Genomic DNA, 71,884 nt, shown 5'->3' on the forward strand with positions numbered 1-71,884 from the left:
CTCATGGCCGACCTCTACTCCTCTACTCTCTCTCTCTCTCTCTCTCTCTCTTTCTCTCTCTCTCTCTCTCTCTCTCTCTCTCTCTCTCTCTGTGTGTGTGTGTGTGTGTGTGTGTGTGTGTGTGTCTGCCTCTACTACCCTCTTAACTCTCCCATGACGTGAATAAACTCTATTCCGTACTATACCGTTGTGTGGCTGGTCCCTCAGGGGGAAGGGATTCCCATCATAGGCCCCTCAGAGGCATCTCCCTTGCCCTCAGGCCTCGCTGCACCTCCATGGGCCATATGCCCCCCACTCTCTTCATCCTTCCCCTAACACTGGTGCTGTGACTCAGATTCAAACCCGGAAGGTCATCTTTTCACAACATTGGTGCCCCGTTACTTTTCCTTTCAGTGGTGCCCCGTCATCTTTTCCTTACAAACCTAGACTGGCTAAGGCGTACGACCTTGAACTCCCAATCCTCCTGCCTCTGTCTCCAGGCTGCTAGGGTTACATGCACCACATGTCCAGTTTATGTAGTGCTAGGGACTGCGCTTGGGACTTCATGGGTGCTAGGCAAGCACTCTACCAACTGAGATACATTCCCAGTTCCCCGAGATGGTTCAGCTTCTGCACTGAATACAGGGTTAAAGTGTGAATCATATCTACCCATGCTCAATGTTAGGAATGGAACCTAGAGCCTCGTGTATGAGAGGCAAGCCCTCTGCCACTGAGCCCACAGTCAACCTCTCTCAACAGAATCTGTATGTGGTTTGAAATACGAATCAGCCTTTTCCTTTCTGCCTGTTTCACATTCATGGGAGGTTTTAAAAATGAAGATCCAAACTCAGGAAGAACTTTATTTTTACAACTGAATTCAATGAAAAGTGGACACTTCTGAGCTCCACAACTAACGTCTGACAGCTTAGTCTGACAACTAAAGTCCTTTCAGGCCTGGTGGTAAGTACATACCTGAAAGCCCAGTACGTGAGAGGCTGAGGCAGGAAGATCATGAATTCCAGGCCAGCCCAAACTGCATATTAAGGGCATCTCTTAAAAATATCAACCAATCAACCACCTAACCAACAAATCAAACAATACAAACTAATCAATATAAAAGTTTAATTTTTCTGCCTTTTGATTCTTGTTTTTCAGCGGCCCATCTGAAAAGATTAGTCATTCATTGGTGAATTCTGTTTACATCTTTGTCAGCTTAAGGAGTATATTCGTAGAGGGAAGCATATGCCAAGGACAGGTGAAGTTCAGTCTCACACCACAAGAAAGAAAAATATCACTGATATGACTCAAGAGTGTGACCCATTAAGAAAAAAAATATCTAGCTCTGGAGATTTGGCTCAGTGATTAAGAGAACTGGTTGCTTCTCAGTGCCCACATGGTGGTTCACCACCATCTAAGTCCTGTTCCAGGAGCTCTGAGGTCAGCGGGCACACGTGTAATACACAATGATACATTCAGGTGAAGCATTCACATGAGGAATACCATGTAACACATGCATATTCAATACAATAAATACATCCTCTAAAAAATTAAATCTGAGGCTGGAAATGGTGGCTCACAGCTTTAACCCCAGCACTGGGGAGGCAGAGGCAGGCAGATCTCTGTAAGTTTGAGGCCAGCCTGGTGTAACAATATATCGAGTTCTGGGACAACCAGAACTAAAAAGGAGAGACCCTGTTTCAAAAATAAAGATAAATTTATACGCTTATTTTCAACGAAACTGTACACAGCATGGCCGGTGAGCGTCTGATGGATCTCATTCCCCACAGCCTCTGAGCATTCTCCGGGGAAAGGAGAGACCTCCAACTCCTCCCTTCACACTGGGAACCTGGGAACCGGAAACCCTTCTGCTCGGAGTGCTCCTTCCTGGCTGGAGCTGGAGCCCCAACCCCACCCTCTCTGTCATTCAGTGCTGGGAAAGACATGCCCACCCATCTCGGCTGTCCCTCCCAGGAGACTGAAACAGTTTGTTCCTCACTTCGCCCTTCTGTTTGCCTGGAGACATTTGCCACAAGTGCTAATGAACAGTCTGTGACAGAGCGGACCCACCCGGGGATGAGAGAGGAAAAGTACACACAAAAGAACTCTCCCTGGTGCTGGGCTGATAAAGGCTGAGTAATCAGAGTGGAGTTCCGTCTCCTGGGCTCCACTAAGTGTCCTCTCCCCAGGCATCTCCTGTGATGGGGGTGGGTTTCACACCCCAGGCATCCCTTGGGATGGTGGTAGTGCTGGGGTGTTGTTATCACTCTCCAAGCTACTTCCAGACTCAAGGGTTTGCTTCCTACACACACACACACACACACACACACACACACACACACACACCTGCTAGTGAGATTTCCCTGGGCAGAAGCAAACCAGGCAGGAAAAGCATGTGGTAGGACTATTTGTTGTCCTCACAGGTCCAACTTCAAACAGCTCCAACAAGACCAGGGACTAACAGAGCAAGCAGGTCTTAAAGTGTTCAAGCAATCAAGACTGCTGTCTCCTTGGTAACCGCTTCCCCCTTTTACAAAAGTAGCCATGTGTTTTACAGCACTCTGGTTTGAAAAGTAAAAACAAAAACAAATAGAAACAACAAAACCTGCGCTCAGTCCCATCATCCGGGACATCTTTCCCATCATGCCTCCTGTCTCTCTATCCCTTCCTCATAGACATTCTCAAAAGCCAGTATGAGAACAGCAGAATGCAAAATTGCCTAAGGGCTTACACTGCGCTGAGTCATGCTGAGTACCTCTCCAGATTTATCTCCTCTAATGCTCACAGTAACCCTGGGGGGGGGGGTGTCATGTGATGATTAGCCCCACTTGATAGATACAGAGATTAAGGCTCCAAGACATTCATTTCCTTGTCTAAGCACTCACCAATCACGTGTTGGAGGCTGGTGGTCCAGAATGACTTTGTGTTTGAAACTAAATAGCTTATAAGTACTTTTCTTTTATTAACACTGTGTGTGTGTGTGTGTGTGTGTGTGTGTGTGTGTGTGTGTCATGAGAGGGTGGCCCACATGCCACAGCACACAGGTGGAGGTCAGAGGGTAACTGTGTGGAGTTCTCGGGATTTTATGGGAAGAACCTTTACCCATCAAGCCATTTTGCCAGCCCCCTTCCTCAGTTCTTAGCCCTCATTTATTTTAATGATCGCAGAGCTCTTGACTGTTCAGATGTATCTAGGTTTCCTCGGTCTACATCAGACAACAGTAGGCTGTTTACCATGTTTTCTACAATATTCTGTCTAATAAGAAGCTTTCTGAGAGTATCTTAAAATATGGTGTGAAGGTCTTGTTTAGGGGCTCAACCTAACCTATACCACCCCCTCCCTGTGAGGCTTAGGAAAAATAGTAGAAGAAGGAGTGAGAGGTTAAGAGTCAGAAAACAACCCAGGTGATAGTGGTACACACCTTTAATCCCAGCACTCAGGAGGAGCTCTGTGAGTTCAAAACCAGCCTGGTTCACAGAATGAGTTCTGGGACAGCCAGGGCTACACATACAGAGAGAGAAAAAATAGTAGTAGTAATAATAGCAGTAAAAGTATGGTGAAAGCTGGGACAAGTTATCCACAGCCATTGCCATCAGTAACTCACAAGTGCCTTACATCCACTGGACTGGCACAAGACGGGCCCTATCCACCATCAGTCATGGGATAGGGACTCAAAAACCCTATTTCTTCCCACCTAACTATTTGATAGATCTGAGCAAGGAGGAGCCATTGTTTTTAGTTGGGCACCCACTGCTCAGTCTGCCAGGCTCTAACAAATAACCCTACACTCAGGATCACACAGCTGGCTCCGGTTAAACGTCATAGATCACATAACAATAGACATGAATGAATAGGAAAGGTCTGTGGGAGGCGGGGCGGGTGGACTGGATGTCAGGGAGATGGAGCAGTGAAAGTGGTCAGTACGTGTGTAAAATTGTCACTCAAAGATGTTTCACAAAATAATTTTAAGGTTATGTTCAGAAGGAAAAGGGAAAAGAAACCTCTAAGCTTGGAAGTCTTGGGCCAAAGCATATGTACCAATAAGAGCAAAATCCTGGTGAGCAAGACACCACAGGTCTGTTAAGAGGCAGGAGGATCAATATTTTGAGGCATATCTTGCTCCAGGATACAACAGTGAGTTGGAATTCTTGTTCCCAGCATATCCATAAGTTTTTTGACACACGATGCCAGAAGCAGGCCAAATTATACATTCTGCATCCGCATCTACACCAGAACACAAAGGGGTTTGTATGGTTTTATTTTTAGATTTTGAAACAGGGTCTCATTCAGCTAGGACTGGCCTCAAATTCACTATGTAACTGAAAATGACCTTGGATTCCTGAACCTGTTGTCTCTGCCTCTAAGTGCTGGGATTAAAGGCAAGCCAAAGAATTTTTTTTTTATCCAAGCGATTACAGGCAGCTTGAATTCTGCCACATGAATAATAAAATTGACACTAATTAGGGGTTTCAGGCGGCCCAACCTTTCCCAGTGGAAGTGGCCCGCCCAACAGCAGGTACCCGGGAGCCAGACTCTGAGCAGACGCTAGATCCGCGTTCCACTTCCCAATGTTCTCAGAAATGGCTCCAGGGTGGGCATACGCCTGTAGTCCCAGCATTCCGTTGCTTCTTGCAACTCTGAGATCAGCCAGGGCTCTGCAGTTTATTCCTTTTGTCTCACAGTGTCCCTCGGTCCCTAGGCTGCTGATTTCATTGTTGGATTTAGAAATAAGAGAACTGGGTATCCAGACTCCGAATTGGGAGTGGGGGGTGGAGGCTTAATTCAGCTCTGGCATTGCGCGTGTGCAGAAACACGACTCGCCCAGCCTCTCCAGTTGCGGCTTAGTGTAGAATAGTGGTATGTTGTGACCACTCCCTCCGACCTCCTGCACCCCAGACCATGACACTAACTTCTCCCAACTGACACATGCTTATCCCTTCCCCCATCCCCTTTTTCTTCTCCCTCTCCTCCCCTCGTCTCGCTCTCTAACATACATCAATTTTATACCCAAGAAGTATGAGTTTGGTCATTCTTTGAGAAATCTCAAAACCCACACAGCTCCCAGCCCTGACTCCGGATTACCAGTATCAGGGAACGGACAAAACCCATGCCAGACACTCTGGGCAGAACTCGCCCCCCATGTTACTGCAGCTTTCCAGTAGCAGAGGAAGCACCCCACCGCCACCCCACCAGGGGGCAAATGGGAGCCGCCTTTGACGCCAGCTTGGCCAAGGGTAACCAGCCCCCAACCCTTCCTCCCAGGGTCTCCTGCTGTGATGAGAGGTAAGTGGCAGACGGGACCCTGGAGAGTGCTGGGGGCTGGCCTTGGCTCCTGACAACCAGCTCCTATCACACCAATTAACACAGGAGATCCCCCACCCTCTTCTTTTTTATCTACCTGACCTACTGCCTCCTTCCTTCCGCACTTGAAGCACCCATTCATGGGGGAGGAAGCACAGATTAGAAAGCAGTTCTGAGTTCAGGGCTTTAGTTAAGATAAAATCTCACGTGTGAGGGTTGGGGTCCATTATGTCCCATACATATGTGTGTGTGTGTGTGTGTGTGTGTGTGTGTGTGTTATACCGTGTGTGATGTGTGCATTATTATGTTGTGTTTGTAGTATATGTGTGTGGGTAAGCATGTGTTGTGTATGTGTGTTGTGAGTGGTATATGCGTATTGTGAGTGCATGTGGTGTGTGTGTCTGTGGTTAATGTATGCGAGCATATATGTGTGATGTGTGTGGTACATGTGTATGAGCTGGTGTTTGTGTTTGTGAGTGTGTGTGTAGTATGTGTGATGTGTGTGTATGTGAGAGAGAATGGTATGAAGTATATGCATATGTTTGCTATGGTGTGTGTATGTGTGTGATATGTGTGTGGTTTGTGTGTCAGTATATGTGCATGTTTCCCAGCTTCCTTTAATTGTTCTGTCTCTCGGGCACACATTAAGCTCTTCCCCATGCCCCTTTTCTTCTCCCTCTCCTCTCTCTAACATACATCAATTTTATACCCGAGAGTACTTCCTGCAGAACCCTAAAACACAAAAACAAAAGTTCCTCTCTGCACCCCCCCTTCCTCTGAGATACCAACTTCTACCCAACCCCTTCCATTCTGGCCTGTTCCCCCTGGGGCCTCTACATGCCTCCCTCTCACACTCTTTGCCCAATGAGGTCTGAAGATCAGATATTCTATTTCTCTGCCTCCAGAAGCTAGACCTACCTGCACCCTCCCACTTCCTGGCCTGAGTCCCCACTCCACTGCATAGACCTCAACATCTGGTCTCTGCTCTGCACCCCCTCCAGTTCCTCCAGTACTTTGCCCAGCACCTGATCATCCCAGCTCCACTGAGCGTCCCCCCCCCGCCCCCCGGCCATTGCCTCTGCATCCGATGGATTTTCTAAGTTCTAGAAGATATAATATAATGGGGTCCCGAATATCCACCTCAATGCCTGCTCCTTAACACGCCCGCGTACACCCTCACTTTTCCAGGTGTGTTCTGGCTCAGACCATGGTCTGTGCCACTTTCCTTCCCTGAGCATCAGCTACTCCCAACTGGAAACCAGGTATAATGATGCTGGCTGCGCTGAGGGTTATGAGTTCAGACCTTACGGCTCCCAAGCACACAGCCTCAGACCACACCACACAGATACAGCCGTTCTGCTCCCTCCCCCCTCATCCCCCCTCCCCCAATCTCTTCCCCACCGTGTGTTTTATCCTCCAGGACAACTCTTCGGAGTCACAGCTTGCCAAACACACCCTGCAATTTTCTGCTTCCAATAACCCACAGCAGCAATGGTAATGAGCTTTTTGTTTTCTTTCATCTTAAACCAAGTTGATATTGTATAAAATTATGCGGTTGTTTTAATTCACCTAAACATTCGTATTGGTAAGATAGTAGAATTTTAAAAAATAATTAGGACTTTGTTGTTGTTGTTAAAGCTTGTCTGGGGAAATTTTTATAAAACAAAGTAGAAAGAACGCATTCCTGCCCTGCTCTATCTTACCAATCTGCTTTCCAAAGGATTTGCAATTCAAATTGAGGCTAAACCCTATTTTTCACTTAGAAAAACACATTTCTCCAGCTGTGAAACTCAGGTTTTTGAATACTCACCTTGCTAAAGAGCCACAGTTTCATGCTGTGGATGTAAACAAGAAAATGGTATTGATCTCTTTCCCTCAATTCTTCCAGAATCTCTAATAGGACAAACTTAGAGCCATGAATCTCCCCATGTACATGCATATACATACACACTCACACACACACTTATACTCACACACACACACATTCTCACACACTCACATAAATACTCACATTCTCTCACAGTCTCACACTCACACTTTCACACATATACTACTCACACACACACACTCTTACACACTCACTGTCTCACACACTATCACACACACAAACACTCTTAAATACTCACACACACTCTTACACACATATTCTCACACACTCTCAAATGTACACTCTTACATATTCACACATACTCTTACACACTCACACATGCACACACTCTCTCATACACATACCGTAACTGTGGGCTTTTCCACTGGTGCCCCAGTTCCCAAATAATGACTTGGAAGCTATTTGTTTAAGAATAAATGCCTATGCCATAAGCTTCCGCTCATTCCCCGACTAGCTTGTAATTTATACAACCCATTCAAACTGTTCCATGTCTACCACAAGGCTGGTTACCTCTCCTCAGTTTTATGTGTCTGACTTCCTCAGAGTCTGGGTTGGATCTCCTGCCTCTGACTATCTCCCAGAGTTCCAGTCTCTCCACCAGAAATCCCACCTTCTATTTCCTGCCTTTTGCTAATAGGCCATCAGCTTTTTACTGACAGGTGATGCTTCCACACAGTACACAATAATATTATCATTAACACTCACACTCTCTCAGACAGACACACACATACACACTCTCTCTCTCTCTCTCTCTCTCTCTCTCACACACACACACACACACACACACACACATACACACTACACACACTCACACATACACACAACTCACACACACTACCTCTGTCTCTCTAAATTCTTCCCAACCAATGACAGAGGTCAGAGTAAATTTAAATTATTTTATCTGGCCCCAGCTCTGGTCCAGAACACCAGCATCAGTAAACCAGAAAGCTGAAATCATACTTCAACTACAGCCTCGTCATCAGAATGACCGTCCGGATCTCCAGACATCCCAAGGAAACAACTTGGGATCAAGAGAGAATTCCTGTGTGTTGGTAAGTGGGCAGATGTTTCTGGAAAGTTTGTGTTCAGTGTGTAGGCTCTGTTTAGGTGTGAACCCTGGCTGTTTGTGCCTTACAGGGGACCCACCTCTGGCTGGACATCTCTGTCTGGTTATGAACCCTGGCTGTTCCCTTACCAGGGGACACATCTGGGTAAACAGCTGTTGTCTTGAGGTTCCATTTGCTCATTTGATGTTGTTGTATGGACTTGGTGAATCAGTTCATGGAAGCACTGAGGACATTCATAGGTGCCAACTGAGACCTGGAAGTAGGAGCTATTCTTTTGGGTAGAAACAGCACCTGATCCAAATATAACCTGAAGTTAATGCTGGGCAACTCTGCACTCTGCGTATAATGTGGCAACTGCCATTTTGAACTGGAGCAGCTATGATTAGCCACACAAGACATAGGACTGGGCTTGCTAGCATTCCCATTTGAAGAGGGCAGAGGGGCTCACAAGGTTCATGAGGCCAATTGGGCGTGTTAGAAATAAGTTCCCACTCTCAAAGAAAGAGACCACCACTCCAGCAAAGCAAAGTGGCACATGTCCCTAATCCCTGCTCTTGGTGGGCAGGGGCAGATGAATCATTGTCATTTTTGAGGCCATTCCGGCCAACATAGTGAGTTCCAGGACAGCCAGGGCTATGTAGAGAGAGAGAGACCTTGCTTCAGAGAGTGAGAAAGGCAGACAGACAGGCAGACACAGGGGAGGGGGGAGAGGGAGAGGGAGAGGGAGAGGGAGAGAGAGAGAATCACTTCAGTTGAAATTTACTCTTGACCAAGAGAGTACACTCAGCAAAACAAACACACAGAGGCAGAAGTATGCTAATACAAGTATGTGTTCTCCCCACCCCCAACTGCTAACTGTGGACCAATCTCATAGTCTTATTTGATTGGCTAGTTTAAAAGGCTTGTTTGAAAGAAAATGAAAGGAGGAAGAAGTCAACCACTTTAATTCATTAATGCATCAGAGCTTTTGTACAGACAAAGTCTTTGTGGATCAAGCGGGCATTAAAACATTTAAATGAAAGCCTTCCAAGATGGGAGCTATAAAAAGACTTGAATTCCTTATCATAAAGTTCTATAGTATTTGATAGAAAAGACTCATACTGAATGCTTATTACAAGAGGCTGAACTCCTAAAGATACACAATCAGTTAAGAGCTGCTGGGGCAGGAAACACACTTTGTTGGTGTGAAGATGTCCTTTAGCCCAAAAGACATGTAGGAGACCACACCCCTCTCTGAGGTCACATAAGCACTTAACAGTTGCTGGAGTGACATTTACTCCACAGGATAGCAGCCTGTTAAAGTATTCTCTCACTGTGTAAGAAACTAAAGTCTTTGTTTTATCTAGCTGGGTGTCTTAGTTTCTACTGCTGTGATAAAACACCAAGACAAAAAGCAAGATAGGGAGGAAACGGTTTAAAAAAGAGCTTACACTTGCACATCATAGTCTATCAGTGAAGCAAGCCAGGACAGGAACTGAAACAGGACTACAACCTGGAGGCAGGAACCGATGCAGAGGCCGTGGAGGAGTGTGCTGAATAGCTTGCTCCTCATGGCTTGCTCAGTCTGCTTTCTTACAGAACCCAGGACCACCACCGACCAATCACTAATTAAGAAAATGCCTTACGACTGTATCTTACGGAGGCATTTTTCTCAATGGAGGTTCCCTCCTCTCTGACGATTCTAGCTTGTATCAAGTTGACATAAAACTATCAAGCACACTGGTGAAGTGGACTTGTCCCTTCGGTCTGTTATGGATGCCCTATCTGACATTAGTAGATGCTTATGCCTAACTCCTTAGGAAATACACATAATAAAGGGTTCATATCTTATATTTGAATAGCCTTGGTTCAAATCTTGGCTCCAGCTTTAATTTCCTATGTGGCTCTAGCAAGATGACTCTACTGCTGTGTGCTTCAGAAGCTTAATTTGTAAAACAAGCGTTAAAAATTATGCCTGGGGTGGGGGTGGGAGAGCTAGCGGTTAAGAGCACTGGCTGCTATTTCAGAGCACCCAGGTTTGACTCCTAGCACCCGCATGGTAGCTCACGGCTGTCTATGATTCCAGGTCAAGGGAATCTGACACCCTCCTCTGACCTTTGAGGGCACCAGGTATGCACGATGCATAGATATACCTGCAGGCAAAACATCCATAAACATGACCGATGACATTTTTTTTCAAAATAATAAAATCCAAAATAAAAATAATTCCTGGTGGATCTAGAGAGATGGCTGGGTGGTTAAGTAACAGTCTTAATCTTGCAGAGGACCTGAGTGTAATTCCCAAAATATACATATGGCAGCTCACAAGCACCTGTAACTCCATCTGCAGGGGACTGAACACCTCTGGCCTCTCTGAGGACACCTATGCTCACGTGTACCTTCACACAGACACATAAAAATACATACTTTTAACAATAAATCTTTTTAAAAAAAAAATCCAGAGTCAAGCACTAGGATCACAGTTAAGCAGAGGATCATTTGAATCCACTCTTTTAAGACCAGCCTGGGCAAGACAGGAAGACCCTGTCTCAACAGTTAGGTCATTGTGTCTGCACCACAGATATTACGATGCATCAGAAGGGAAGCAATGGGAAATATCATATTCTATACATTTTAGCTATTTTTTTCCAAGAATGCCACAAAGTCAAAGTTGAATAACTTATAACTGTGTCCACAAATAGATGTTTTCAAAGAGTAGAGCCTAGTAAGATTTTTCTATTTTAGTTCTTGACTAGGGGGTCAAAGAAACATCACACATAGACTGGCTAGATGGCACCTTTCTGCTCCACCCTGAGCCACAGGCTCCTTGGACAGAAAATAAAACATCTTCTTTCCCACAATTGGCTACCAGAGAATTAGCACAGGACCTGGGGAATTAGCACATGACCTGGGACCTGCCAGTCAAGTGTTTATCTGTGGCAACAAGAATATATTGATTACCTGCCTTTGAAAATAGGGAGCAAAGCTGGACGTAGACGGCAGAGACAAGAAGGGTGAGCTCAAAGGGCAGCTCATCCAGAGTCTCAACTGACCACAGCACCTGGACTTCTATCTGACTCTCTCCATGGTGGTTTGAATGAGAATGGTCCCTAGAGGCTTAGAGATTTAAATGGATTAGGGGATGCAGCCTCTTTGGAGGAAGTGTGTCACAGAGGGTGGGCTTTGACTTTTCAGAAGCCCTAGCCAGGCCCAGTGGTTCTCTTTTCTCTTCCTGCTGCCTGTGAATACAGATGTAGAACTCTATGCTACCTCTCCAGCATCATGTCTGCCTGCATGCTGCCTTGGTAAACAATGGACTAAACTTCCACTAAACTGTAAGCAATTCCCCAATTAAATGTTTTCCTTTGTAAGAATTGCCATGGTCATGGTGTCTCTTCACAGCAATAGAACATTAAGACCCACCCACCCCTAGGTTCTAAGTATCAAACCCAGGGCTTTATTGCATATTAAGGACACATAAACTTGTTAAGTTCAACTGCTCTGCAGTCCTAGACCCTCAAACTCTTAATTACAAAGTCAGTACATGGACTTTAGGACCAGAAGAAATGTCCAAAATGTATTCTGGAAGCGTGAATAAACTCTTTGCTAGCCATTCTCCCATGACTTAACTAGGTCCTTTTTGCATCTTGTTCTCCTAATAAAACTGACAGCCAAGGTCATCCTTCAACGTGAGAAGCTGTCTCTGCACCCACCCTACTAAAGGTCTATAATTTCCCACGAAATACATGCGATGCTGTTCTTCTCAAACTTTCTTGGCACAGGCATGTTGTCAGATGTCCACTGTAGTTTCAAGCACGCATCTTCTTTGGTGTGGTAAACTCATTTTTTTCTGAACCAAGCATTTAGAAACGAAGCGTTCCTTTTTTCTTAAGGCTACTACACAAAGCTGCTCCAGAAGACAGTGTTCAGTGTGTCTGAAACTGGAAATAACCCAAATGTTCACCAACCCCCCTTATCTCCATTGCTTATGGCACTTTGTGTGAGGAAGGGTTGGGGATTTCAGTGGCCAAAGTGTTTTATGAGAACCGCTACTCAAGCTCAGGTGAGAGTTAGGACTTTTAGGTTCCCTCCAACAATGAAATTTTAGCTGTCTTTCCTTTGGTGATGAAAGAGAAATAGGAACTAAAACTAAGAGGTGAAGCAGGGTCAAGTTAAACGAAGCATAGGTGGATCATTGTTTTATCTCTGAAACCAGGGAACTTGAGTCCTGAGAAAACTCAAGTCAAGTTTTGCTTATACCTAGAAACTCCTAAGCCTTAAGGTGCATCAAATTGCCTTGGTCTCTTACTAAACATGGGTAGACTCAGCAAATCTGGGGTGCTGTCTGAGAAGCTGCAGCATCAGGTAGTCAAAGTGAAATAGAAGTTGCTGGACCGTAAAATAGACTGGAAAAGGAAGGGATGGAGATCATTAACTTCGAGATGGTTCCACAGGGAAAAGCACTTGCTGCATAAGGCTGAAGACCTGAGTTCAAATCCCTAGAGCCCACATAAAAGTGAAAGGTGACTGTTGCCCTTCGTCTTTCATACACACACAGTGTAGCAAGCACACATCACAAGCAACAAATTCTTAGGATTGCCCAAGTATTAGCACCGTAAGTCTTAAGTACCAAAAAATCCATAAGTCATAGACAAACCAGGACAGCTTGCTGCCCAGTGATTGGATTAGCTTAATCAGAGCCCAGGGACACAGAGGCCTGAGAAAATGACAGATTAGAATTAGCTTGTTGGAAATATTGACAAACTGAAGAGTTTAAGCATCTATTCTCTCAGGATTCTCTCAGGGTTCTCCAGTCTATAACCCCTGGACCATATGACTCCTGAGACTCCAGATGAGGGTTTTCCTTAATGTCAGCAGCATCAGTAAGCAATGGGTGACAAAGATTGGAAAGAAAGGATTTCTCAGAAACAAGGTGTAGTGGCTATTCCTGATTGTCAGCTTGACTATATCTGGAATGAACCACAATCCAGAGTTGGGGGGGGGGGCTCACCTGTGATCCTGATCTTGAGGCATAAAGGCTATGAATTTTAGGACTCCAAGGCAAGGAGATCTCTGAGCTCAAGGTCATCTGGGACAAAGCAAGTCCTAGATCCAGGTGTGGTGGTACACACCTTTAATCTGGGACACACCTTCAGTTGGAGACCTACATAAGGACATTGGAGGAAGGAACGCTCTTTTCACCTGCTTGCCTTGTGGGACTGAGCATCTGCTAGATTCTAGGATTTCCACTCACAGCTGCTGCCGACCATTGTTGGTGAGTTGGACTTCAGACTGTAAGTTCTGAAAATTCTCTCACTATATAGAGACTACCCATAAGTTCTGCGACTCTAGAGAGCCCTGATTAATACAGAAGTTGGTACCAGGGGTGGTTCTAGAGGAGCAGAAGGATGAATCTTTTAAGAATCTGGAGTTGGTTTAATAATTCACCAGCACCTTCAACTACTGAACCCTCTCCAGATACTCTCTCCTGAGAGCTTGGAGAATATTGAAGACCTGTGGTCGAAAGTATATTTCAAACTCAAAGAAGCTAATGCTTTTGATTATCTTGATGAATTAGGTGATTCGATGTACAAAACCTTCTACAAGGTGGGGAAAAAAATTGGAAAATGATTTTGCCAACATGTTACTCTTGGTATCTCTGAAAAAAAAATGATGAAGGAGAAGAATGAGCTGTATGGTAAAATCGAACGGCTCCAGAGGCAAGTAAACAATCAAACTGTTGCTAGGTGTGTCCTTGGCGAGAATCTTCTCTCCAGCAGCCATAGAGCTCGAGCTGCAGAAGCCAAACTGAAGCCCTCACTATAAGGTTGGCTGAATTGCAGCAAAAATTCAAGTCTCAGCCTCAGAGGGTGTCAGCAGTTAAAGGAAGGGCATTAATTGGCAAAGAATGGGATCCTATACCTTGGGATGGGGCTGTGTGGGAAGACCCTGTTGAAGCTGAGAAATTTGAGTCTTCAGATTCTCAAGGGTTTACCCCACCTGAGGAAGTAGTACCCTCAGCCCCACCCCTTGAATTAATGCCTCTTTCACATGAGGAAATTGATTCCTCAGAGTCTGATAAACCAGCAGTGACTTTCACTGAAGAAACATCTGAAGGAGAAGGAAGGACCCATGCCTTCATTTGAACATACCATGATAGCCAATCTCCAAATAGTCCTCGAGGTTCCCAGGTACAGAATCACCTAAGGAGACAGCTCAGCCGTGTCATCAGCAGAATGCTGTTAGCACAATAAAGTGTGACTTTCAAAGTTAGGTGGCAAAAGACTTTAAGGCCTCTCTCTTGCTCCTAGTTTGGGATCTATTTTGGTCAAGTCCAGCTGCCATGTGTCACAGAAACCCAAGTCACTCTGGAGAGACACAGTGAGAAGCAAAGCCTTCCTATCAACAGCCTCGTGAGTGTGTCATCTCAGAAGATACACCCTTGTCGCTCTACTCAAGGCTTGGGTGACTTCATTCCTGGCCAATGGGAACCAAGAGAACCACTCAAATTAACTCTTTCTTTAAAATGTACAGTTTTTCACTTTACTTTATATGCATGGGTGTTGGGCGCTCTGTTTGCACATATAATGCACCATCTCAGTGCCTGGTCCACTTAGAAGTGCAGAGAGGTTGTTAGGTCTCCGGGAACTAGAATCACAAACAGTCATAAGCTGCCATGTGGTTGCTGGAAACTGAACTCAGGACCTCTGGAAGACCATCCAGTGCTCTTAATAACCGCCATCCCTCAAGACCCTCAGATGAACCCTTGACAGAGCCTTCTAAGAACCCCTCCAAGAACTAATATCCAAGAAGATTCAAACTAGCAGCCAATAAGGCCACAAGCAAGTTTCATTTTGCTTACACATTATAAAATAAAATTGCCTCCAGTGTTTAAAAAAAAAAAAAAAAAAAAACTGTTCCCAAGCAAGTCAGAATGCCCAACATTTGAAATGACTAAAAGCACTTTAGACACCGAGGTCTTCATACCTACAGGCGAAGAACAGATCAGGGCTGAGCAGCAACTGCCTATATCAGATGGTACCTACACTCCTCAGGGCTGCACATTGACCACCTGGCTCTGGGTACATCACATCACTTGCTGGCCCTGCTAAGTTTGCACTCACAAATCAGAATTGCATTCACCAGTGAAGCTCGGGGTGATCTCTGGACCACCAACTTCAGCATCCCTCAGGGGCTAGCTACAAATGTAAATTATTCAGTGAAAGCAGAAAACCTAATGTTGAGCCAGTCTGTATTTCCACAAGCCATACATCCTGCTCTATGATCACCTCTCACAAGCAAGCTTTCTTGCCTCCGTGTCTTAGCTACTTTTCTATTGCCATAAGCAGACAGTGTGACCAAGACAACTTACAGGAGAAAGAGTTTATGGGGGGGGGGGCTTGCTTACTGGTTCAGAGGGTGAGTTCAGGAAACGTGGCAACAGGCATGGGACTTTTAGCTAAGAGACTATGTGAGGAGACAACAATCGGGAGACAGAGCAAAAGCCAACTGAAACAGCATGGGCTTTTGAGACTTCAAAGCCCATCTCCAGTGGCATCGCCTGTCAACAAGGCCACCCTTCTAATCCCCCCCCCCCCCCCCCGAACAGTTCCACCCACTGGGGACCAACCATTAATAGATAAGGAGCCTATGTAAGCCATTCTCATACAAACCGCCACCCTCAGCTCCAAACTGTGTGCGGGTCCAGCTCTACCCCTGAGCAGGTTCAGCCACTAGCCTCACCCGAAATGCCAGCAAACTGTACCCTGTGTCAGGCTTTGCGGAGAAGTCACTGTGGCTGTAAAACCCCAGCTTCTCACGGCACTGCCATGAGGGGTATGTAAGGAGCAAGAACCAGCCCGGAAGAGTCTCTTTGCCTGCCTTCAGACTGACACAAATAAGGAATGTACTGGGTTTTGTTCTTTGTTGTTCTTGTTTAAACCGAGCAAGTCCTACAAGACTCTGGTTCATATTCTCTGCTGTCACCTAAGGGTTCTTGAGGACCCTGAATTTTCCCAATTGTTGTCTTGGGCATTCAGGAGTCCACACCCACAGTCCTTCTTCCAGCCCTAAAAGTCAGCGACTACTTGATTCTAAATGATTTTTCCATTTCAGAACACCAAGCTCCCTCACCTAGTATGAAATAGGCTCCTGTTGCGTTGGGTGGCATTGCTGTACCTCATGAACTCACTGGACTGTCCTGACTGAATTTAATTTGTCACCTTATAAGCAGTATGTCTTATCCCCCTTTCCAATTCAAATGAATCTACTAGTAACTTCAAGTTAACAGTCTGGAAGCATCTACTATTACTAAGTAAACAGAGATTTCTAAGCCCTCAATGGACTAAGAGTTTGGCAGCTCGAGGGAAATCTTACAATGTGGGGCAGTTTTTGTACTGAAGTGATGTGGTCACAAACATCGCAACATGATAACTCTCACCCAGAAAACCCACCACACAGTCCAGAGCTAAGCCTCCGCCCCTGTCCCAGGGTTCTAACTGGAGCTGACTCTACTTCAAAGAAAGGAAAGCTTGTTTGGCCAAATACCCACGGAGCATTGGTTTCAGGAATGTGACATGCTGTTAAACCACACCGTGTAAGCTTGCGGCCACTGAGATTTTCCAAGGATGAAAGTTTCACTTTTCAAAGAAAAACATGGCACCATGTTAGTCGAAGAAACACAAAGTAGATGGTGTCCAGAACCACTCCCCCCTAAAGAACACCTACTATGTGTGAGCATATCCCAAAGGAGAGCAAGAACTTACGCAAGTTGACTAAATGTACATGATTAGAATGAGGAACAGCATCTCCTAACCTTGTGTCGCTTTTTAGGATGAAGGAAGAAGGGAATGGTGGGGTGGACAGAGTCCCATGGTAGTGCATGATGCTGTAGGAAGATGAGAGAACTATCTGAGGCAGACTGGACCAAATGGTCGCCATGAGACAGCTGGAAGATGTTGGCGATTGGAGCAGACACAGGAATTGCAAGTAGATGCAGCAGATCACGGGGTCCTGGGTGCCTCTGTACCTCCACCTCTCCTAAGGCGAGGACTGTGGGATGAGCTGCAAGAGTAGAGGAGGGAATACGGCTCCCAAGACTGTCACCAATGTGTATTCCAAAGGGGAAGGAAGGCGTCTGAGGAACTGAATGAACACAGAGCCTTGTAACTGTTTAGCTGTGAAAGACAATGGGAGAGCCATTTAACCCATCTTCACCACCTAGCTTGTGTTTGAATGCAACAGGGAGCTTTGCTCCCTCCCCAGATCACAGGCATCATCACCAAAGGACTCCAGTTCATGCCTTCGGATGGCGTTGATACCCTCCTCCTCTGGGTAACCTAAGCAAATGTTCAGGACAGGTCTGTATTTACAACAGTTTTGACCTGTTGGTTGTAGGAGCCACCACAACCTCTCTAAACATCCACAGCCTTCTCTCTTCTTAATATTTCACTTTATTTTTGCCAGGTGTGTCTCTAGGGCACTCTAGAGGCTGAGGCAGGCAGATCTCTGAGTTGGACACCAGCTACACAGTGAGCTCCAGGCCAGCCAGGGCTACATAGTGAGACCCTGCCTCAAAACAAACAAACAGATTTATTTTTTTAATTAAGTGTAGTGTGTGTGTACTCGAAGGGGAGAGGGGGGAGGGAGGGAGGGAGGGAGGGAGGGAGGGAGGGAGGGAGGGAGGGAGCGCACAGGTATCCTTGGAAGTCAGAAGAGATGATCAGATCTTCCGGAGCTGGAGCTACAAACAGCTGTGAGCTGCCCACTGTGGGTACTGGAAACCACACGTGGGTCCTCTGCAAGATCGACAAGCATCTTAATGACAGGTCCCACAGTGCCTTTCCTCAAGGGATGGCTCCGGAACCAAGTTCAGGCCATCTAAACACTGATTAGGTTGCCCATGTTTTTTTGGAAAACTGGGGTAACAGTATAGATCAAAATATGGGCAATGGGAAATCCTGGAATCCAGAGTCCATGAGTTGTCGGTGGCTACCTCTAGAACTATGTGTTGGTCTCAGAGAACCTGGAGTAGGTGATCCCTTGAGTGTGTGTGTGTTGGGGGGTGTCTTTGTGCAGTACTTGCTAAGTTATTGAGTTGACTTCAGCTTCTCACTATCTAGGGGTCAAAGCAGCCTTGAACCAGATATGTCAACTTTCAATTTCATGGTCACTGGTGGAAAAACCAGTGTCCTGGGCTTGGCATAGAAGGGAGAAGTCCGCCCCCTTGTGGACATCATAGGGTTTGCAAGGTGCAAAAAGCCCTGAAACCACCTCAAGATATAGAAAAGACAAGCCAACAGCACGGCCTCTCATAGCTTCAATTCACCTGTTGCTAATGAGAGAGTTGTGAGTCATGTGGCAGGGTAGAAGGACACGGAGAAGACAAAGTTAGAAGATAGTGACCCCCCCCCCCCCAGCCACAGAACATTGGAAAAGTAATAGGCAAGTGTTACTAGCTGTTAGAAAGGGGGTAGGGGTGAGCAGAAGCCTCGGGAAGTCTTTCCTGATTCTAGAACTCCTGCTGGGTCTCCTAAGACTTTACAGTCTCTCAGAATGTGGAAGCCCTCCCCTTCATGTCCCTGTCCTGATAATGATCTGTGTAGTTGGTGACACCACACTTGTGACTGAAAACAAAGGCACAGGAATTGAGGAAAGCAAACACCGGAATGAGGCAGAGCTCCAGCCCAGTGTGGTGAGCCCACCTACAGACAAGGTGACTGCAAGTCCCCATCACCATATGAGCTCTGGGAGCCCCAAGAGCTGTTTCCTAGAGCCATTGCCTTCTTCCCACAGTTTTGGCCACACCCACCTCATTTCTCCATCACATGTGTACTGACCCACAGGTACTGGTACCATAAACATGCTTGTCCCAGATAAGTGTGACCCAGGCTCACTTTCTGTTTGTTCAATCAATCTCTGCCACGCATCGAGTGTGGCCTTCGTTCGACATCCTTTTAAAAAGTTGAATTATATTTTAAGATGGCTCAAGTTTCTTACAGAACTCAGCTCATGGAGAATCATGATCGTCTGGTCACCAAAGACATTGCTGTTAAAAGCTAATCACCGTTCGATAAAATACAAAGTGTTGAGACCTTCCTAAAATGGCCGTGTATAAGTAATCTGTGATCACTGGTGCCCTTGGGCTATCTCAGTCTATCTGCAAAGAGCCTGGGCAAACGTTCTGAAGAGGATCGATTCCATCTAGAGCACTGAAGCTTTGGCAGCTTGTCTCGTTTCTTTACGTTGTAGCATTGGGCTTTGATATGCCTCTAAACATCAGAAAGTATCCAACAATAAGTACAACCCACGTTCTACCCAAACACTAAAGTCAGGTAGATTATGCAAGTCTAATTGTGGACAGAAAGCTGTTCAAACACCTATTTCAGACCACCCGGTTCCTGTGACCTTGCCAAATTCTCAACTTGTAATGAAAATTTTAAAGTCCAAAACCTACAAGCCATCAGAGGTTCAGCAGGCAGGTTGTGCCATTTCAACACGGAGAATGTGCTTGCATAAGCAAGTCACCGTGGCTAACCTTTCTGGATCGAGTTCCGCCTGAGGTTCAGAATGTGGCCATGCCAGGGTCAGAACTGTGACAAAACTGTGCTTTCGAGGAGGTTAGCCAAGGTTCACAGGGTCATGACTGGGTCATTTTATCAGTCACGTCAGACTCAACCCTATTGGCAGAGAGAGATAAAACTTTATCTGTCAGGCGGCTAAAGCTGCTTCTGCTGCCTCATCTTGGATCAAGAAAGCCTGGGCTCAGCTTATCTGAGCCAGCCTTCCTCGCACTGCTTTCCGAAGCACCTTCTAAGGAAGGTGACACGCCAGTGGTTTTCTCTTCAGTTTCATTTTGGGCAAGAGCCGTCCATAACCAGAGGGCCTGGCTCTGTCTTATCTAAATCATCAGCTTCAAAGAAGAGCTCTGCCTTTATATGACATGGATTCACTAGGCTGATTTAATGTTAGATATGCTGGCCCTGTTGCTCTAGGATGAGGCTTCCTGATGCACCAACAATGTTGCCCTTCCCAGAATCTCCTCTTTCTAAAGTGAAACCAGCAGCTGCCACCAAGTAACTAAATCATCCCAGGTTCGACTTCCAAAAGCACCAACGAAAAAGAATCTAGAATTCGCTTGGGGCTGAAATGGAAGGGGCTGCGCATTAGTAACAAAGGGCCTGCCATGCATGTGTGAGGCCTTCCATCTCATCCCCATAAAAATGTAAATAAAACCAGCCTCCATACGATTTCAAAATATGAAATCTCAACTACCTTAAAAGAAGTTAAAAGATACCCGTGGATTAGCACACATAATAATAATAATACAGATCTTCTGACATGACACAAAGTACAAACAGTGAGCCAGTCAGCGATTTCCTAACAGAACTTTCTGTTGCGGTGTATAGTTCTTTTAAGACAGGATCTCTATAGCCCAGGCTAGCCTTGAATGTCTTATCTTCCTGCTTCCACAGTCCAAATCCTAGGATTACAGCATGTACCACCCTGGGCCTCTTGACAACAAGAATCTCAAAAAGCAAGAAAAGCACTTTTTAAAATTTTTTTTACTTTATTGGGAAAACCATACAAATTCATTATTTTAACATTTAAAGACCATGGGGGCTGTAGTAGAGACGCATAAATATTATACTATACATTTAGAAATTAAATAAAGGCAACATGACAGTATTTAAAAAAAAAAAAAACAGACAATGTACACTTCAAATAAGTCCAAGAGTTAAAACAGGTATCAGATATCACCCTGGAAGTGTGTGAATCTTGCAGGAAGATTGTCCACGGGGTACACAGTGGGGCTTGTCTTCATTGTAGGAGGTCCGTTTAGAAGCTGCCAGTCACAGTGCCTGGCCAGCTCCACTGTGAATATCTTAAGAAGGACTTTTGCAAGCTCTTTGCCTACACAGCTCCGAAGGCCTCCTCCAAACGGGATGAAACTGAACCTGGAGACATCCTCTGGATGAGGCGGTATGAAGCGGTCGGGATTAAATTCCTCCTTGTTAGTGAAGATACTTGCCACATCGTGGGTGTCACAGATGCTGTAAATGACATTCCAACCCTTGGGAATCTGGTAACCCTGTTTAAAATAATAATAATAATAAAGTCCTAAGAACCAACAAGCCAGGCCCCGAGCTTGCAACAACAACAACAACAAAAAATGTCATCACCAGTATGAGTGGCATTAAGAGAGGAGAGCAAGTGGGAGAGGTGGCTTCCATTGTTTAGGAGGCAGGACAGTGTCAAGGGCAGTGAGCCACTGTTCAGGCAGCTCAGAAGCACAGCAGAGTGGACAGGGTGGGGGATGGGGTAGGAAGAGCACTCACATTCAGCTCAAAGGTCTTCAGAGCAACCCGAAACCCTCCCGGAACGGGAGGGTTCAATCGAAGGGTCTCCTTAATAACACACCCGATGTATTTAAGCTGCTCCAAAGTCTCCATGTCTAACTTGTCTTGATTGCTCTTGCAAAGCAAACCCTAAAAGGAAACAGAAACAACGGTGAGTGAGTGATTCGTGGCCACTCCAATAAAATCAGAGCAGCAGGACTCACCTGCTTCTGGACTGGAGTAAGGGGGGAAAGCCATTGGCCATTCGATTCCACACCCCACGTCCTCAGCCTAAACCCATCATTCTTTCATCCAGGCAGGCAACAGTGTTGCTCACCAGGTCTAAATAATCATACCTGAGTCCTCACCAACTGCCCACCCTGATCTACCCACACCATTCACGTTCTTGAACAGAGACAGAGAACCTGGCAATCTCTACAGTGGTGGTGGAGGAGAGGAGCCCAGGCCAAACTCTGCCCAAGAGAGATCCCAGCACAAAAAAGCCGCCTTTTTAAATTCACAAGGCGCAGTTCCGCCCCCCCCCACTGTCGTCCCTGTCCTCCCCCCCCCCACCTAGTGCTCGGCCCTTCACCATCACAGTACGGGGGGGGGGGGGGGGGGTGTAGTGAGCAAACTTACATACTGGGGGGTGGGGGTGGAGTGGGGGGCAGGCAGTAGAGGCAAATAGGGCACCACTAGAATCCTCCTACCTTGCTCTTTATCTCTTCTCGAACTTTCCTAAGGACATGTGGGTAGAGTCCCAAGTAAGTGATCAGTGAAGTAGCTGCACTGGCTGTAGTTTCATGGCCACCAAAGAGGAGCTCTGTGGCCGACTGTTTCAGTGCCTAAGGGCGAGGCAGAGGTTTATACAAATCTGCGTGCACTTTACAGCACTGTTAAAAAGAACTAACCTTGGACTATTGCACAGAAGACTTCAAGGGGGAAAATGATTTGCTCATAGAAAGTCAAAGATGGCAAACAAAAATTCAAAAACCCTCTTAATCCTACTCGGCGAGTTACAGTCTTGATTTTATTAAGCCTCCCAACCTTCTTTTAGTCTCTGTAAATGAGACTTGCCCTTCGAACCTCGGGACCTTCCCAGTTGTTCAACCACCTCTTCCGAAGCTCTCAAGGCCAGTGGTTCCCAATACTGCCACCTTTTCAACAGGGTTCCTCATGTTGTGGTGACCCCAGTAATAATTTTTTTCGTCACCACTTCATAACGGTAATTTTGCTACTGTTGTGGTTCGTGATGTACATGTCGGATATGCGGGATGCTCTTAGGCGACCCTTCTGAAAGGGTTGTTCAGCTCCGCGAAGAGGTCGCGACCCATATAGGTTGCGAACTGCTGCCCTAGACCTAGCATAAATGCCCACTTGGAAAAAGCTGGGTGCCCTGGCAGGGCTTTGGAGACCCCCCAGAAAGTGTGTCTGGAAAGTCCGAGACACTCCCCGACTCTTGGCATCTTTTGAAATCGCTTCTCACCTGCATGTCCAGCCTTTCTCCCCTTGCCCACGAGTGCTCAACCAGGAGATGCAGCGCGTCCTTGCAACCCCCATCTGGCTCCCCGGCCTGAAGCCGGCGGATCTTGGTGCGAATGTTCTCCTCGATGCGCGCGTGAATAATGTTCCGCGCCTTCATGCCCTGAGCGCGGAGGGAGCGAGGCGGTGAGCGGACGCCCGAGCTTGCGGTTCCCTACTCCGACTCCGCAAACCGCTCTTACCCGGTACAGCCCGCTGAAGGGCACGTCAATCGGGAGAGAGAAGAGATTGCGGGCCATCTCCTCGAAAGCCTCCACGAGCTGCTGCTCGTCCTCTCCGCCGCCCGCTGGACCCCGCTCGCAGCCCAGCAGGATGCGCATGGCGATGCGGAACATGAGGCGCTTCACCTCGGGGTAGACCAGGAGGCCGCGCTCGCCGCAGCTTAGCCACTGCTCCAGACAACTGCTCACTTCCTCAGAGATCACTGGCACATAACACTGGAGCGCCTCTCGGCTGAAGGCCTGCATAATCACCTGAGTTCCCCCAGGAGCAGAGAGCATTACAATCCTCTGCTACCCCCCTCAACGTCCCCTCGCCTTCCCGGATACCCTTTCAAGAATTCCAGTCCCTCCAGGCCTAACGCACGTGCTGGCAGGAAAAATTAAAAGTGGATCTCGGACAGACGCACAGGACTAGCCCTCGCCCCGCATCTATTTGCCTGAACCAAGCCATAGAATGAGGTCTCCCGGCTAGCCACAGAGTTCCCACCTCACTCTCACCTTCTTCCGCTGCTTGTGAGAGGAATCGTGCAGGTTGGAGAGGCAGGCGGCGCCCAGGATGGTGCGCACCGACTCAGGCCAATGCACCGACACCAGCCGGTGCTCTCCCATCAAGATGCGCCGCACATTATCCGCGCCCATCACCCGCACCGTGGGCCGCCCAAACAGATGCGTCTTGTAGATGAATCCGTATTTCTTGCGCTTCATCTGCAGAAACTTCCTCCGCTGAGGTGGAGGAGAGAGACCCGCAACCCGCGTGAGGGGGCGCCGGGGAACATCCGGCCTCCGTCTAGCCCCTCTTCCAAGCCTTGGTCGCCTCCCTCGCGAGGACACTTATCCCGGCTTCTGCCCAGGCCCAGAGCGGAGGCGGGCTCCGGGGAAGCGTCAGATCCCTTCCCGAGCTCCCTTACCTGCAGCACCATCTGCAATGTTTCCCCAAAGAATGGGAAGCCCATGCTACCGGGGGGCAAGGGGAGGGCGCAGCTGCGGTCGCGGCTGCTCACACAGTACAGGTCCCAGAGCTTGAGCGCCGCCAGGAAGAGCAGCAGCGGCAGCACGAAGGTGCAGAGAGCACTGGCCAGCAGCGCCGGGAAGCCCATGGCACACAGCAACCTCCCGCGCCACCTGCCGCCGTCGCCGCTCCGAACCCCGCCGCGCGCCCTCTTTATAAGGCCGCCCAGGTTACTGCCCACGTTACCTTGGTCAGACAAATTAGTTCACCCAAAGTTCATCTTTAATTGCGGATCGGGCCCCTAGCTCCTCCCCCCTCGAGGCGCTGCCCAAAAAAATCTTTAACCGTTTGTTCCGCGCCGAGGCAGAGGCGGCGCACTGGCGGCTTCCCTCCGAGCGCGCCTCCTGGGGGTGCCGGGCTAGGAACACCTCCTTCCCTGTCCAAGGTGTGTAGAGCTCCGAGCGGCTGGGGACAGGGGGAGTGGGTTGTGGATCGGGGTTCCAAGTTTTCTAGCTGTCTCTCTGATGTCCCTCGCGCCGGGTCGGACCAGCTGCCCAAGCCCGAAGCCTTCCTGGCTCTCCGTTTACAGGCGCCTCCCGGGCTCTTTTCCATTTGCTGGGGAAAGCGCGTTCAAGAAACACCGTTCAGTGGACCTGACCCACAGTAAATGAGATCCCAAACGCTTCCTGATCTGTGAGAATCCCAAGAGGATCCCAGGGCTAGGGTCCAAGCCAGTCTCGGAGGTCAAGTATGATCGTGAACCCTGGCTTTCCAGTGCCCCCACAAGCGAGCCAGCGCATGAAGCCTTGGGAAATCCTGCGAGTTCAAAGCAAGTAAGCCTCCAGGTGCAGCCTTGCACACGCCCGATTCCAGCCCCGGTTGGGAGGCGTACGAAGGAGTCCAGAGGCTCCAAAGTCAACGCTCAGCTGTGGTAATACTGCTAAACCGGCCCAATTCCTATAGCCCTGGGGCTCGCAACACCAGCCAAGTGGCCGGGAAGAGGGCTCCCAGCCCAGGCAGATATGGGGAAGACAACAAGAAGGAAACCCAGGAGTCCCTTCTCCTTGTATCTTGGGGCTGTTTTCCTTACGACAGAGTTGATCCTTTCCACTGTCTACTCTTCAAGGCAGCTGTGAGTTTCCAGACGGGGCTTCTGCTTCCAAATGGCACATTAGGCTACACTAATAGGGTGGTCTGGTTTCAGGGCTCTAGAACCTTCCCTCTGCTCTCCCAGATCCCACCCACTGTAAAGCCACGGAGCCTGGTAAGAGGGTTGTTTGTCCCTATGCTTTTGCCACCAGCCCTTGGGAACATGGGAATCCGTACCGGGGATCATGTTCAGAGACTGTCGAACTTCAGTCGGCGCTCTTTCTTATAGCCAATAACCGGTACAGGGGAACCGCGTGGTGCCCGCGCACACGTACTCGGCTTCCCATGTCCTCTGGCCACACCGCTTCGGCCAGCCAGTGCCACACACTGCCTTGGTTTGGGCACTGAACGCACCAGTGTCGTGGAAAACTAACAGAATGACGTGTGTTTGTTCAAAACTGAACACGGGCTCTAGTGAAAGCACACCCGCAGCCCTTGGGTAGGGTCCATTGCTTTTGTAAAAACTTGCTTTCTGAAAGCCGTGGCCTTCCTGAGGGGGTCCCTAAACGTCTCCACGCCACTGGGGTGGTTATAAAATGACCTCAAAGGTCCTTCAGGACCGCACTAACCGAACAACTCTCTTAGCCGGGATGCTCGTGGGTTGTATTTGGGGGAGAGGGTTAATTGGTTCCCCTTACTTCTCTCTGACCAGCTTTTTAGAGACTCTGGGGAGACGGGCGCTGCCGCTGTCATATCTTGTAATGATTCGGTTACTGTAAAGAATGCGAACCGATTTCTGGCACCGGCAGGAACGCGGACGAATTGTGCTGGAGGTAATTCTCAGAAACCTCGGTCCGCCCCTTTCTGGAGAGCGCCTCCGGCCGGTGTGCAAAACCGGCCAGTGGGGGCGTGACCTGGGGCCCATTCCCAATCCTTTAGCCTGACCCGCCTGTGACCCCTGCAGGCCGGACCGTGACATCTCAGTGAACTCTGCCGGGCCACCCCACCAAGTTCAGCCTGTGCCTGGTTACAAGATGAGCCAGGCTAGCACGCTGGAGATGGCCACAGAGGAAAACAATACTTAAAAACTAAATACGAAATCGAGCTGGCTATCAAGATCTGCAGGCCGCCTGGTAGGAAGACATTAAATGTCGGAGTGCAAAATCACTTAAAATCTTGAAGGGCAAGGGAGGTCAATAAATTACCAGCCCAATAAGAACTTGATCTAGGAACTTCACCAAAGTTTATTGGGTGGTAGTCGGTAGGAAACAAAATGTTGGCCAGTTTTCCTATTGCTAAGGGTTCAGAGATGTAGGGTTGGGTTTCTTGTGGTGGGTGTTTCTGCTGTTTTGTTTTTGCTAATGGGGATGCCTGGCAGAAGTCAGGTGGCCAGCATTCTCCTCAGCCCCCTCTAGCTTTCTCTCTGGTCTGGGTGTTCCAATACCTGCTGCTATTCCCAACGCTGGGTGGGAACCCAGGCCAAAGTGCCTGATCCCTGCCAATGTCACCTCAGACCGGTTTCCTTGCCCAACTGTTGGAATTCAGGTCGGAGTCACTCTGTGTAAAAGGGGTTTGTTGCTTTTTAACTTCTCTATGCTTTTCACCACTGGGCAGTTCTCGGTGGGTTTTGTATGTTTGTTTGATAGGTTGGTTTTTGGTTTTGTGTAGCTGCTTTATTCATCCTCTGCCTCTTTATGTGAGCGGCAGAAGTCCAAGGCGTTAAGAACTACATCTGCTCTTTTCCTACAAACTTGGAGTTACTAAACTGGGAGCTTACATTTTCCTTAATACCAACGGTATGGTGCAGCTATGGGAAATGAGAGGAAAACCAGAGCCTCTTCCATGTGCTTACAGTTGGCCCAGACCCCAAAGCAAGCGAACAAGTCTCTTTGAACCAGTTTGTCCTGGTTCTGAAAGGTGCTGCCCTAAGCCACACCCCCCACCCCAGCCAAATCAGAATCAACCTGAAAGGGAACCTTTTGACCTCATCTAGGTCCGGGCTTCTGGAATGCTCAAGGTTGCAGGTCTGCACTATGATGCCTTTGCTCCTTCTGGTGCCTGCGGAGCTCAGGCTGGCCTCTGACCAGCTATGGCTCTCTAGCTGTCCTGTGTGGGGATTATGGGGGTGTTAACCCCAACAGCTGCTAACCTCCAAGTACCTGCTATGTTCTTGCCTTCAAGCCCAGGGTCCACTTTATAAGTGGATTCAAGTATAAGGTCAGGAGGCCACCAATTTCCTCCTACAGGGTCAGCCTTAGGCCACTTACAACTTCCCTGGCTCACCGGATGTGTCCTCTTGCCCAGCAGTGTAGGACCGTGGATGGCAGGTTGAAGCAGGCTTCGGGGATGAAGGTAAATAGTGCTTTGGTTTCAGCAGTGGTGGAACCCTTTGGATTGGGAAAGCCAGACAGTCCCTTAGACTAGGGAAAGCAACAGGGCTGAGTTCCACAGGTGGTGAGGGCTCAGAGGTGGGGCAGGGGGATTGAACGGTAGAAGAGGGTGCAGCACAGCAGTGGCTCCTCGGGACAGCCATCGGTCCCTCAGTTGCAGTAATAGCGAGGGGAGTGAAGCAGAAGGACTCTGCAGTCAGGGCAGAGATGCTCCCAACTCAGCATCCAGGCCCGCGGTCCAGTGGGAAACACAGGACTGAGGCTGCCCAACTTCTCCGGGTCTAGGCTATAGTACGCCTTTCTCTGTATCCCATCCTCTCCACCCTTAGCCATCACACCAGGGGAATAGCCGCCCAAATGAGCCCCAACCTCCTTGCTCAACCCCTGGCAGGAAATGTTATCTCTTGGACTTCCTGCTTGGGTACAAATATCTCAAACTCTTGTTTATCTCAATTCTCCCTCGAAGGGGTTATGTCTCAACCTCACAGACTTACAGACATCTCCAGAGAACATAGTATCTCCTATATAAACGGGGATATTAAATAATTTCAGGAAGTAGGAATTTTTCTTTTCAAAAGTCTCTAGTCGAATCTGCTAGTGTTGAGCTAGCAGAAACTCTGGAGCCCTCTCGGTGTGTCTCTTGGGCAAACATCAGGTCGGTCTGGTAACCATCTTGTTATCTCTGCTAACTTTAAAATGTTGCAAATTCTCTTCTAGTTTGATAGGACCTAACTACCACCATCAGCCGTCGCCTCCGGGACGCCAAATCCAAACTCCCTGCGGACTTGCCACAGTAAGGTGAAGCCAGGTTTCATTTAGTGGGACTAGGTTCTCTCCGTTGCTGGCTGCTTTGAGATCTTGGAACTTGCCTACGGCGTGGGGCGCACCACCTACTCTCTCTAAGCTCGGCGCTTCTCCATTTGGGTGTCTGTGGTACTTCCAGACTAACAGAGTTGTCCTGTAAGCATTTGTTAAACCCGTGACTTGGTGAATATACGCGCGGTGAGAACCTAGGGCGCTGGCTGAATATTGGCGACGCTGCCGGTGCGCAGCAGCTACTGGGCAAGCCAAGGCTCGAGAAGCAGCAAGTCAGAGTGATAACCCATCCCCCGCACCCAAAGTCGGGAGAGTGTGGAAAAAGAGCAGCAGCCCGTCCACCGGGTGCACGATGGGTACCGTCTGCATTACGGGGAAGGCGGGTGTGGCCAGCTCCCAGCGCGCGGTGCGCACCAGCTCCACGGCGAGCAGTTGGAGCACCGCCTGCGCTAGCTCCTGACCCAGGCAGCTGCGCGCGCCGCCGCCGAACGGGATGTAATGAAAGCGGCCACCGGAGACTCGCGCGTCTTCACTCTCCACGCCAAAGCGCTCTGGATCGAAGCCCTCGGGTGGGCTGCGATATACTGCGGCTGTCTCATGCGTGTCTCGGATGCTATACATCACGCTCCAGCCCTTGGGGATCTGGTAACCCTGCAAAGTGATGGGGCCGTGTTGATCGCTATACATAAGGAAATGGCTGGAGCTTGCCCCGCCTCGCGCTCTTCTCCCCAGGAGCACCAAATAAATCTCTAGGGGGGTCTTTAATGAATTAATCCTGAAACCAGAAGACCTGCGTTGCAATCCCAGTGCCCTCACTGGTAAGCTGTAAGATCTTGGACTGCTTTCTCCCACTCCCATTTCTTAGTTGGGAAAAATAAGAATTAAAAAAAAAAAAAAGAAATGTCCACGTTGTTGAGGAAATTTTAAGAGGAGGTTGGCACGCATTAGTGCCCATGAGATCGAAAATTACTTATGAGTGTGTTGACTTTTTCTTCCTGTTTTCTTCTGACACAGGAGACTTACGTTGTAAGAATGTAGCTACCAGCTATCTGAGCTGAAACAGCCCAAATGACTGAGAATCGTCACATCTCTGGGACAGTTCAGTTATAAAAGTCTTTTTCGTATTTAACTAAAGACTTTCCCACCTTCTCGCTCACCTCTGGACTATTACACTACCTTATGGCTACCGCTTTCAGAGGATGCACACCCTCTTTGCCCACCCCCACCCTCAGCCCTTTTAACCGTCCTCCCCCTCCATCACCGCCTGCTGGGTATTGCAAACTCCGGGCCTCACTCTTGCTAGGAAGGAGCTCCTGCCATATGACCTACAGTCCTGTCAGCTGTGCTTGTCCGTGTGTCTTCAACTCCTGGCCTATAATGTCACCTGTCCCTCAAGAGATGGCAGTTTTCCAAAGCCCATGGAAGGTCATTACTATTCAAGTTATCCCTAGGGATGTTCTTTCCTCCCCCCACCCCTCTCCCAGTTCCCCTATACAGCAGAGGGTTGAGAATAGGGCCTCCCCTGTGCTCCATCTACTGCTCTGGAAGCTGCCTGGTCCTCCGTTTCTCTTCTGTCTTCCTGGGCACGTCAGCCCTGCAGCACCAAGTGTGAGCATCCGAGTCACTTCTCGGTAAACCTTAGACTGGGCAGTTCATCCCTTTGTCTGGTCTCATCTGATACTAGAGATCTCCCTGCCTCACTCCATGGTCTCGGTCCCCTCCCTTTCTGCATTTCTGCATGGAGCTCTCTGTGGGCAGAATCTCAGTCTCTGCAGTGACACAAACACACACACACACACACACACACACACACACCCACACACACACCCACAAACACACACCCGAATGTGCTTTGCTCAGGTTTCTGCAGCAAAGCCATCCAGGCAGAGGCCCTCAAGTTCTGCTGTGTGAATTCCCCAAACCTCAAAATTACCAATTCATCAAACACCCCCAACATCATATAGAGTATCAGAGCTGGGAAAAACCAAACCAACTTCCTTCCAGAAGGTACACTGAGACCCACAGTAAAGGGAGAACTGCCCGAGGTTATTCTGAGATGTAGTCGGACCTGGTTCTTAACCTTGTCCGACCCAACCAAGGACAGCCGGATGAAGAAACCATTAAGATTTTGTTCTTTGTATTAAGGCTGTTGCATGTCCCATGAATATACCCTAAGTTCGAGCCCTGGACAGGTGACACTGAGTGGCTATTTAGTCCAATGAAGGGCTCAGAGAAGTAGGCGCCGAGAAGTGCGGCTCAGAGAAAAATGTTTGCGCTCTAAAACTCAGTTCTAATTGAATTGACCTGGCTGCATCACTGACAAAAGCTGAAGTATATAAAACTCCTAACCTTACCAGCTCTTCAGGTACGTGGCTTTGCCTCTGTCTACTGGGGTCGGAGGAAGGAGAATCCGGGAGATAGAATAGGGCTCAGCCCATTTTACAGGAGAGAAAGCTGAGGCCCTGGAAAGAGATTTCTGCGCTAATTCCCCCTACCCTCCCATCCCAGCGCGGCTGCAAGCATCCGGAGGCCCGCGGTGCGGCGCACTTACGTCCAGCTCAAAGGTGCGCAGCGCAGTGCGATAGCCCCCGGACACTGGCGGTAGGAGGCGCAGCACCTCCTTCACTACGCAGTCGACGTAACGCAAACGGCCCAGCATAACCAGGCTGAGGTCGGGCTCACAGCCGCAGTCCGGTCGCGATCCCGAGGCCCTCGGAGTGCAGCTGCACGCGCGCCCCAGCCCCTGCGCTGACAGCTCCTGCTCGATTTTGGCGATGGCTGCTGGGTGCTGCAGAAGCAGGAGGATGAGGGACGTGCTGGCGCTGGCCGTGGTGAAAAAGGCCGCGAATAGGAGCTCCACAGCCAACTCCTGCAAGACAGCCAGGAGGCTCTGAACCCACCGCGAAGGTGTGACGCGTCCAAACGTTATCTCTTGCACTCAGACTAGTGCCTTGGTGTCCTGCCCCTCCCCCCACCCCCTATCCCGGGCGGCTATGCTCATGACTCTGAAACCGGTCAAAACTCAGGTCTTTCACTCGTGAAAGTCCGGTTGAGTGGAGAGGCCGAACCAGCATCTCTATACACCCGCTTTGGACAAGTTCTCAGAGATGATACAGGGATATTATTCTGTGTTTTATCCTGGGTGCTTTAAATTTATTAACTCGTTAGATTCTCACCTTCACCCTGTGGGGAGCAACTACTGCTCTTATTAAAAAGATTGGAAACTAAGGCTCTGGAAGGCTCTCGAAGTCCCTAGAACTAGTAATTCCAGCAGTGAGTATGGGGAGGAGGGGCGATCTCCTTCCCTCCAGCACCAGCCTTGCTCCAGTGGCAGCAGGCTCTTCCGCCTTCTTGTTTGCCCTTTCTGCCTTGCTTTGTGGATAGATATTCCGCAGGCCTCCTCACCTACGTAAGCCTGCCCTTCCAGTCCCTTCCTTCCCGGTAGCACCAGTGTTTATGCCTACAGGCTGTTTTCGGTGATGGCAGGGTGAATGTACACCACCCACCCTAGAGCTTGGAACAATGAAGCTATTCCACATCCTGGCACAGAATCTGGCACTGAGCAGGTACACAGTAATCTGTGTGGCCTGGATACTGACCTGGCTGGAGGTTAGCAGCTGCTTCTACCTTGGACAAAAGGAAATTGAGAATGGAGAGACCCCGGAGCCACACCTGACCAATGGGTTCCTCTACAGAGCCTTGATACTCCCTGGTTCTGTCAAAGGGCAAACTACCCGCTTTTTTTTTTTTTTTTTTTTTTTCTGTGCCGCCCAGCACTGTCTTGAATACTCGGGTCCCCAGGACTCAAAATCTATTGCTAATTCTCTACTGAATCCTTTGTTGCTTCTGAACTTCACACCCATCAAGAGGAGAGATTAATACCTCCATTCCTGGAGGAGAGACTAAAGCTGGGCTCCTACTTTGTAGTGGTTAGTGGAAGAAGATTGGAGGGAAACGGAAGTCGGAGAGCCCATGACAGGGACTCATGGGAGACAGCTGTCCTCACGTCTCTAAATGTCTCTGATCCTCATTCTGTCTTGACTTCCGAAGCAGGGCTCTCCGGCCCTCCACCACACATGCTCTACCTATGTGGGAAGGAATCCTAATTCTACAGGAGGCTTTACAGCAAGGGCAAAACGGGTGGGCAACAGGCGCTAAGGTGCCAGGTGCCAAGGTGGCTTATAAACAAGGGAGAGTTGATTTGGCACGGAAAAGATGCAGGTTTGAGGACGGGGAGTTTGGTCATGAACTTGAGAGTCCAGAGGGAGAAAGAGCGTGGTGAAGGATAGGTAGAGAGATGGTAGGAGGTTGGCAAAGGCCGCGCAGTGCAACATGGGAGGGGCCAAGAGGCGGGCTGTTTAGATCCAGAACCTGTAGGGCCAGACTCAGGATTTGATGCTCCTGGAAGTGCTGCAGTGCAAAGCCTCACAGTTGGCAGGTGTGGAGGAGCCATGACTGGGACCCTAAGCTATGTCTGTGCCTCAAAAGGATGTTAAACAGGATATGACTGGGAATGGATGGTGTGTGTGGTTTCTGAGGGAGTTCAGGGGAGGGAGGAATGGTCTCCCATCACCTACCTTCAGCTCTTGCACTGAGAGCTCATGGCCGAGCTCCCTAGCGCTGTTAATGATCAGATGCAGGGCATCACCTGACTCTGCTGTCTGCTCTCCCCGAAGCTTCTCAGCAATGGCCTCATCCAGGTGCTGATACAACTGGTCCCTGGCCCGGATGCCCTGATGTGCAGGGAGAGAGGGCAGTTGGGGTAGGAAGGCTGGAGAGGGGGCAGTTTGATGGGATGTAGGAGAGGCCAAGAGGCGAGCTGTCTAGATCCAGAACCTGTAGGGCCAGACTCAGGAATTGATGCTCCTGGAAGAAGTACTGCCTAGAGCCACCTAGAGCAGAGTTTCTCAACCTGTGGGTTGGGGCCCCTTTGAGGGAGTGGATGGTCTTTTCACAGGGTTCTCCCTAAGACCTTCTGAAAAAAAAAACAGGCATTAGCTTTACAATTCACAACAGTAGCAAGATCACAGCTACAGAGTAGACAACAAAAATGATCTTACAGTTGGCGGTCACTACACCATTAACTGCATTGAAGCATTAGGAAGAGTGGCCTGGATCCTAATATTACTCTTAGCTTAGCGTACCCCTAGCACATGGTAGGCATGGCTCAGTAAGTGGTCCTAAGTTTGTCTACAAACATCACTGCCATGATAATCATGACCAGCCCCCTCTGGCAAGGCAGCTGATGTCACCTAGAGAGCAGAACCTAGATCCCTGAGCAGCCAAGAACTTGTTCCCTTACACAGCTGCTGGTGTCCATACCTGACACAGAACCACCAAAGCCCAGCTAGCCGTTACCCCTCACAGAACCAGACTCAGATAAAGAATGCAGTAAGCATCCGTGCTAAGAAAAGGGGCACCCTGAAAACCCCCATCGAAGACACCACCGTATATTCTAAAGGTTAGCTCCGGTCAGGGGTTGGGCAAAGAGGGGCAGTCATGGCTCTCCAGAGTTCAGGAAGCAAGTCCAGCCAAAACATCCCTCTGGGAAAAGGACTGAAATAGAACGTTTGAGTTTTGTGGCCAAGAGGTATCTTGTTCAAATCTTGACTGTGTTCTTGCTTGTCGAAGGCGCGCCTGGCTTCAAGGAGGCCTGCTTGTCAATAAAATGAGAATAACATTTTGCAGTTCTAAGGACCAAACCAGAAAACGTATGCAAAGTGACCAGTGCACAATGAAGATTCTTTTTCAGATGTATTATTTTTATTCAAGCGACCTAACGCTCTAGGGCAAAGGGATAAAGAAGGCGGGACCCAGCTTGCTTTAGCTCTGGGGCCCCGCCCAGGACTCCAAAAAGGCCTGGCTTTTCTGATCCGGAAACCAGCGGGCCCAGGGCCGCGGGCTGAGAGCCGACACCCATCCCCTAGACTAGAGCCGGCGCCGGGCTTCGTCTGCCGCCCTCCGGCTCCCGCGCACTCTGCAGCGCCAACCTTCCAAGGGGTGTTGGAGAGGTTGCTACGAGGCACCACTTTGAGAAAAGACAAACCGCCTGCCTGGATGCCTGCCACTAAGACCCAAACTCCAGAAGGACACACTGGCGCAGAGTGAGTCAGGAGCATCCCATATAGGGTGTGTGGCCTGTCCTGAGTCACTCAGAGAGTCCGAAGCAAGGCAACTCCGGTCCCCACCACCTCCCCGCACACTGGGCCACGCCCTCTGTCCAGGGGACTCCTTGTGGTTTGGGGGACCCTTTGGAGCCTTGAGCTAAAGTCTGGGGCGGCATTACCTTGCGCAGGCCGCTGAATGGTACGTCCAAGGGCAGTGAGAAGAGGTTCTCCACCAGCTGCTCAAAGGTCTGGGCCAGCTCGGTGCATCGCGCTTCATCTAGCTGCAGACCCAGCAGGATGCGCGCGGCCATGCGGAAGGTGAGCGCTTTGGTCGCCTGGTAAACAGCCACTGGTCGTTGGGTGGCGCACCAGGAGCGCACCTCTCGCCGCAGCGCCCCCTGCAGCCGTGGCACGAATTGCTCCAGAGCGGGGCGGCTGAACACGCGCGCCAGGACCTGTAGGGAGCGCGCGCATCAGCGCAGGGAAGGCTGGCCTCTTGTGCCGTGCGACTCCGCAGCCCGAAGGCGAAGTCCAGTCCCCTCTTCCTCTTCTGAGCCGCACAGGCCTAAACTTGTTGGCTTGGTTTCTAACACTTTGATGTACAAAGTCCCTCCCATCAACTAGGCTCCAAAGGCTGCTAGCTGCTCCACCAAGTCTTCCCCGAACCCTCTTAAATCTGAATCTCAAAGGCTGCTGACAATTCACAGATCTGGAATAAAGGACTTATAGCCTTGCCTCGGCTTTACAATTCAAAACCCGGAAATGTAAGGAGACTTACTCCAAGACACCAGTTCGTTTGGCCAGGACCCTGGTCGCGTTCTCAGTATATGTGGAACACCAGGCCCTGGCCTGGCTCACTGCAGGGACCCAGGGTCCACGAATCTTTTACGCTCCTTTGGTTTTCTCCTCACCTTACGCCGCTGCCGATGGGGCTCACCAACCGCACCAAGAAGTGTGTGTGAACCTAGCAGAATGTGCGCGCTCTGCGGCCACTGGCTGCGCACAAGGCGGTGCTCACCCAGCAGGATGGTGCGCACGTTCTCTGCGCCGCTCACCCGGATCACTGGCCTGCCCAGAAGGTGCGTCTTAAACACTGTCCCGTAGCGCTCTCGGCGGGAACTGTGGAAACGAGAGCCCTGCAAACAAGGCGGGGCTTGAAGGTTCTCTGGGTCAGCAGAGCTAAAGATCTGTCCCAGACAACCCAGCTGCCTCTTCCCAACAACTCCCTTGTCCCAGGCCGTCACATTAGTCACAAAACAAGATCTCCAACGGGCCGCTCCGCTACTGCATGGGATGATAGAAGCCCACCCGTGAGGTGAGATACAGGCTGAGATTGGGAATCTGAGTGCCCAAGGGTGCATTGCTGAGGGTGCTTGGCTTTTCAACCTATCGGAAGAGTTTAAAATGAGCATAAAATTCGGCGACACGGGGCTTCTTAGAAGGAACCGAATAGCTAGGCAATGACAAGGGTTTGAGAAATCCCCAGCACCCTGGATAAGGAATCTTATGAGATGCGCTGAGAAGAACCAAGAACGCCCGATGGGAGATGCAGAAAAGGGGGCATTGTTGAATGATAAAACCACTCACCTGAACCAACCAGTGCAGCGTTTCACCAAAGAATGGCCAGCCCATGGAGCCCTTAGGTAGGGGCAAGGTCGAGGCCCAATCCCGGCTCAGAGTCCAGCGGAGGGTCCAGAGTTGTTGGGCCAGGCCAAGCAGCAGACCCGCACACAGGAGAGTGGTGCCGGCAGCCCCCAGCATGGACAAACAGCTTAGCCCCCAGGAAAACATGGCCAAACTGCAGGGGTGAGGGGTGGACTAGGCCACTGGGAAGGCAGGGGTCTCAAGAACTGTGCGGAGCTCACCTGCCCAGTCCAGAAAAGGCTAAGGGTTATGGGGCCAAGCCAGAGATTAATAAAGTCAAAGCTTCCGGTCTTAAGACTGTCAGTGGAGGGCAGTACTAACCCTGGGTGATCAGAGAATTTGCTTTGATGCCGAAGACCCAGGGCATTTCCCGATCTCAGTTAAAAAGCGCCAGCCCATCCAAGGTGGGCATTTTGCCTCTGGAATGCTCCCAACTTCTGGGCTCAGCGCTCCTAGTACAGAGGCCCAGAGAAGCAACTCACCAGGCGCTGCCGGCTGCAGACCCCGGCCCACTACCTTCCCTCCTTCCCTCCGTCAACCCTTCTCCGCCTACCCTGCACGTTTATATAGATGTTGCCCCCTCCCTACTGACTGGGTCACACAACATGACGTGTCTACGCATATTTAAAGAGTCCCACTCAGAGTAATGATTGGAAGCAGTGGGCAGTGGCGGGCTCACCTCGACATCCAAATAGGGAGTGGCATCTGGGCGGGGGCCGAGCCCCACGCGCATCCTCGGGCGGGGCCTGCGGTTTTTTTTCCACTTAATTTCCATCCTCCACCTAGCATCGCCAGCAGGAGAAGCCCCATGGAGTAAACACCCCGCGTGCCTGGCCATGCTCTTGGGCCGTCAGTCTCTGATCCATTAGCTCCATCTCTGATTCCCCCATCCTTGACTCCCCTCCCCCAAACCTCTACTTATCACCACATCAAGGTCAAAAGGCGCCCCTTTGCTCAGTCTCTCTCAGGGAAAGTGGCTCGTGACACTAGCGTTCCAAGGGGGAGCTGGGGCTGAGTTCTCAGACCCTCTGCTGGGGCCGAGTCCTCAGACTTCCCACTTTAAGGGAGCCTTCTGGAGACGGTAATTTCACTGCTCCTAAGCTTCACGGGGGTGGGGCACCCAAAGTCCCCCAGACGCCAGTAGCCTGGGTGCAGCTCTGGATGTGGGATCAAATCAAATTCTGGCTTCTTTTTCAGTCCATCTCAGGAATCCGCCAGATCCTGCCCCCTCTCGGGCCTACCAGCTTGCATCTTGGGCTTTGTGCCCCACTCTGGGTTGCAAAGCCTTTCGGCCTACCCGCTAGTTAACACAATCTAGAGGTGGGGGTGTGTGTGCAGGGAAGCGCGGGTGGGGTGCTTGTTAGTTTGGAAAGAGTACAGAGGAGCCCAAGGGGTGTCTGCTCTGGGTGGCATGGAGGTTCCTCTTTCCAAGTCCCCAGACGCCTGAGCCAAAGCCAGGAGCGTTCCCAAGTACCCAGAGAGTGAGCAACAGTCACATTCCAGTCTCCGGAGCTGCAGCACAGCTCATAATATCCACACTGCACTGTATCTGAGGAATTATTTTCTTGTGTAATAATTTAAAACTGAGAAATAGTTTGAGTATTTTCTTAAGAGAACAAGTACAGTTTTGTTTTGTGTCGCGCCCATCCATCCGGATAATTAGGGACAAATAGGCTGGTGGGCTGCTCGGGAACTGAGAAGCTCTGCATCACTGAAAGAGCATCTTCAACGACTCGGATCCTTTTTAATGTTTACCACACAATCCAGACATGTAAGCATAGCTCTCCACACTTATTTTACACAGTCAGGTAATCTTACAGGCATCGTTCTGGAAAATGCAAAGGGTCTACTGCAGCATAATTACAATGGGGAGAAACAAAGGTCAGGTTTACCGCGACATTTGTGTCACCGTGATGTACGGGAAGGAAAACGTACATCTGCAGTGGGTTTTCAGAGTTCAGTTGATCTGGCTGGTTTCCACAGCACCGGGATCTTCTATCGGAACAGCATTACCCCTAACCCTGTCGTAATTTCATTATGTAGAAAGAACATGTCTAAACAAGGACAAGCTACACTTGACAAACACCCCCTTTCACTGCCTTCCCTTTTAACCTAAACCAAACTAAAAGTTTAAAAAGTGGGATCAGTTACAAAAATAAATAAATAAATAAATAAATAAATAAATAAATAAATAAATACATACATACAGACAGACAGACAGACAGACGACAGACAGAAATAGTAACTTCAATGAACAAAACAACACTTTATCTTTAGGAAATCCAAACCCTCTTCTTCATTTTCAGAGTGATGAAGCCTAAGTAGGACAAATACTGTACTGTCCTGGTGAGCTGAGCCTGGCTTCAGGGCCGTGGAAGTCACACTGAGGTGAAAATAAAAGCTAGAAGTCCAGCAATGACACAGAGCGTTTCCTCGTGAGCAGCGGACACATCCCAAACTACAGCCTACACAACAGAAACTCCTTCAAGGTTAAACAGGAGAAAAAAGGCAGGCGGAGACATGTTTTTCTAATATTTGCAATCAGTTTCATACACAGTTTATTGGGTTTATATATTACACTTTTGACTTTTCTTCTAAAATTGAAAAAAGCCGTAGTGTTACTTTTTTTATATATAAAATAGTATTCGGTTGTTGAAAAATCCATACAAATGACATTTGCCGCCATTCCTTCTTTAAGCCCTCATCGGTGTCTTTCCTGTCCTACAGTTTTCGGCTTCTGTAAACAAGTTATTGTCTCATGACCACTGCCGGCCACAGAGAAGCACTCAGGCACGGGTCTTGTCTATGTGTGCTGGGACATACCAGTCACCAAGCCCCTGAGCTGCTTCACCACTGTTTCTATCAGCTTCTGTCTGTCCCGGTCGTTCTTCCGGAACTGGGCGAATATGTTATTCTTCTTATTGCTGTCCTTCATCCTACAAACAAACAAACATGGATGCTTAGGAAAAGAAAACTGCTGCCGCTAGGATCCCTTCCTTCCATCTTTCCTTCCTTCCTTCCTTCCATTTTTCTTTCCTTCCTTCCATCTTTCCTTCCTTCCTTCCATCTTTCCTTCCTTCATTCTTTCCTTCCTTCCTTCCTTCCTTCCTTTCTTCCTTCCTTCCTTCCATCTTTCCTTCCTTTCTTTCAGCATGCTCTGAATTATTCACCACCAACTCTGTGCTTGAAATCAGTAAGTACTACCAAATGTAGCGCTACAGAGACTCAGAGACAGAAAGTGAGGAGCCTGCACTGGCACGGGGTCTGCCAGGATGCCCTTCATGGGCATAGTGCTCACTCGCAGCAGGACTGTGTGGCAGTGGAAATGCTAGTAGGAGATTTTAAATGTCATGGTTTTTGCCTCAGTAGTATTTCATGACGATATAAAATACATTTACATAAATTGTGTATAGCTTCTTGTATCTGTTCTAATCAAATATTCTGAAATCTGGAAAAACAACATATAACATTAACATAAAACTGTACACTTTAACAGTTACACTTTAAACAAAATACAACTGAGTGAAGAGAAAGTTTGCTACATAATGAGAAAAAAGGAGGGAGCAACTGTTTAGCTGTGCCATAGTTTCATTTTTCAGTCTAATTTTTAAATCACCTACTGCTCCACCTGCAGAGAGTTTAAGACTTAGACACCACGGAAGCAAACATTCTATTTCTTGGCACTATTTTATTTTATTTTTAAGTAGCTCCAACTCCTGTATCTCCCCAAATAAACCCTTTTCTCTCCAGCAGGGGGGATGAACTCAGGACCTAGCACAAAGCATTCCATTCCAGGTTCCCATTAACACATTTATAAAGCAAACTGAGCTTGAGATTTTCAGGCTATACTAGGAAAACCTTTTCCTCACATATATAATCAAAAGGATTCTAAAAGGAAAGAAAGGAAGGTGTCTTCTGCTCATCAGAAGACACTGAACTGCCTCCTTCCCTCCTCCTTGTTTTCACCCACTGCAGCATCAGCTCCCTCAAGCTCAGGATCCTCCTGCCTCAGGGATGGCATTATTGGCACATGCCATCACATCTGGCTTAACTGAGCCTCAAAACTTGTGTAAAGTGCTATCCAAAATAGAAACAAAAACATCATTTTGAGAATATACTCACTTCTCCAAAAGAGTCAGGGCGGAGTGCGGGTTCACACGGAGGTACTTGGAAGCTGGCTGCCCGTAATCAGCTAGGTAAGTAGACCAATCCCAAACCATAAACAAGTCAAGGAGCTGAGGAAGAGGATGGAAATCATGTCGGATTTGGGACATTCACTTACATAAATCAAAAATATGCTTCTTGGTTCATTTCTACCTTACTTTCCTTTTTACGAAAAAAAAATAATGAAATTCATTTTAAGAATATAACTAGTGTCTTTCACAACCCAAATGGTATTCATTATTATTATTATTTTTTATTCTGGATTGCTAGAATTGTCAGGGGTTGCTGTTCTAACAATTTATGGCATCTTCACACAACTGTAATGAAACCATCTGGAAATCACATCGGCTCCTGCTTTGTCTTTGTACACTTCTGGTGTTCAGGCTACAGGTAAGGCTCGTGCGCCTGCATACGGAATTGGAGTTCTTAGAGCTATGTTTACCTTTCAAAGAAGCTATTTGCAGCCAGACTTTCCTAAAGTCATTTCAAACACAAGCTCAGTTAATCTCAATTAAGTGCATTACACAGCCTCCCCTGGGTTCTCCTCCTGGGTGACAGAGCTCAGAATCAGGATGAAACCTGGCCTTCAGGATTCCGCCTATTAACTCTAGCCAATCATTTTGTATAAACAAACAACAACAACAAAAGACATCTGTTTTCCGTACTGTCTCAGAACTCACTATTTGCTTTATAAACTCCACTTAGAATTATCGTCAAATATTGTTATAATCTTTTAAAAGCCATGCGAGGCCAACCAAAAGCATCAAAGTCCTTACCCACCTTTAAGCCCTAACCCTTTAAGCCATTTAAAGCCAACTTCCTATCCTCCGAACCTGAGCTCCTGCAGGAAGCCCGATGCTTTACTTACTATCTCCTGAGTTTTTATACTCTTTAAAAAAACCGTGATAAATAAGGGTTCTGTTGGTTTTAATATTTACTCACAGGATGTGTGTGGAGCCTGTCACTCTAAACAGAATAAAAACTTTTAAGGTGATTAAAGCCACCCAAAGAAAGATCAGGAAGAAACAACTTTTCTTGGGAAGGCAAGGGGGAAACTTTGGCTCTTATTTTTCTCCATCAGTTTGCAACTGCTATCCAGACAAACCGGTGTAGAGGGTGGAAATGTGCTTTTATCATTTTATGTGTAAGAGTGTTTGGCCTGTATGTGTGCCTGAGCATCACATGTGTGCCTGGTGCCCAAAAAGATGACAAGCTTCAATGTGGGTGCTGGGAACTGGATCCAAGTCCTTTGTAACACAAGGTATTCTCTCAGCCACTGAGCCCTCTCTCTACCCCCACAATAATGAAAATATTAATGATGAATTGTCACTGTGTTTATTTTCAAAACAGAAAGCATTCTAGGCCATAGCAGAAGTTAAAACACTGTTAGAGAAACTCTATAAAAAGGATACTATCTAGAAATGTAAAGAGAATATGTTCATAGTTTATTATTGTTTGGTAACATATTTTCCTGTATTTCCCCAAGGAGCATTAACTTCTTATACTCAGATGGTGGTGATGGGATTGACAGACTATTGTTCTGCAACAGGTTTCAGAACCAAAACGACCATTCTACTTGAATGGGTAATCATACTTACAGGAAAGGAATTATAGAAAAAAATAATAAAGGTGGACAAAAAGTTATGCACAGAGATAGTAATCTCCAGCATTTTATTAGGTTACAGACAAAATTAAAGCCATTCAATATCAAGAAACGTGTGCCTAGAGTGCATGAGGTCTAGGTTCAATGCCCAGAACTATCACAAGAAAAAAGCCGTGTGTGTGTGTGTGTGTGTGTGTGTGTGTGTGTGTGTGTGTGTATGTGAGAACTGGTAAAACAGTGCAGTAGAACTTTACAGTGACTATCACATGCTTAACAAAATGATTTACATAGAATTTAAATGGCTTAGGAAGATGGTTATGATATTACTTAGTTACAGAAAACACTATAAATGAAAGAAAATTTAAGTATGTTAGAATGGTTACTTTTATCATAGGGTTACAAATAATTTATTTTCTTCGTTGTTATAATATCTACAGTGGACATTCATTAATGTTAGAGTTTAAAATAATATTTATAGCTAGCTGGTGGTGGTGCAGGCTTTTAATCCCAGCACTTGGAAGACAGAGGCAGGCAGTTCTCTGAGTTCAAGGCCAGCCTGATCTACAGAGTGAGTTCCAGGACAACCAGGGGTACAGAGAAAAACCCTGTCTCAAAAAGACACAAACAAACAAAAGACCATTTATATATGTTAAAATATACTCATTGACAAACAGTCTTTACACAGCTGTAAGACAGTCTCACGGTGAAGAATCCTCTTTCTGATCTATGTGACTCCACAGGTGAATGTGGTTATGTACAGTCTGCAGAAAGAAACCACTCTATCCTGACTGAAACATCCCTTTCTTCAAAAGGGCACTAGCAAGTGACCTTTGGGAGATGGGAGAGGAAGGAATCTGTAAATAAGGCTTTTTCTCTCTGAGGCTGAACTACCACCTCCAGATGGGAAAGAACCAACTGAACCAACTCCAACCGTGAAGACACACAATCCTTCTCCAACACAGAAAGTCTTTCCTAAATAGAAATGCTTCGCTGATAATTTGTATATATGACCAGACATCATTTGCAGATACTCAGTGCAAATCACGAGAGATTACAAGAAGCATAACGTTTAATGTTCCTGCCAAAGTCTAATCTATACATTTCATATTAACACATTAAATACTTTATAAAATATGTATCATGTGTTATTTGTAGATATTTATGGAATCCACCTGCATACTAAAGTTTAAGAAACTCAACACAACAACCACTATCTAGATAAAATTTACTTAGTCATTCAATGAACGTTTATGGCCCACCTACAACTTGCTGTATTCCATATCAGGCACCGGAAGACAGTTTAAAAACTAGACACTGTCCCTCTCCTCAAGGAATGTACATTGTTATGTGGTGGGAAATCAACAAGGAAACAAGTTGTATCTTGATGCTAACATAGAGAAATTATTTTTTAAAAACATTATTCACACAAATCCTAGTAATTGAGCTGTTAACACAGGAGGAAGCTATTGTCAGCTGAGCATGTAAAACCGATGGAAGCCACAGCTGCCTGGTGCTCTCTTGCCTGCCACTCTGTCCTGAACACGGCTGTGCTGTGGAGTACCACGTCACTGTTTAGGTCTCAAAACTCAACGGCTATGAGTAGAGAGGAAGCATGGGTAGGAAGCATGCTGATCGATTACTCAGATTTCTCCTCTCCCCGTACACAAGGGTTTTCCAGTCCCACAAGGCTGCTGGACTGGGTGAATACAAACAAATCTTGGCAGTGCTGGCAACTAACTTCCCTCCATGCGCTCCCCCAGGCAGAGGGTGGATTCCCACAGGTCTCATCAGAGCACTGGGTGTAAACACCGAGGCCCTGTTCTGAACAGCTTACCAATGACCCATCCCCAACAATCACCAAGTCCTTCTTATCTTTTTGGTTTTGTTCTTTTGAGACATCTTCTCACTGGGCAGCCTTGGCTGGACCGAAACTTGCTATGCACATCAGGCTGGGCTAAGATCAACCCACCTCTGCTTCCTGAGTGTTGGTGTTAAAGATTTTGCCCCACCATGCCTGGCCCTTTAAAAGTACAACTCTACTGAGATGAAAGATGAAAGGGTAACACAATACCAGGGCTTTATTCCAGACTCCACTGGGTTCCACTCAGGCCTTCACACCCTGCCATTGTCTTGGGGACTCCCTGTCCTTGGGGACTGACTCTCTCTCTCTCTCTCTCTCTCTCTCTCTCTCTCTCTCTCTCTCTCTCTCTCTCTCTCTCTCTCTCAGCTATTCAGGTTTCACAGGATGCTGCACTTTTTATATTAAAGTCGCTACTACAGAAAATATCACTCCATTTCAAGTTTGGCTTCCTTCAGGTATCAGTGGACAAACAATACATTTGCAGTAATCACAGAAAATCCTTTAGTCCTATGGGGATGAAAACAGTAAGTCATGGTCTCAAAAGGTGAATTTATTAGTTACCATGGATACACTGAGTTCAAAGATGTAGCATGAACAAAAACAAAACATCACCACATTATCCAAAAGCAACTCTGCAAATGCTTATTAAAGGATAAAGTAAGACATATGATAATGAGGGTAAGTATCAAGTTCTGTAAGTGGGTTTGTTCCAATAGCCAAGTAAAATGCTTCTTCAAGTCTTTTGGGAAGTAATCGCGGTATGGATCACATAAAACCAAGGAGCAAAATAATAGCACATTTTAGTTCCATGTCAACCCTGTCTCAAAGATCACTTGAAATTAGCGTCCCTCTTTCAGTAAGGATTCAAAGTTACCTCCGAGACCAACTGTAACACATCAAGTGGATTCCTGCCACTCTCTGTAAGTACGTTCCATGTTTTACTTCCTTAGTGCTTCCTGTGTGTCCGGCAAACAAAGAGATCAGCTTAAGGAATGAAAGAGTTGCACGGTGGTCTCGTTCATATGCTCGGAATAGTTGAATCACTTCAGAATCACTGAGGGTCCCTCCCTGCTGCTCCAGCTGGCTGACAGTTTCCCATCCTAAAGATCTGTTCAGAATCTGTAGATTCTTGGCATCTCAAACCCGTGGATCACTCTGTGCAAATAGCACAGTAAATGCAGGCAGACTTAAAGCCATTCTGTGGAGCTTTTCAGACTGACACTTTGCCTTTGTAAAACCAAATCCACGGTGCCGGGTCAATTTTCCTTGAATCTGGTTTAGTTTCTTTGTTTTGAGTCTTTTGGGTTTTGCTTTTGAAGCACCTCAGGGGCAGTGACCCAAGACAGAAGATAAATAAGAGTTAAGAGAGAAGACTGGGGACCCCAGGTTTGCTTTTGTAAATGTGAACAGTGACCTGGGGGGCTCAGGCAGCATTAGTTCCCCAAGTTCCCTTTTCCAAACACTAAATCCACCTGGGACCTCAGGGTTGCTCTGCAAAATCCAAAAGTAAACCAGAAGATCGGTTTTTCTTCGCCTTCAAGACACAAAGCTGACTCAAGGTTCCTAGGGCGCTTCAGAGACTTCAGCAAGTCCTAAGCCCAGGACAACGCTGAGGACCGACACTTGCCCATCTAACAAATCCCCAGTAATTGGCTACTGGGAATTGAAGAAGAGAGCTCTTCCTGAGTATACTTGTCTCTTCTAGATAACGGCATCAAATGAACACCATCTGCTTCCTAAAGCACCAGACTTCCCCCTTTCTGTGAAAATACATTAGGAAAACTCCAGATGAAGCCTAGGAGAAAATTTTAGATACAGCCACACTGAACTTAGTCAAAACCCATACAAAGGGCTAGTGGTGTACTTCATTTGGTAGGTTGCTGGTGGATGCATGAGGTCTTAGATTCAAGCCCCAGCACCTCAGAAAAACCCGCACAGTGGTGGACACTGTAATCCCAGCACATGAGCGGGAGAGGCAGGTGTTCAAGCCTAGAACCTACACTATGAAACTGTTTAAAACGCAAATCAACAGTTTGCCTTTAGCTTCCTCCTTTTCTTGTCACCCAGTGTTCACAGCCTTTAAGCTGTCTTTACCCAAGCCTTCTCTCTTCAAATGTTTTCCAAGCCTGCTTTCAGCCAGTGCCTTCTGCTCTCCCGCTGTGGGGCTGAGCTCAGGATGCAGTGTGCTGCACACATTCACAAGCCTTTGAGTCACTTCACTGTGGAAGCAAAGTATTCTTCAAGTATGTGGGGTTTTTTCCCCTTCCTTCTTTTTGGTTATTTAACCCCCCCTCCTTTCCCCTTTATTTATTTTGAGGCAGGCCGGCTTTGGCTGGCCTGGAACTCTGTGTAGATCAGGCTGGCCTCAAACTCAGAGACCTGCCTGCTTCTGCCTCCTGAGTGTTGGGATTAAAAAAGCACACAGCCCTCACAACAGGCCTTCCTTAAAGTATTTGCAGTGCTAAGCTATGCTGTATATAGTGCTAAGCAGCCACTGGTGAGCTTGGAATTCCAGAGAAAGAGGCGAGTATCAGCAGTGAACACAATCAGACTTATAAACCTCACATCTGCCCAAGTCCTGCAGCTGCCATGGCTACAGCAGCAGACAGAAAAGTGTAAGTTTGCATGTTAATTTATTAAGATTAATTTTCTTCCAATTAATACACAGAAAACAATCAGGTGGAGCGTATCACGGAACAGAGTTCGCTGCCAGCCCTCTCCACTCTCACAAGAGCAAGCTGTCCCGGGCTGCCCTGCACTGTTTGTATTCTGATGTTAATTCTGCTTCCGCTTCCAGAGGGGTGGGTCACAAACTCAGGTGATCTCATGTAAACCTTCTCCCCATTTTAACTGGTCAAATAAAGGCCAGAGCCTGTGATTGGGCAGTGGAAGGGAAAGGTGGGGCTGAAGGTTTTAAAGAGAGGGGGGAAAAGGGGGGACAGAGGGAGAGGAGAGGGAAGGAGGATGGAGGAGAACCGCATGGCCAGGAGAAGCTGTGGGTAGCAAGGGATCTCAGCTGGGGAACAGAGTAGCGTAGGGTGGACCTGCTCAGTCTAGGTGTGCAGCTCAGTCTAGGTGTGCAGCTTATAGATACTGTAACTGAGCTGCATGCTTTTGCACGGGCCTATTGGGGTTGGAGATTTACCACAACACAACACTAACTCCGGTTCAGCTTGGTGTCTGTGCCCTGTCTGGCAGCCTTGCCTTTTCCAGCTCTGGATGTATACTGCAGTCACATAGTTTGCCTTACCTGTGTGACCTTCCTACTTATAACAGCTATTTTACAACGTTTGCTTTTTTAGTAACTTTCATACAATTAAAGTCACATCATTAAAAAGGTTTTAAATGGTAGTTTTGAAGCTGGGTGGTATGTGTCTTTAATCCCAACACTTGGGAGGCAGAGCAGAAGGACCTCTGAATTTGAAACCAGCCTGATCTACAGAGTATACGTTCCAGGGCAGTCAGAGCTACACAGAGAGATCCTGTCTTGAAAAACCAAAACATTAAATAGTTTTGAGGTGCACAATTTACTCACTTAAAATCTATAGTTTTCGGTACATTCACAAGGTCTGACGCCATTCCAATCCATTTTTAGAGTTAGCTGCCCAGCCCCCGTAGTTAGCAGCACTCACTGCCCGAATGGCAATCCTGCAACAAGGTCTCTTGTGATTGGCTTTTTCATTAGTATGTTTCCAAGGGTCACCGTATTGTAGCATCTATTACTTCCTGCCTGTTGTTGATATATTACACACACACACACACACACACACACACACACACACACACACAGGAGGGTGAGGAAGGACAAAGAGATATTAATTTAAAAAGTCAATATAGGGCTGGAGAGATGGCTCAGTTTAAGAGCACTGACTGCTCTTCCAAAGGTCCTGAGTTCAATTCCCAGCAACCACATGGTGGCTCACAACCATCTGTAATGGGATCTGATGCCCTCTTCTGGTGTGTCTGAAGACATTACAATGTACACATATAAATAAAGTAAATTTAAAAAAGGTCAATATACGTGTGAAGCTTCAGTAATGTCTCTTGTTCTGAAAGCTGGGCTTCAGGAAGTAATAGTTTAACACGCACCACAGATGTATAGAACATTTTGAAATCAAAGTTCTGCTTCTGAAATTTCCTTCCGTAAGCCCATAATGGCACCATCTAACACACCGAATAAACATCCTCGGCCATTTTCTGCCTGGACTCACTACATCATCTGCTGTTCTTAGGTAAGTCAGGCGAAACTCGAAGGCTCCCAGTAGTAAGGGGTTAAACCTTGAACCCCTGAGAGAAGCTTATGAGACCTGAGTTTTTGTTTTTATTTATTTATTTTTTCTGATGAGTCATTTTGCTTCATTACAGTACTGAAGAAATATGATAGACTCGTGTGAACTCAGTTTGGGAGAAATCAAGCAGTAAAAGATGAAAATCTAGATTAGCTGAGTGGAAAACTGCCTGCCTCTCTGTGCCCAAGGATGTCTACGCTGAAGACCTGGCTTCTTCCTAGTGTGACTGCTAAGGTGGAGAAGGGGTGGAGACAACCAGTTTTTCCTCCAAGAGAGACTGAGTGGGCGTCCCAGTAAAACCTCACTTCCCACATGAGATAATGACTGCGATTTAAAATAAAGTACAAGAAAATGTGAGGAACCTAATACCTGGGTTAATTTAATCTCCAGTAAAATTAGCCGTATATGTGTAACTCTAAAATGTTAGTAAGTCTAATAAGATTTATAATTTGTCATATGAGTGCTAGTTCTGGCTTAAGGGATTAAACTAAATTGAAATTAAAACTAAATACGTTAGACACGGAAGTGTCTAAATGGCATCTTGTCATTTCCTTATTTAAAATGGAACTTAGAGCTAAGGCATGGTGGCACATGCCTATAATCCCAGTCCAGGGGAGGTAGATGAGGAAGGGACAAGGAGGCCAAGGCCACCCTCAGCTGCACAGCAACTTTGAGACAAGCCTGGGCTAAGAGACCATGTCTCAAAATGAAAAAAAAAAAAAAAAAAAAAAAAAAAAAAAAAAACGGAAAACAAAACAAAAACAAACACAATGGAACTGAAGGTGTTTACAGCAGATGAAATTAAGTAAAACAAACCCAACAGCTTTACAAAGAAGAGGGTGCACCTCTACTGTGGGAGACTCCGGTTCTAACCCTTGTATGATCATGCTCCTTGGCAAAAAGGCCAAGCTCAGACTGCCCATCTCTACTCCTGCCTGCACGCGCCAGCCTTTGCCATTCGCCTTGGGGTCCAGTGCAAAGTGAACGGGACTAGCAAAGGCAGCACAACAGACCATAGCAAAGTGAGCGCTTTTTGTTGCTGTTTGTCCTTTTAAAGATGTATTTATTTATTTATTTTATACATGTGAGTACACTGTATCTGTTTTCAGACACTTACAGATGGTTGTGAGCCACCGTGTGGTCGCTGGGAATTGAACTCAGGACCTCTGGAGGAGCAGTCAGTGCTCTCCAGCCCCAAAGTGGGCACTTTATGGTACCCATCTAACAGAAAGCACAGTGGTGGGCACACACACAAATCAATATGCTACTGTTTTAAATTTAAGAGGGCCTTTATTCTCAGCCATTTCTTCCTCTAATAGATTTTATTATCTTTACTCAAGCAATTAAAGTATGTATTTATTTTTTTTAATCTAAAAGGCACCTTAATTAACCATTTACCTCCAGATCTGACTGTATATGTAATTATCTTTTGTCAGGTATAATAATTTGCTAGAAAAACATGTCAGAACACTTGCTGCTTAATCTGTTTTAAAGAGAAATGTCTTTCTATACCCCGGAGCATAATTAAACAGAGGTGTGAAAAGGCAGACAGCAAACCACTATGGCAGGGGTTCACAGCATGTAGCCAAGGCTTATGTTGGGCCTCAGTGCTTAGTAACAGAATCCAGAGAGGTTAAGTGACAACTGCAATATTGTGACAAATGTACCTGAAGACCCACTACTGCAACATTGTGACGTGTACTTGAAGACACACTGTTAGGAAGCAGCTACTGGCATCACACTCTTACTAAGGCTGTAGCTATAAAATGATAAACAGTAGCAAGGGAGCAACTTATCTTCCTGGGAGGATAAATGATCAGTGGATTGGGATCCAAGTCCTACCACACTCTACTCTGAAGACTGGAGTGGGAGAAGGAACCTGCATCTGACCTCCAGATAACCTAAACAGGAAATCGGGACGTTCTAAGCTTAATAGGCTGTGTCATCCTATTAGGATAATTGTCCCCATTGATACCTTGCATAAACAGCTCACACTAGGCCATCAGGAAAAAAAATCAAGCCCTAGTCACTTTGTAAGAACAGAAACAATGCCTGGCCCAGTGCCTTCAACATAGCCGAGGAGGTGAAGCCTGGTTCATGATAATTAAGATGAGAACAAAGAACAGGAGAAAGAGAGAAAGGGAGGGAGAGGGAGAGAAAGAAGGAGAGGAAGATGAGAGTAGGAAGTTGAAACTTCTAAGTATTTTACAGATTGGCTGAAATTTTTCATAAAATGTTAAAATGAAACTTCTTGGCAAGAATCTGGAAGTATTAAGAGACAGTGATTTGAGGAAAGACCTGATGAAAACGACAGCTTAAAACAAGCCGGCACATTTTAAAGAATAATTTTGAAGTATCTTATATTTAATTGTGGTGCACTGGAATGTTAGAAACTAGAGACATCTTTAGAAAACCAACCCCTCCATTTTCTTACCTAATAAAACCCTACTTACTTGTCTTGAAGCAAAACGGAAAGAGGGAAATTAGGGGACATGAGAAGCAGAAAGGAGCCCCTTAGCCAACAGAGAAACAAGATCCCAGCACAAGGTTTCTCTCTCCACAGTTATAAGCATACAATATTCTAGGATTTCCTCTAGAAAGGCCTTTAGAAGATGTGTGACCCCGTGGTCCCTGTGCAAGTCCAGTGGCTTCCTATCAGATTATAAGTCTGACAGTAACCATGGCCACCTCAGAATCTTGCCTATTGAGAGGATTTCTTAGCAACTTTTTGACATTTAACTTGAGATGTAAATGGTATATGGCTAATATCAGGACAATTGTCAGCAACTCTCTTCCCAGTGCATCTTCCTTCCTTCTAATGTCCTCTGGGAAGCCTATACCATACTTGGACATGTCTTTCTTTCTCGGTGCTTCTGTCACTCCTAACCCTCACATTTATATTAACTATAAAAATGCCTTTGATATAACCTTAACTCTGCTCGATCATACTGGATATCCTGAAATTCTCCTCTACACCAAAGCCATGAATCCCAGTTTGGTCTGAGGAACTTCTTAGGCTGCTGAGGGTGACACCACGTAGCTGTGTCTCTGTCCCCTTACAAGTAACACTCTGATATTTCACTTGAATAAAATAATGCCTAGGGTTTTGCTGGGTGGTGGTGGCGCACACTTTTAATCCCAGTACTAGGAGGCAGAGGCAGGCAGCTCTGCCTCTGTGAGTTCAAGGCCAGCCTGATCTACAGGGCAAATTCCAGAACACCCAGGGCTACACAGAGAAACTCTGCTTTGAAAAAAAATTCATAATTAAATGTGACGTTTATTCTCACAAATGTGGAAACATTCTATACTAAACATCAATATTGTCTACCAAGATGTGGTTCTGCGTTTCGCCCTGCCATTGGGGTGTTGGTAATGCGGGCAGAGATGCTAGACCACATTTACCTTACGGCCATTGTAGACTGCTGGGCTCAATGGAAAGATACACTGCTCAGTGGGTGGGAGATGCAGCCTTGGGTGTGGGAGACTAAAGCTGGGGTTCCCTGACTCCTGAGCATCCAGTCATGAGGAGAAACTGCGCAGAAGAGTCTGGGGCCTACCGGCCTGTGACGAGGAGCATGGAGCAGGGGTTCCCATATTCTTAGACATCCAGACACTGCTAGGTCTTGGGGGGTTGTGTCTGAGGGCTGAGGAGCTCCACGGCTGGGGGTGTGTCGGAGAACTGTCAGAGAACTGCAGCTTAGCCACGGCCTTCTGTGGGAAACGTAAGGCAGTGTGTACCCTCCCTCCACGCTCCCGTGGGGGTTCTTGTGAAAGAGACAGTTCTTGCTTATGCTTACGGTCACGACTGTTCATCATGACGGATGCACATCAACTTCTCAGGGTGAACCAGACATTAATACTGGAAGAAATGTCCGGGAAGGGAATCTTATTGGCTAACCCTCAGGTCTTTTAAGATACCTCATTAGCTTGGAGAACTCTGTTCCGATCTACGTGACCTAGTTCTTATGTAGGGAGTACGGTCATGTGACAGGGCCCTTGTTGGAAGCAGGTGACCCCTCTGGGTTCCGGGGTTTCCAACCTGCTCAACCTTACCGAGCTTCCTGGCACAGTCCCCTGGCCCCCAGCTCCTCCCCTTCTTTTTCTAAAGGAGAAGTGTCATTGAAGTGACTGTCTTATGTTATTTGTAGTGAAAATTTCGGTTGGGGTGGGGTGTGTGCATCAAAATAAAACACAACATAAGCCACAGGGGTAGCACAGAGAAACCCAGTCTCAAAAAACATTAATAAATAAATAAATAAATGACATCTATTCTCACAAATATGGATACATTTTATAATAAACATCAATACTGTCTACCGAGGCTTACGTTTTATTAAGCTCCTATCCCCTCCAAGTTGTAAGAAACAAGGCACCCTGCATTTTGAATTAACCATTTCAAAGAGCTACAACTTGATCTCAACTTCCTCTTCTGTAATAATGGGACATGACAAGCAGTACTTTTGACACTGTTATTACCCAGTCTTTGCATTCAAGAAAATGATAATGCACTGGGACAGCCACACACACGTCAGTGCCAGCACCGCATGATGAGTGCACGCCGCTCGCTGGACAGAAGACCTGGTGAGTATCTTGGATGGGACTGTAGAGGGGAGACTGTATCCTGCTCTACATCTTTCTACAAGGCATAGCAGCAAGCAGGAACTTTCTGGGTGACTACATTTAACTTCACTTTGAGTACAAGTAGAAGGGTGACTCACACACCTTGCTGCATACGTAGACACTCACACCTGTTCAGCACAGCCCACAAGGAATGGTCAGTCTGGTGAATACAGTGTATTTCAGAAGATAAAATGATTCTGCCTATGAACTGATCAAAGGAGACTGGGAATGTATACACACAAGAACACATTAAATTCATGTATTTAAAAAAAAAAAGCAGGCTGGGAAACTTCTAGAACATACTAGATCAACAAATGGTACAACAGCCTCACCTAGAATCCTTTGGCAAGGAGAGAGCAGCTAACACTGATAGAGAGAAGCCCTCTGACCTGTCATCTGACCATCCGTGTGACCGAGAGGTAGAGAACCCAAACTGTGTGTGGAAGGTGGAGTGTCCCAGACTGCCAATTTATCCCACTCTAATTATCCATCCATCCAACCGTCACGGTCTTTACTTCTACGACCTCACCCTACCTGTGCTTCAACTCCGCAGCTCAACTGAACCTCACGATCCTAAAGCCCAGCTCTGTGTGTATGCAGCAGCTCTTCACACAGGCGTGTTACTATCTTATCTACCCACAGCAGTCATCACACACGTGTACACACACACACACACACACACACACACCCGAAAAGGACCACTGGATACTTCTTATGTGATTCCCCACACTATACACTGAGCTTGGGTACTGTTCAGAGTGTACTGCACACCAAGCAGTGGTGGTCACATCATTAATCCCAGCACTTGGGAGGCAAAAGCAGAGGTGTGACCTGAGTTTATGTTAGTGATTAAGACTGGAATAAAGATCCTGCACTTGCAGCTACTATCCGTGGAAACTGAGACTACCTGGTAAATTACACCCAATCAAACTGACATGGCGTTTGAATTTACTCAATGAATTGTGACATCAAGGAAAGACAAAGACATGTCCACCTGTGTTTCTAGTGTGGTCCATTTTGTTGTTGTTCATTCATTTGTTTTTGTTTTGTTTGATTTTGTTTTCTAGACAGAGTTTCTCTGTACAGCCCTGGCCTCCCTGAAATTTACTCTGTAGACCAGGCCGGCCTCAAACTCAAACACAGGAGAGGTACCAAGTTGCACTTTCTGGGAACGCAATGAACTTGATAAAAATGGCTTTCGCCTGAGAATGAAGAGAAAGGTAGATGAGAATAAACAGTCACTGCAAAAGTTCACAGTGAGGGAGGGACTGCTGGCAACAGTGAGGGACAGAGGTTCAGGAGGGGCGGAGGAAGAACTATGAATCCAGTGAAGGCAGGCACTCTGCACCGAGGGTGCCCACAATAATCCGAAGAGGAGAAGAAATCTTTCCACCAAATTGCTGAAGGCTAGCGCCATTTTCCATCAGAATGGGGAATTTCAGATGGCAAGAGCACTACAGAGATAAAATGAAATAATATATACTATTTATTTAAATAATGTATACTACACACAATGATAATGAAACAAGAAAAAGATCAGGATGCAAAAAGGAGTGGATAACCGGAGTTGGGAGAGAAATCGCTTCCACGGAGTAATCAGCGATTTCAATCAGCAAATGTGAGAACGCACAGGAAATGAGCGCCTGAAAAGGCATTGTCCAACCACATCCCACAGAGAAAGCAAAAGGCTGCAGCGAGAGTTTCCAAAGTGTGTGCATCTGAATGTGCTGAGGCAAGAGGATTGCTGAGTTTGAGGTCAGCCTGTCCTTGTCCCACTCCCTGAACATCATTAATCAAAAGCTCTTTCACAATGCATGTTCTCTCTCTCCCCCCGTTCCCCCCCCACACTCATACACACTCACACCACCAGGGCAGACGACAAGGACACATTCTTTTCAAGTGCCAGCAATGGGCCTGGAATAGTGGTACACTCCTTTGATCCCAGCACTGCTTGGGAGGCAGAGGCAGGCAGATCTCTGGGAGTTTGAGACCAGCCTGGTCTTCAAATCAAGTTCCAGGCCAGCCAGGGCTATAGAGTAAGATCCTGTTTCAAGCAAAACAAAATGCTAGCAGAGTCTGAACAGCTCTCTGAGACGTCCAAACGTGAAGACAGTGGCCATCTCAATAGAAAGTACTTATAAATGGATACTAGGAATTTTGGCCCCAAAGTGAATTCATTTCTAAGAGTTTCCTACAGGGTGTTAGTGGTGCTTTTAATCTTAGCACTTGGGAGGCAGAGGCAGATGAATCTCTTATCTTAGCCTGGTGTATAAAGTGAGTTCCAGGACAGAAAAACCCTGTCTCAAGAAGCCCCCCCCCCAAAAAAAAAGTCTTGTTCAATACTGTGACTACTGGGTTAATATTTAATTATAACAGCATGTATAATATTCATCTAAGTCCAGGGTATTTCTACCTTTTACTGTGGCAGACTATTCTTGGAACTTTAGCCTATTTCTTTCCGTGGAAAAGTTAGTAAGGATGCTGCTGATCTTAAAACATTTACATCCGACACTATATTTTATACACTGCCTTATAACTGTCAGTCTATAGAGGCATGTCGAAAATCTACCTAAAAATCAATCAAGCCAGCTAGGGAATGTAGTTCGGTAGTAAAGTGCTTGCCTAGCATGCCTGTATTTGATCCCTAGAGCGCTGTTCCCCACCACCACAACAACAAAACAAAACCAACCAACCAAACAATAGTGATAATGCTTACATCATAAATAAGGAAATGGTCTATGACTGCCCAACTATATATTTACATGGTGCACGATTTTTGACATACCTGTTAATTTTCTTGTCATATACTGAGCAACCCTTTAAAAATAATTAGCATACTTTTTACAGTATATAGAAATATTCTAAGTGCCTACTAAAATAACCACAACTGCTCACTATATAAGGATATTATCTGTGGTGTTACTTAGAGAACATCTTGAGATCCTATGACATCTAACAATATGGACACATGCTTTAATAAGTTATGATGTGGTCATACTATAGAACAGCATGACTAAATCACAGTGAATCAAGATGGTGCCTATTTATCAACATAAAACAACTGCATGTTGCATTAAAATTTTAGCTATTATTTTTATTATTATATAAATATTATTATATTTCTAGCACTCTGCCAGAAAAGAAAATGACTAAACCTGGTTTGGCAGCACATGGCTGTAATCCCAACACTCAGGAGGCTGGGGTAGGAAGATCACACCCACGGTCAGTTTGGACTACATACAGTGAGCTCATATCTCAAAGCATGATCGTGTGCATGAACTTAAGTGAACTCACGTATATGTGTGAACTACAAACGGTTTGGAAGGACACAAGCTAGTGTCTCTGACAGGCTGCAGAGAAGGCAGAATGAGGTTTGTTTGGTAAGTTTTAAACCCTGCCCCGGTCTTGATAATCACACCGTAGCTAGCCCCGGGAAAGCCAGGTGAAGTGCACTGGAAACCTACCTGTAACTTCTTATGGGTATGTAATTATTTTAAAATGAGAAACTAGGCTGGAGATGTAGTTATGTGGTAAAGCATAGGTCTAGTGTGTACAAAGCCTTCGGCAGAGGAAGAGAAAAATATATGCTTCATTTTAAATAATAATTTCCCACACCATAAAGCAGCTTAAACTTAATTCTTAAAATAACTTTTAAAAACCTGAGTCCAAGATGTTATTAATAACTGAAGGTCTGAGCACAAGTCACCTGCATATTCAAACACAAACCATGGCCTACAGTTACGGCAGTGGAGCACAAAGAAGAGAAAGGTAAAAGCCATTTAGGTTCAGACTAATCCTTCGTAATCTAAGCGTTCCCAAAGGGCAGCATACTTTTCTCATCTCTGGACCTTAAGGTAAACGCTCTGAGATGCCTGGTCTTGTTATATTCAGGAGTAAACCACAATACATCTTCCTTTAAGTCTCTGGCACTTCAGATGAATTTAGAATTGTCTAAAGGAGAAAAAGCCTGCCGGAGGAGCTGTGTGGACAAGCTTATTGTCCTGCTGCTGTGTCAAGTCAAATGTTCGGATACTACAACTTTGGCAAATCTCATTAATACTTTAAGAAGTCCAAGACTTTGAAACTCCTAAATAGAGTTCCTGTGGAGGAATTATGTGGGCAAGTTTGAGCAAGCAGGGTGTATACACAATATAGTAACAAAAATAATGCAAACAAAAGGAGATTTGTTTAATTATAGTGGAAATAATTGTTATTTAAAAGTGACTTCTTCATAAAAGAATAAAATAGACTAGTGGCAAAAGAATGGTATGTTATGGTGCCTTAAGACTAGAAACAGAAGGCAGAAATTTCAAAGTAATATCTTGGCAGACACCCAGTCTCCATGGCGAGAATTCTGGCCAAATACTTCCTTCATAACTTCCAAGATTTGTTCATGTCCCAAGACAGATTCCAGGGTTGCTCTAGTCAAATGCAATTTGAATCTTACAAAGTTGCAGGGGTCCCCTGTTTTCCCTTGGTGACTAACAAAAGGTCTTTTCTAGACTTTGTGGCCTGAGGTTGTTTGGGGTGTGGTCTGTGCATAGGGAGGTAGAAGAGAGTGGGCAAGAGGGGTAAACGAACGAAGGGCCTCCTTTCTCAAGCACTGGTGGAAGGAAAGGTTCGGTCCAAAGAACTGCTCATTATTTTCAGCAGAGCCACCAGCCTGCCACTGTTCTGATGAAAAGTGCGAGGTACAGGATGATGGCAGCTGGTCACTCAATCAACTGATGGCCTCTCTAAGTGTCCCACAAATCACTAACTTTAGCAATGACAACCATGTCAGGAAAGACATCTCTCCCAGAAGGAAACCATATAACCTTTCCTGTTGGAGCGAACTTCTGACACGGTGCAGGGAACTGTTTCCCAAGGTAGTGTCCGCTGTCCTTCAGCCGTGTTCTGATTCCCACAGCCTGTAGCTCCTTATTCACACTCTTCCATCCTTTAGCCAGGAAAACACTGCCTTCTTTGGTACCGACTTTGTTGAAGCAGAACCTGAGAGGACATCCCAGGCTGGCCTCAAACTCACAACCTTCCAGTCTGCCTTTCAAGTGCTGAGGTCACACACACACACACACACACACACACACACACACACACACACACATATACACACACACACACACACACACACACACACACACACACACACACACACTGTTTCCAGCTCATGTCTACTACCTCCTGTGCTCCCTGACTGCTTGGCTATTTGAAGAAATCAAGAAAGATTTATTTAGTAAGCAGGGAAAGAGACTCCATCTACATGTAGTGCTTCCGACTGCAAACATTTTAGGATTCCTGTGACAAGTGTAGTAACCAAGAAAACTCAGGGGAAGTGAATGAGTGAGGTGGGAGAGAGGGGTGCACAGAGTTCGAATAATGCTGAACTGCACACCCATGCTTTCTAGCACAGAACAGAGTTAATTAGAAAATACAGGATTCCTGAGATAAAAGCAAACCAGTTGTTTAAGACTAACTCAACTAGATGCAATACTTAAAATATAAAAATTCTGAGTCTATATGATGACATCTTTGTGTCAATCACATTATCAATACACAACACCACCTCAATCACCTGAATCTGAGAATATACCAAATAACTTTGTCTTTTTAAACATCTGCTCTCCTAATCAGAGTAATCTCTCCAAGTATCAACTAGAACAGGACACCCACTCAAGCTCCTGGCTAACTCCCCACCACACTTGCTATCCTAACCCCTAAGGTCCTGCACGGACAGTCTGTGCTGGTGACCTTCCTGCATCATCTGGCTCGTTACACACCCACCACAGCCATTACCACTGCTCTGTCCTTTGGCACACCTTAAGCTGCTCCGCACATTCTCCATCCGCTCATCTTCCCAGTTCTTTCAGGCACCTGCTCAAAGGCCACTTCCTGAAAGAGTTCCGATCAATGCGTCTGAGCTGCCATTTCACCTCCTGTCACCACGACATGGACATGTCCGGTTTTCCTCACACCATCAGGAAGCTCTCTGACTTTCCATCTAAAGCCCCTCCTAAGATGTAACTCTGAAAGCAGCAGAAGCTATGAGAACATCTGCCCATCTCAGTCACTGCAGGGTTCCCAGCACTTAAACAGTGGCCAGATCTTAGTGCCCCTAGAGCAGGAGTGCTCAATCTTCCTAATGCTGAGACCCTTCAATATAGTTCTCACCATAGATTGTTTCACTGATCCTTTTTTTTGGGGGGGGGTCTATAGTAATTTTATTGTAACAGAGAAACCTACATGATGAGAGCAGAGGGTGGTTATCTTTCCCAAGGGCCGGCAGCACACAAACCCCAGGACATCTCCTGATCCTACCCTGCACGTCTGCCTCATGTGAAGAGACAGGCTGCGCAGCCAGGATGAAGGAAGAGCTGGGCAGAGGCCCCATCCCAGTAGGAGCCAATCAATCAATGAAGCAGTCACTGACGTCATGGGCAGGGTCCCACTCTCTTTGCTGGGAGAGGAGGCTCTGGCCTGAGCAGCAAACCTATGCTCTCCGTTCTTGGATAACTCCAACAGGATGAGGTTAACGGCCAACAAGCAGTAGAACGGGATGAAACTAGTCTATAGAACAGCAATGACAGGAAGAGGCAGGCAGACATGACACTACATCGTCTACTGTCCCTGCTGACGCGGCAGCAGACCTGTTGGTTTTTGTAAAGCATGATCTCTGTGACGTGATCTGCTGACACATTTGCTCCACACCAGGAGGACAAACTCAAGGACAACTGGGAATGACAGAGCTAATTACGTTTTTCTTACAGCCTCTAATATGAGAGGCTCTACTGGGGTCCACAGGGAAACCCCCTGTTACTTTCTGAGACTTCAGGTAAAGCTTCTGACCTATTCTAATGCCACGGCTGACAGGATTTTGGTGCTGTGATTTTCTTTTGTGTGTAAACTTTCAGAAAAGCTGGAGACAAAGGGGTGAGGGAGAGTTTGGTTTAGAGCTGACGAAGTTCCAGATACCAGCCGTGGAATCCTCTGCCCTACCTTTATTTCCCAAGGAACACATTCAGTTGCCAAGTGTTATGAACCATGGTTGAAAACAGGCTCTACTCACCGCCACCCACCCTCCCTCACCCTGCGTGTGACTCTCACAAGAGCAAAGGCTGACGGGAAAGTGGTCTCTGTTCCTTTGCATCTGGTAATTACTTGGTGACCTGGTGAATGGCATGGGCAAGGTAACCCACATTGCCAGAGGTGACCCGCCACAGAGATTCAGCCATCTTTGTCACGTAGACCGAGAAGTCCTTGGTCAGCGCTCCACCTGTTCAGGCTTCAGGCCGGTGAAACAGAACATGCCAATCTGGTCCATGAAGTGCTGCCAGTTGTGGGAGGAGCTCTCTTTCTTTAGGTTGGAGACCACCTGGGTCCTCATGTTGCCCATGTGGTCAGCCATGCCTCTCCCCTCTTGCAACCATTGCTGTTGCAAGTCTGGAGAAGTCAGGATGGTTGCAGCGATCTGGGCCCTATTGAGAGGTGGGTAGGAATACAAGGGACGGATCAGGATCTTCAGCTGTGACTCCTCCCTTTTGGCTTCTTCGGCATCTTGGCAGAGGCAGACATTGATGCCCTGATCAATGAAGTGCCTTATGGCCCAGGCATCCTTATCCCCATTACCACTGGCAAAGCCTTCGTGGGCCATGCCAAAGAATTCGAAGAGATTTTTTTTCTTCACCACGGACGCTATTTCCTTCCAGTGCTCTGGACAAGGGTCCACGGCCGTGGGGTTGTGAACACAGGCACGCAGGAGGAGAACTCTGCTCTGGGGTTTTTGATAAGTCTTCTAAGGCTCCAGAGAAAAATCAAAGCCGCGTGTCTTGGGATCATAGTATCGGTAACTTTGGAGCTGCATGCCAGCATCCCTGAAGATAGGCGTGTGATTTCCCCAGGACGGCCTGGGCAGAAAGACATCTTGGCTGAACTTACAAAAAGCTTTGCAGAAAGCTGGCTCCGACCCTTAAGGCTCCAGCCTGGAAATGGTCTGCACAATGACAAACCGGTCACTTTTCAATACTTCATTGTTCTCACCCAGGGCCAGTTCTGCAGAAGCCTTGCAAAATTCAGCCAGTCCCCCAATGGGCAGGTATTCTTTGTCCAAAATTTTTGCAGCAATCTGGGCCTCTGTCTTCCGGACACTGCGGAGCACGTAAGGCTTTCCGTTATCAACCCGGAAGGCACCAACTTCCAGGTTCATCTTCTTGCTGTTGGTATCTCTCTTGAAGGCTTCCGTAACCCCAGGATGGGATCTGGAGGTCCCATTTCTACATGGGTCCACCAGGAGCTGGCTCTGGCAGAGGCTGCAGCTGCAAGGCCTGGGTAAAAGGCAGCAGCCATCCCAGAGAGGACGCGGCCAGAATGCAGGAGGGCCATGGTGAGCAGCAAGATGGCAGAGGATGGTGGTAGAGCTGAGATCAGGGGAAGTCTCATGGATCCTTTATAACTGTAATTTTGTTACTGTTGTGAATCATAGTGTAACTATCTGATATGCAGGATATTTGGTATGTGTGACCCTGTCAAAAAGGTCGTTTGACTAAGAGGGCATGTGACCCGCAGGTTGAGAACCACCACACTAGAGTACTGGTTAGTTACAATGTTTAAGTCAAACGTGTTTCTTCTGAAATGGAAACGTTATACTTTCTGCTCAGAAAGAAGATACACACAAAAATCTGTGTGAGCCTACTAAAAGCAACTCACCGTTTCCAGCTTAGGACCCATGATCAAAGGCACAAAGAACTCAGTGACAGGACCCAACCTATAACCAATTCTCTCCATGAGATCAAAGTTAAAGAAAATAAAGCAATAGCAATTCACAAACATATGTGTGTGTGTGTGTGTGTGTGTGTGTGTGTGTGTGTGTATAATTTATTTATTTTGGGGGGTAAAGCAGTAAGATAGAGAGTGGTCATTGAGTGAAGCCTCTGGCCTGGTGGCACATGGCTGTAATCTCAACACTTACAAGGCTGAGGCTAGCACAAGCTACATATCAAGCTCCAGTACAGCCTACACCACATAGCCAGACAGCCTCAAACCAACAACAGGAATTTAAGTAGATGAATGAATATGTAAATAAACAGTGTCTGTGGCCAACAGTCGCTTAGTCTTCATGGTGAGAAGCTCAGCCTTGTACTTTTACTACAAGAGAGGAAAAATCTGGCCTGGCAGTGGTGGTGCACACAGAGGCAGTGTGAGTTCAAGGCCAGTCTGGTCTACAGTGCAAATTCCAGAACAGCTAAGGCTCCAGAGAAAAACCCTGCCTTGAAACAAACAACAACAACAACAACAATGTCCACTGTTGACATGTACAAGACACAAGTCTGCAAAGTGAGGAAGAGCCCTGCACTGCCTCTGTGGACACTGGCTATGTCCTGCTGAGGTTTTGTGGGTTATGGGAGGGTTACTTGCTGGCATATGGCAAGAGGAGTTGGGATAGGTAAAGAGGTCCACTAACAAAGCTCTGTCTCTTCTTGCTCCATCTTTAGGTGTCTGCAGCTAAGTTAACATGCAAAAGAAGCCAACAGGGCAAAGAACATCTGTAAGTTCTCAAAATGTTCGACTGCCTTTTCATCATATTTATGATCCCCTTAAATAGCAGTACTGCTTCTTTCTAGAAGTTCTGGTTTTGTTTAAGGATCTAAATTTGGCCATTATTAGATAGTCTGTCTTAAAGAAATATGTAACTACACTCAAAAGAGTCACTTCAGACTCTTTCCCCTTTTTAATGGTGTAAGACACTCTTCTTAACAATGAGAAAAATATAAAATCATCCTGATCATTTTATGAACACAGCTATCCTAACCACTTTTTCCATTTCATTTATAATTTATATATGAAGAATATTAGTATGGGAAAATACACACTAATGAAGATATTCTTCGTTTCTCTCCGAGCATGCGTAACTAGTTTAATAGCGACAGTCTAGTGACTCAGGGAAGAATCTGACATCTGTGGGGACTTGAAGGGTACATGAACTTGGATTTTAATTTCCCGCTTAAATCTCTTCCTTCTTCACAAGCAATCTTGCGTTGCCAATTCACGGTTCTTAGAAACGAGGTCTTGTGTAGCTGCCTGACTGGGTTACACTCCTGAGCGGCATTAATCCTCTAGCAATCACCGTCTATGGTAAAATCATCTGAATGCTTAAAAAAGGAAGTTCAACAAACTGTCTTTGAAAAAAATTCTCATCCTTTTTGTATGATTTGCACTTTAATAAGTGAAGAGCTCACCTATCGGTTTAAAAACACATCTGGTTACAATTATAACTGGATGCCTGTGTTTTCTTTTCTTTGTTTAAGACAGGATCTCTACATAGCTCTGGATGTCCTAGAACTATTAGGCTGGCCTCAGAGATCTGCTGGCCTCGGCCTCAGAGTGCTGGAACTAAGAGGTGTGTGCACCAGGCCCAACACTGTGACCCCCAGTGTAAGAGAAAGTTCTAGAGACCGGATGCGATGTAATAGTGGTTTAGTTAGTCTGTCTTCAAATTGTGCCACATAAAACATTGCTACAAAGCACACTGAGACATTTGCATCCAAATGAGCTTGTCAGAGAGCAGCTAGGTCTGCCCAAGCCTCTAACATGCTAACCCAGTGAAGCTGAGGTACACCTTCAGGGTTCTGGCACTGCTTTGACCACCGTTCTGGTCTTCACAATTCATTTCCCAAACCACAATTCCAGAATGTTGCTTTATGTGCACTTTGTATTCAGTCCCTGTTCATCACTTTTCCAGAATTAACCCTTTCATGTTAGCATGCAAAGCAATAGTCGTATTTGTCATCTGCACACATATGGGTCATTATTCTTTTCCTTCTGCATCTCCTACCTCACCCTTTACCCCCTGGCTTCCTTCCTTCCTCTGTAGACCGTGCCTCAGCTTTCACACCACATGTATCCCATTACCCTTCTGATCCCATCACCCATTTCATCCCCTTTCTAGTTCCATGATCACCACCCCCTTACACATATGAAAGAAAACATGTAGCATTTATCTTTCGGAAGTAAGTTTATTTTGCTTGATATATTTAATTTAATCTATTTTCTTGGAAATCTGATTTTATTTCTCTTTATGAACATGATACATATTTATATATAATACAATTTCCTCCATTATTAATAGGTGTCTAGGCTGGCTCCATTCCCGGCCCCTGTTTGCAGTGCAGTGACCACGGATGTGCAGGTCTGTCTGTGCTGTGCACCCGAGGAGCTCTTCGGTATACAGCACGGAGTAGCTCATGGCAGCTCTGTGTTTACTTTTGTGAGCTTCCCACGGCAGCTATGCCAGTTACATGCCCGCCAGCAACGTGTACAGCTTCCCCTTTTACCTAATTCCTGTCAGCATTCGTTGCCCTTTGCCTTCTCGATGCTAGCCACTCTTGTTGAGGTGTAAAAGAATCTTTTAAAAAAATCTTCAGTATTTTTAGAAGCATGTATGATGAATTAGTTTACATCCGACCACAGTTTCCTCACTTTCCTCTCCTCCCAGACCCCCCCCTACACTCCTCCCCCCTTTCTCTTCAGGAAAGGGGGAGGCCTCCCATGGGCATCAGTCAGTCTTGACATGTCAAGCTGCAGCAGGACTGCTCCTACTGAGGCTAGAAGAGGCGGTCCAGAGGGGTAGGGTCCCAGAGGCAGGCAACAGAGTCGGAGACAGCCCCTGCTTCCTGTTAGAATCTCACATGAAGACCAAGCTATGCAACTGGAACATAGGTGCGGAGGGCCCAGCCAGTCCCACGCAGGCTCTCTGAGCTCCCAGGGGGACAGGGCACTTCTTTAAGCAGTTTTAATTTAGTGTTCTAATGCAGTGGTTCTCAACCTGCGGATCACGGCCCCCGTGGGGAGTCAAACAACCCTTTCATGGACGTTGCATATCAATCAGATATCCAGGATATCAGGTATTTCCATTATGATTCATAACAGTAACAACATTACAGCTATGAAGTTGCCACAAAATAATGTTATGGTTGGGGTCAGCACAGCATGAGAAACGGTATTAAGGTGTCACAGCATTAGGAAGGCTGAGAGCCCCTGATCTGATGGTTAAGGTTATTGAATGTTTTAAATATTTACTTGCTATTTGTTTTGTTCTGTTTTTACTGAAGAACTGTTTATAAAATTCAGTATTCCAATTTGCTGACTGGACAATTTTAGTTTTTTGTTGTAAGCGTGTGTGTGTGTGTGTGTGTGTGTGTGTGTGTGTGTGTGTGTGTACTCTCCTTCCACCTTTATGCAGGTTCTAACGATCAAACTCAACAAGCTTCTTTGGCAAGTGCCTTTATGTGCTGGGTCACCTTATCAGTCCTTGGTGCTTGATATTTGAAGCTCTTTATCTCTCTATGTCCTTACTCACTGACGTGTAACTGGCAAACACTGCCCCAGCATGTGAAGTAGCTCTTCCTTGTGGTGGCTCTTCCCTGGCTGTGCAGAAGCTCTGCAGTCTCCTGCAATCCCACTTGTCAGGTCTTGCGATTACTTCCTGTGCTTTGGAATCCTTTCCTGAGAGTCCTTACCTATGTCCCCATGTTCAGTTTCATCCACGCTTCCTCTAACAGCACACTCACCATGCACACGTGTGCAATATAGATCTGGTTCATTTGTAGACATGAAGAAATCCAGTTTTCCCAACACCATTTGTTAAAGCAGGTACCTTCTCTTCAGAGGTTGCTCTTTTGACCCTTGTGAAAATTCTGGTGGCTGTGGCTATGTGGGTTTGTCTCTGAATTCTCTTTTCTCTCCTGCTGGTCTACACCACATGTTTCTGTGCCAACGCTATGCTGTCTCGTTCTGTGTCTGTGACATGTCGTACTCTGAGATTAGGTACTGGCATATCTCCCGCACTGCTCTTTCCACTAAAGATTAATCATGGCATTTTGAAGGATTCTTGGTGCTTCCATATAATTTTAGAATTGTTCTCTATTTTCATGCAGAATATTTGGTATTTCTAATCATTTTGGCAATATTTTCATAAAATTAATTCTGCCCACCCATGAGTATGGAAGGCCTCTGTATCCGCTTTTCAGTTTCTTCAGTATCTTACGTCTTCACTGCAGAAGTCTGCTACCTCTTTAGTTTATGCTTCAGATGGGTATGTTTGTTGTCCTGGGTCTCCCCACCCCAGTCTCCTGCCCGTCCTTCTGGCCTTTCGTCTGGCAAGCTGACTGCTGGGATATAAAAAGCTACAATGCTACTCCGTATGTCGATTTTATATTATGCTACTTCCCTGAGAGCATTTATCAAGGCTAAGAGTTTTCTGATAGAGCCTTAAGTATAGAATGTCATCTGCAAACAAAAGCAATGGCGTCTTTGATTTATTTCTTCCTCTTGCTTATCATTCTGGCTAGAACGTCAAGCAGCAAACTGAGTGGAAAGAGTGGGCATCCTTTTTTAGGGGACTTTAGATTTTAGGGAGAATTAAACTTTAAATATTAGGAGACATACATACACCAAGTTTTCCCATTTAGTATAAGTTTGGCTGTAAGTGTATAATAAATAGCCTTTATTACGTTGAAGTATGTTCTTTCTTGTCCTAGTTTATTCAGGCTTTTTGTTTGTTCGTTTTTTATTTTTTTGAGTCAGGTTTCTCTGTGTAGTCCTGGCTGTTCTGAAACTTACTCTGTAGACTATAGATCAGGCTAGCCTTGAACTCAGAGGATGTTAAACTTTGTTAACGGCTTTTTCTTTAATGATTGAAATGCTCATATGCTTCCTGTCCTTGAGTTTGTGTATATGCTATATTATACATTTATTAATGGTGGACCAATGCTGCATCCCTGGAAGAAAACTATTTTGTTCATGGTATCTGATCTTAATAATGTGTGTTTAAATTCAATTTTCAAACATTATATTGGAAAAATTTAGATCTATGTTTATCAGGAAAACTAGTCTACAGTTTCTTTTCTTTTTTGTTATGTCCTCACCTAATTTTGGTATCTGTCTTAGTTAGGGTTTCTATTGCTATAATGAAACACGGTAACAAAGAGCAAGTTCCTTATATTCCCATATCACAGTTCATCATCAAAGGTAGTCAGGGCAGGAACTCAAACAAGGCAGGAACCTGGAGGTAGGAGCTGATGTGGAGGCCATGGGGTGCTGTTAGTGGCCTGTTTTTCATGGATTTCTTATAGAATCCAGCACCACCAGCCCAGGGGATGGCACCGCCCACAATGGACAGAACCCTCTCATATTAATCACTAAGAAATGCTCTATAGGCTTGTGTGTAGCCTGATTTTATGGAGGTATTTTCTCATTTAGGGTTTCCTCCTTGGATGACACCAGCTTGAGTTAAGTTGACATAAAACTAGCCAGCACCATATCAAAATAATGCTGGCTTCAGGAAGAATCTGGTAGCATATCTGTGCAGTCCTGGGAGTGGTTAAAAAGGAAGCAGCAGACAATAAGTGAGCGACTTCTGTGCCACTGGCTGGAGCACCAGCTAGCACAACTGCTTAAGAAAACTTCTGTCCAGTCCCCACTACAACTGTCCACATCTGCACACTCCTGGCTCAGTGACTTCTAGACAAATTTCCACGGAAATGTGTGCACATGTGCACTGCAAGGCCTACAAAACAACAGGTCTGTCTGTACGATTTATGAAAGCAAGCATGGAACCAATCCACAGCCTGCCGATAACAGAATGTATGGATTGGTAGATGTCCTTGTACAAAGCCAAACTGAACAGCGACGGGAATGAATAAACCACAGCTGCACATGACAACATGCATGTACTCTACACACACAACACTGACGGAGAGAATCAAAAAGTGACTTCATACAGTCTCACACATACAAAGTTCAAAATCAGGCTAAAGGTAGGTAGCATCAGAAATGACACTGGTTTGAGAGGGAAGGGTCCCAACTGCCAAGAGGCACAGTGAGTGAGGAGCAGGGTCAAGCCTTCATTCATGACATGAAAAAGTCACAATGATTTTCCTGGATATATGCTGTATTTGTGTGCTGCCTAAATTTATGAGACTTTACACAGGCTAAAGTCATTGAGAAAATGCCCCCACCAGGTGGGCAAGCCTAGTGTACTGTCCTGACTAATGATTGACACAGGAGGGCCCAGCTCACTGTGGGTGCTGTCACCCCTGGGCTGGTGATCCTGGGTGCTATGGGAAAGCATGCTGAAAAAGCCATGAGGAGCAAGCCAGTGAGCAGCATCCTTTCCTGGCCTCAGTAACAGCTCCGCCCTCCAGGTTCCTGCCCTGTTTGAGTTCCTGCCTTGACTTCCTTCAGTGATGGACTGTGATGTGAAGTGTAAAGAAAATACTTTCCTCCCCAAGCTGCCTTTGCTCATGGTGCTTTATCATAGTAACAGGAACCTTAACTAAGACAACTTAATGGCATAAGTCTGAAAAGATGCTGTTAGGGTCTGGTGAGGCGGCTCAGAGGTTAAAAGCATCAGTTGTTCTTCCCGAGGACCTGGGTTTGATTCCCAGAACCTGCATGGCAACTCACAACCATCTTGAGTCCAGTTTCGGGGACTCAATGCCCTCTTCTGGCCTTGGTGGGCACCAGGCATGTATGCGGTGCACATACATGTATTCAGTCAAAAGACCAATACTAGTAAAATTACAAAGAAAGATATATTTTTACACGATTCATATTCCCTCTGAAATCCCTTGAAGCTTGGTTCAAAGTAATACCTAGTCCTTTTTCCTTGTTGCCCCAAACCAAGTATCTGAAAACAGGACCTAATCCTAGAGGAAAAAAGAAAATTGTAATCATTATGGCCTAGAATGTACTTAGAGAATAAAATGGTGGATCTGACTAATAGTACAGAACCACACATTTGATAATGAAGAAGCTAGAGAAAGAACTGAAGAAGCTGAAAGGGTCTGCAACCCCATGGGAAAAACAAAATTATCAACTAACCAAACCCACCACAGCTCCCAGGGACTAAAACACCAACCAATGAGTTCACACTGAGAGAACCATGGCCCCAGGTGCATATGCAGCAGAGAACAGCATTGTCTGGCATCAATGGGAGGAGAGGCCTTTGGTCCAGTGAAAGCTCGTTTTCCCAGTGTAGGGGAACACCAAGGTGCTGAGGTGGGAGAGCGAGGCTGGGAGAGGGAGCACCTTCATGAAAGCAAAGGGAGGATTCGATTGGGGGAAAGGGATAACATCTGAAATGTAAATGCAGAGAATATCCAATAAAAACAATGTATAAAAAAGTAAATAAAAATATCTAGGCTGGCCTTAGAGAAAGACAAAAAAAAGATAATGACAGGAAAATATTTTAAACTAATAAAAAGTTTCAGGGGTCAGATACCCTTTTCTGAAAATAGGGATAAGCCGCAGGCATTCTTGCTCAGAAGCCATACAGGCTGGAAATTTTTAATGTTTTCATCAAAATGAAAATTTTAAAGTTTTTTTTTGTATGTGTGTGATTAAAATATAATCCTTAGCTATCTACAGAGGCCATGAGAGGGCATGAGACCCACAAAACTGGAGTTATACGTGAACAGCCATGTAGGTACTGGGAATTAAACCCAGGTCCTCTGGAAAAGCAACATGAAGTGGTCCCCGGCCCCACCTGGAGGCTGCTGCTGTAGCTCAGAGGGTTCATAGATGGGGAAACCAGTTGAGAAGCTTTCTTTCCCAATAGCCTACGGGCTTGGCACCTTCAGGCACTAAGAATGTAGCCAGCAGGGAGGAGGCTGCCAGCTCAGTTTCAGCCTGACTTGTCTGTGTGCTGCAACCTAGGAATGTGATGGTGGACACTCGGCAACAAGGCTTTCCCATCTAGCTGTGGTGGCAACAAAAAGAACGAGACAGCCTGTGTTCTTGTGGGGGCTCCAAAGTTCTGAGAGCTCGGGGTCTGGCATCATAGCAGCTCGTTTAGTTGTATGAAACAATAAATCTAGTTCATATTTCTGTCAAACTCACTAGTTTAAAAATATGCTGGCACCGATCAAAGAAAGACATAATACATCCCAAAATGAGCAAGGCAAACGTTCTGTGATATGCTTAGAAAATGCCAGGCTGCTGTAGAATTTTTATCTTTAAAATTCTAATGAAAAAGCTAGTCTCTGAAGGAGTAATTACAGGATACAGTGTTTCTTGTGCCTCCTGAGCTTATGTGGGCTGGAAGTATGTCTTTCCCAGTGCTGGTACTCAGCCTAGGGCCTGGGCCAACCAAGGCAAATGTTCTACAACCGAGTTCTACTCCCAGCTGGGAAATCTTTTTTGAAGAAGTATTTTTTCATCATAAGAAACCAGCGTTCCCAGGAAGACACTTTGGGAAATACTGCTCGAAGGCATTTTTTGAGGCGAGAGATTGTTTTATTAGCTACAACTCCATCTTCCTGCTCTGCCTTCCAACCAATTTAAAACTGCACGTATTACCTAAAGGAGATTCAAAACATCAAAGGAAGCTAACACAAAGCTATACGGCACTCATTAAACAAGATTTAATTCTGGGGTCAGGGGAGCCAAGGATACTTAACTATGAGAAGTGTGTGCAGAACATTTTAAACGTTTTTATCAAAGTGGGAAAATTTTAAAGTTTTTTTTATTAAAATATAGTCTTAACTACCTTGTATGAGGTACTACATTTTCCAGTGATATTTAGTAAAATATTGCTACTCTACTAAGAATAGGTTACCACTTAGTACTATGTATTAAACACACAATCATACAGTAAAGTGGCTTTCAAATCTTGAAGCTTTTGCATATTGTCAAAAGAATGTCACATATTCAAGTCCACTTGATTTTTTTTTTTAAGTGGCCTCTGAAATTTAAAAAAGAAAAAAGGTAAAATCCATAAGCATACAAAATGCCTCTCATCCTGTGTCTTAATTTCAGACAGGAAGATGACAACTTTTATTTGTAAGAAAACTACATGTACAAATTGTGTTTAAATGGCTTGTTTAAGACTGGGCCCGCACACCCCCATGGCAGCGCCAGGACCACTAATCCCACATTGCCTGTTAGGCTTGTGGGTCTTAAGATGTTGTTGAGATAACTGGCTTCCATTAGCAAGCCTGTGATTGGCAGGATGATAAAGTCTTTTCACTTGCAGGTCAGCTATTTCCTTTTCCTTAGTGGAGGCCTTGACGCTGTCTCTTAACTGTGCCTCTCACTGAGCCCTGCTCTCCTGCCCTCAGCTTTGATTCCCTTTAACTTTCCTTCTGCATCAACTCCCACTTGTCATCAGCTCCTCGACTCAGTGCAGCAAAGATCAGGAGTTTGACCTCAGGGCAAAGTCCGGGTGGGCAGGTAAAACGTGACCATTGGACCTACTTCCTAATCTTTCATACCCAGCAATTCATGAAGCAGTATCGAATTCAAGCTAAAATCCAGAAGCACGACCCCTTATACACACTATGAAAAGAGCTCCTTGCCTATCTAAGTACACTTGAAAAGAACTGTCAGCCACCCTATTAAGACAGAAATGGATCACAGACCAGAGGGGGAAAAGAAGAAGTGTAGAAATTCAACTAAAATGTAAACAAAGGGCCTTGTACCTCTTTGTGTTTGGTGACAAACTCCTTCACAAAAATGTAAAATACTATACTACTTATTTGTGAAGTCATACATAAAAACACTATCGGGACTTTAAGGCATCTGTATTTTAATAATCAGCATCCCAGGGCAGGATGAACATGGGTACCTCATGGAAGACCTTCATTTTCAGGATCAAGTTTGGGCTTTTGCCAATCCCCATCCATTTTATAGTGTGATTGCAAATTAATTTTTGTGAATTAATTTTAAGAGCAAATACAGTGAAATACAACTACTTTTTTGAATTGATTAAATCTAAGCCACTGAACTCATAAATTTTAACTGAAAGTCACATAGAAGCCAAAAGCAAGAATTAGTTGTTTCAAAAAAAATAAATAAATAAAAGAAGAAGAGAAATTTTAGGGTATAAGGTATAAAAGTATAGGAATGGTGAGTCACTAAATTTCAACAAGACTAAGGAAAAATCAACAAGATAAACTAGTCCACTGGAGTTTCCTTCCACTCGCCTCTCCTACTGCACACTGAGTACCAAGTGGTTCTGTGATGTTTCCTGCTTTACAGCTATCCCTGGAG

At 46.3% G+C, this 71,884-nt stretch overlaps 3 protein-coding genes and 1 pseudogene across 4 annotated transcripts in view; all 4 read right to left on the minus strand.

The window, feature by feature from the left end:
- Positions 1-20,959: 20,959 nt before the first annotated feature.
- On the minus strand, positions 20,960-24,408 carry CYP26A1 (cytochrome P450 family 26 subfamily A member 1; the record flags this gene model as incomplete). Its single annotated transcript, XM_080911283.1, has 7 exons — positions 20,960-21,301; positions 21,549-21,698; positions 22,259-22,393; positions 23,035-23,193; positions 23,273-23,563; positions 23,810-24,034; positions 24,220-24,408. 7 exons carry the CDS (start codon positions 24,406-24,408, stop codon positions 20,960-20,962), a joined length of 1,491 nt encoding a protein of 496 aa, XP_080767409.1.
- A 4,420-nt stretch (positions 24,409-28,828) lies between these two features.
- Positions 28,829-36,453, minus strand: CYP26C1 (cytochrome P450 family 26 subfamily C member 1; the record flags this gene model as incomplete). Its single annotated transcript, XM_080912106.1, has 6 exons — positions 28,829-29,206; positions 31,107-31,424; positions 33,133-33,288; positions 34,842-35,117; positions 35,574-35,798; positions 36,250-36,453. The coding sequence occupies 6 exons, from the start codon at positions 36,451-36,453 to the stop codon at positions 28,829-28,831; spliced, it is 1,557 nt and encodes a 518-aa protein (XP_080768232.1).
- Positions 36,454-38,850: 2,397 nt separating this feature from the next.
- The window catches only part of EXOC6 (exocyst complex component 6), a 133,057-nt gene continuing 100,023 nt past the window's right edge, over positions 38,851-71,884 (minus strand). The window contains exons 21-22 of the mRNA XM_080911470.1: positions 40,429-40,541; positions 38,851-39,242 (exon numbers count right to left, since the gene is read on the minus strand). Of these exons, the coding sequence (XP_080767596.1) occupies positions 39,110-39,242; positions 40,429-40,541 (246 nt within the window). The 3' untranslated portion in view covers positions 38,851-39,109. The remainder of the gene's footprint in view (positions 39,243-40,428; positions 40,542-71,884) is intronic.
- On the minus strand, positions 59,995-61,219 carry LOC308417889 (aspartate aminotransferase, mitochondrial-like; annotated as a pseudogene). The gene has a single exon. The product of its transcript is annotated as an aspartate aminotransferase, mitochondrial-like (transcript).

The sequence above is a fragment of the Micromys minutus genome (genome assembly GCF_963924665.1).
Source record: "Micromys minutus genome assembly, chromosome: 2".
NCBI classification, from domain to species: Eukaryota; Metazoa; Chordata; class Mammalia; order Rodentia; family Muridae; genus Micromys; species Micromys minutus.